Raw genomic sequence first — 72,089 nt, forward strand, 5'->3', positions numbered from 1 at the left:
ATGATGTAATCCAATTGAAATCTTCCCGTATCTCCAGGCCTTTTGCCAAGTATACCTCCTCCTCTTGTGATTCTTGAACAGGGTATTCGCTATTACTAGCTGAAACTTGTTACAGAACTCAATTAGTCTTTCTCATTCCTTGTCCCAATCCCATATTCTCCTGTAACCTTTTCTTCTACTCCTTCCCCTACAACTGCATTCCAGTCACCCATGACTATTTGATATTTGTCCCCCTTTACATACTGCTTTACCCTTTCAATATCCTCATATACTTTCTCTATCTGTTCATCTTCAGCTTGCGACGTCGGCATGTATACCTGAACTATCGTTGTCGGTGTTGGTCTGCTGTCGATTCTGATTAGAACAACCTGGTCACTGAACTGTTCACAGTAACACACCCTCTGCCCTACCTTCCTATTCATAACGAATCCTACACCTGTTATACCATTTTCTGCTGCTGTTGATATTACCCGATACTCATCTGACCAGAAATCCTTGTCTTCCTTACACTTCACCTCACTGACCCCTACTATATCTAGATTGAGTCTTTGCATTTCCCTTTTCAGGTTTTCTAGTTTCCCTACCACATTCAAGCTTCTGACTTTCCACGCCCCGACTCGTAGAACATTATCCTTTCGTTGATTATTCAATCTTTTTCTCATGGTAACCTCCCTCTTCGCACTCTCCTCCCGAAGATCCGAATGGGGGACTGTTCCGGAATCTTTTGCCAATGGAGAGATCATCATGACACTTCTTCAACTACAGGCCACATGTTCTGTGGATACACGTTACGTGTCTTTAATGCAGTCCGTTTGCAGAATGAGGCTGACTTCTTATGCCGGAAGTCTTCGGCCGCCAATGCTGGTTATTTATCAAAATTTAGCCAGCTGCGGGGATTGAGTCCGGGACCGATGACGTTTTGATTAAGAATCGAAGACGCTACTCTTTTTTTTTAATAGCCAGCTATCCTAGCCACTTTTTTAACAAAAATTTAAAAAAAGGATTTTGGAAGGTTTGTTTTGTAGCTTTTTTTTTACTTTTATTTCATTTTATTTTTATACAAATGTATAAAAGGAAGGCCGTTCCTCTTCGGCTACATAAACAGAATAATTGGAAGTCGTCCCGTTACGACAAAGGATGCTCCATTCTATAGCCGGCTGCGAATTTTTCGATGACTGTCTTCTCATTGTTGTGTTGTTTCCGCTGTTTGTTCAAATCTCATAAAAAAAGGAACTGGGAAGAGGTTCTATGTTTATCATCTCATGTCATCGATAATCCAGCTGCGAGGAGGATTATGGAATGCGCTCCAAAGGAAATTAGAAAAATATTGGCTATATTTAGGGTTCTTCACGATCGCACAATGTCGTTCGTTGAGGTAATACCAAAAATCGGGTACTGTCTTTTCGCCATTACCGAAGAGGTAGTGAACAGCGTGGCAGCTCATCCACGTCACAGAGTTCGTTTTTGCTCTTCAGAAATAAATCTTATCGGGGAAAAGAAGTGATCGGGTAGTTATCCTGTCGGGAGTCGTGCGTGTGAGAAAAGCTAATATCAGACGCACCAAATACCATACGTCCTTTGCCGACCCGCATTCGAAACGATGTTCATCTGTGTCAATCACTTAGCATGTGGCACACAATGGGGAATCAGCGAGGTGGATGTGATGTAGGCGGGACTGGCACAACTGTTTCCCATTAACAGTTACGTACCATGCAGACTGCACCTCAGTATCAAGGGTGGTGGCATTCACTGCCTGCCACACAGCGCTCCACTTTGTATTGGGGTGTTTGCTTTCAATCACATTCGGCGTCATGTTCATTAGCAAGGCAGCATATATCGCCCTCGTCATCATCAAGCGTGTGGGTAGTAGTGCAGTGCGGATGTAGCTTAATTCAAGGAAGAATTGGCTGATGTAGAAGAAAGGTGCAGGGGTGTCCTATATCATCGCAGGGGGTGCGAGTGAGATTGGTCGTAAGGCTTCCAGTAAGAGACTTGTGAGGCACGTCGGACTTCGTAGCCAGTGACAGGTGACAGCTGACGAACAGGGCCTTCGCTCTGTTCTGAACATGACAAACGCCTAAACCCCCTCTGCTCCTCGGGATGGTTAGGGACTCGTAACGAATCTTAAATAACATGCCCATATTAACAAAGGATCCCAAAACCGCCAACATGCGGTGAGCCAGGGTAGGTGGTATGGGGAGTATCAGTGCAAAATGGGGGATACTTGACGCCAAATAGACGTTAGCATATCGTGTCCGTTGCAGGAGGTCTAGACGTCTCAGACGGTGGTAACTTATTCCTGCTCTCATCTGATTCAATAAACGCCTGTAGTTAAGGGCTGTTGAACGCTTCATGTCAGATGTGAAATCAATGCCAAGACAGCGGATTGTGTCACTGATTCGTAGCGGTGCGACGCTCTCGCCGGGTAGGCCTCTGCCTATAGACAGAGCGTGTGATTTGTGGAGATTGAGATGGCTCCCCGATGCCGGCCCGTAGGTCGCCACCCACGCTAGTGCTGCACGAACATCGTCGTTATTGCGAAGAAGGAGTACCAGATCATCTGCATAGGCAGTGCAGCGGAAAGTGTGTCCACCAAGGGACATCCCGGTCAGGCGTTGTCGGAGGCCGCAGAGGAGTGGTTCCAAGACGAGGGCGTACAATATCGCCGAAAGAGGGCAGCCTTGTCGCACCGATCGCTGGATCTGTATCGGCGGCGTAAGACGGTCATTATATAGCACCTTGGACGTCGAACCGCGTAGGAGACGCATCAGTACATTAACTATGACGTCCGGATACCCCATGTGTCGCAGTACCTCCAACAAAAATGTGTTGTCGACTCTGTCAAAGGCCTGGCTAAAGTCGAGTGAGGCCAAAACTCCTGGCAGTTGGCGAGCTTTGGCTAGCGCGATCATATCTCTATATCGGCACAATGCAGTGCGGATATTATGGTCACCACCTAACGATGCCTGGTCCTGCGACAAAACACATCGTACTGATCGCTTTAGGCGTGCCGCCAGAAGCCGGGAGAAAATCTTCAAGTCACTGTTGAGTAAGGTCAAGGACCGATAGTCATTGATCCTGGATCCGCCTCGTGGTTTGTGTATGGGCACAATCAGTCCTTCTAGGAAGGCCCCAGGTATCTGCGTCGTGGGAGACATAAGATCGCGGCAAATATCAGTCCACGTTGGTGCCAGCAATTGTTGATAAGTCCGGTAAAATTCCAGAGGAAGGCCACAAGGTCCCGGGGACTTATGAGCAGCCCCAGCCTGTATTGCTTCAATGATTTCCTCTTCCGTTACATCGGCAGACAAATCCGCCGCCGCTGTCGGAGAGATCGAGCCATAAGTGAGTTGAGAGACTTCGGCGATCACCTCTGGGGGATATCGATGTTCCTAGTACAGCATAGTGTAGTGAGCATGAAGGGCGTTTCCTATGTCGCGCTGGGTATCAAGGCGTCGTCCGTCTTCCGTCGTGATAGCTTGGATCAGTGTCCTGCGTCGGCGCCGTCGTTCTGCAATGACGTGGTACATAGACGGTTCCTCCTGTGCCACTCTGTCTTGAGTGCGCGCTCTGACGATCGCACCCTCAAGGTGGCAACGTGTTAATCTGATGATCTGTGCCTTGGCACGGTTCACCGTCACCTGCCGTGCAGGTGAGTACGGCAGTGTTGCACATTCCCTTAAGATGCTGTAGTAAAAGTCCATGGTATGTCTCTTCCATGCTGCAACATCTCGGCCGTAGCCTATCAAGGTCTTCCGGAGGGCTGGTTTGGCGCAGAGTAACCACCACGACAGTGTAGACCGGTAGGTGCCACGCCGGCGGCTACAAGAGTCCCACGTGTTCTCTATAAGGCGGCGGCATTCCTGAGAAGCTAGGTGAGCGACGTTCAACTTCCAAGGACCACGGCTGTGCCATGTCTTCTGGCGGCCGAGGGTAATAGCGCAGATGTAGGCGTCGTGGTCAGATAAAGCTGTGGGCCAAACTTCGGCAGCTCTTGTCCCCACAGCTATGGAGCGCGAGATGTAAATCCGGTCGATGCGGCTGAAGGAATGGCTGGTGTAGTGAGTAAATCCGGGCCGATCGCCACAAACATGTTCCCACGAGTCCACCAATTGAAGATTATTTATAATTGTCGTAAGTTCTGCGCAGGGAGAGTGATGTGGTAACTGATCCTTAGGTGCTTGGCTACAGTTGAAGTCTCTTCCCATTATCAAGGCGTCCAGACGGCCCATAAAGAGGGGCGTGATTGTATGAGCGAAAAAGGTGGATCGTTCGCGACGCCGACCAGATCCTGACGGTGCATAGATGTTAATAAGTTTGACTCCTTGGATAGTAAGAGCCATGCCTCTGGCGTCAGGGAGATACTCGACGTCTTCTGCGGATCTACCGTCGCGGAGGAGGATCGCCACACCACTGCCATTGGCAGACGCATGTGAGACCAAAGTCTGGTAGCCATAGGGTCCCTTGAAGTGGGCGACATACACCTCTTGAAGGAGCGCAATGTCGATGTCTGCTGCGTTGAGAAGATCCTTTAGCGTCGCTAGTTTATGTCGGGCACGTATGTTGTTGATGTTAATCGTCGCTAGACGGTATGTTTGGTGAGCCAGGTCGGCAACTGGGTTGTGTAGGAGGCCAGGTGTGGGCGGCAGGGGCGGCCCCACAGAGGCTGACGATACAGCCGTAGTCACTGTTGTTGGCTGGTGCTGGGTGCAGCCGAGGGAGCATCTCTGCCTTCGGCATCCTCCTGGTGCTGTGGCTCATCCTCGACATCGTTCGCCCAAGAATCAGATGAAGCAATTGGTGATTAGTGCTGTCAGTAGAGCGCTTGCGCGTATGTTCAGTAGCAGAAGTGATGTTGTCAGACCGAGGCTCAGAAATTGTATCCGCCGTAGCATCGTGATGGGAAGGTTGAGTTGCGGTGATAGAGTCCTGAGCGTCGTCCGACGCCGGATATTCGTCTGGGTCACACATCCGAAGCAGGCAATCATCGGACGGCGTATGGCGCCGTTTCTTGCGTTTTGGAGGGGACCGTTGTTTCCGGACATGTTGTTCTGTGTCAGAGTGCGGGCGACAATCATCTGATGCGGTCTCCATTGGTAGGAAGGCAGAGGTCGGGACAATTTTAGTTTCTACTTCCATCTTCTCTTTAGGCTCGTCTTGGTGGCACAATTGATCACCGTCTTGAGGCAAGTCTGCCGAAGACGTCGTAGAGGGGGATATGCTGTCCGCCACACTGTCATCGACCACTGACTGCAATACGATGTTACGATCCTGGACAGGAACAGCTGTTGCGGTTGCAGCCGCTGCATACGTGATGGGGAGTGAAGTAGGCGTCGCCGGGGATGGAACTGCACCAACCGTTGTCTGAGTCAGTCGGCGTTGAATGCAGGCCGATCGGACATGTCCTTCCTGGCCACAGCCGGCGTAAGAACGCGGTTGTCCGTCGTACATGACAATGGCTCTGCAGCCGCCAATTACTAGATAGGATGGCACATGCTTCGTCAGTTCAATCTTAATTTGTCTCACTCCATTTAAGACGGGGTACGTCTCAAACGTTTGCCATTTTTCAGGCAAGTGGCTTAGCACGTTGCCGTACGGTTTGAAAGCTGTCATCACAACATCTGGCGGGACTTCGAATGGCAGCTCGAAGACCCTCAGAGTTCGAAGGCCTAATCCAGCGTGGTCGATCGTGACAGTTCCTACGTGACCATCAGAATGCTTAAATTTTTTAAGTCCATGAGCGTGTCGGCACACAACATCAGTGCACGCCTTTCCATTGATCATTTTTATGTAGACTACACTTTGTGTTATAGAAAAGTGGATCCCAATGATGTCTTGAGGTGCAATATGAAGTTCTTTTCGGATGAAACGTTCAATGTCAAGTGCTCGAGGTCTTGCGTAGTCCGCTTGAAATGTGATCTTAATTGTGGACTTGCGATACGAGTGCGCCATGGCACTACCGAGACACGGACGCGTGACACTCGCCGCAGCGGAAGGTAAACAGTAAACACTGGCGCGCGCGGTGCGCTAACAGGGGGACACCGGCACGGCGACCTTGCCCCACCGCTGCTAACAGCGGACTGGACCACGGGTACGCATACGTACTGGGTTTCCTTTTCCCACTCAAACTTTACACTTTTGTTTAATACCTATGTATGTGGTCTTACCACATTCATGAACCTTTTACGACATTTATGTAATAATTCCCTAAACTCAAAATGATTGTAACTCTGTGCTATTCCTTGGAACTAGAAAATCTAGCACTGGCTCTCTCAACATTGTGTATGTGTCAACCCCTTCACTAGTGATAGCGTATCACAAGTATGCAGATTCCCACAAAGCGGAATGACACTTCTGAGTACTTAGCACCAAATGTGCGACGCGGAATTTTTTAAAATCCTCCATTGGAAATCCTCGAACATACGTTTTGAAAAACTTAACTACATCGTTGATATACATCGTGCATTGGTGAAGCTTCATTCCTCTTAATACCCCGTGCCACAACCACAAAAACTTTGCTAGCGCGTTTTTAACAAAAATAGCATCCTTTCATAGTGACAATGGCGCAAGTGGACTCTGATCGCAATCCTCAGGATGGTACAGATTCCTTGATCCATAACAGAGCAGTAATTGCTTTGTCCCTAGTTATCGATGGTATCAGTGATATTGGCTACAGGGGATGTGTCTGTCGTTGTCTTACTGCTAGACTGTGAATAGTCACACCAGAAGGTGTGTTTATCAGGCCCATCTGGTAAATTCTTTGCCAGAAAAAGCTTAGTAGCTTCTCAACTACTGCTGCTTCACTATTATTCCACCTGCTATATACTAGTCAATTAAATCTTCCGTAACGTGCTGCTAATACCGAGGTATACGATTGGCTTACGAAGAAGTGGTGGTTGATTCAGTCTAAGAATTGGAAGTTATGTCACAGGTGGAGTTGGTAATGAGGCTAAAGGAAAAAACAGGTACTCAAATTCTAACAAAAAAATTCGTCTATTGTCACTACTTCAGATTTTTATGCTCCACTTAAGTTACGCACTTTTTGAAGCAGACTGTGTCTGATCACGGCACGCACTTTCTGTCTTCCGATCATCGTCATCTGAGATACCCAGATTAGTAACCAATAACCCCTCCGTCAGCTTTATCTCATAGGCGGCAGAATTATATCAGTTTACGGGTACTGTTTCCCCTCAGCGCATACAGTGCTTCTTCTCATAAAGCAACTTGATATCTCCAATATATTTCCTACAAGGGGTTTCAGCCTACACAACATATTAATCGGCCACTCCAATTCCATACTCATACAGAGCAACTTTCCGGTGCATTCTGGCACAATGTCGTTCAGTTTAAGCCTTGGTGCTGTGGTCCACCTTTCAAGCTTTTCACTATTCACTACAGGCGGACATTGCGACAGTACTTCACTGGCGACAGTTTCCCCTACCTGGAACTCTGTCCCTTTGAGCTCATCAACACGTCACCTAAGGACAATGCTGAGAAGCTGCTGTATCCGATACTCTAACTCTAGGAACGTACAGTACTTTTCCTTACACAAGGCAAAACTTCTACACATTACTTAAAATATGCTACACCAACCTGAAAACGTGATATTGCTGAGCCTAGAGACTCCGCTTCACTATCTCCAATCCTACACAAATTACAGCGTGGTTGGTTCAATCGCCTCTGACCTGCATGGTGCAGTCTTCCACTCATACATGTGCCCGTATGACCAACAAAAGCGTATGCGTCACACAATTTCCACTACACAACATTCTGCCTCAGCATACACACTTGTGTTTAAGACTTGTCTGTTGCCAACATGCTTACTTTTACTGCTGCTAAAACTGCGTTGATGGTGTCTAAGTACACCATACCTACTGCACTGAGGCTTGCGACATAGCCTCTGGGCATTGCCCACTCCGTGCAAATATCTAGCGCTGGCGGAAAGAAAACATCTGTTATAGGGCATTCCAGTCACTATATCAACTTCTTCAAACTGTGTAGCCTAGCTGACAGCAGAGTACAAAATTGTTAGGTTCGTGTTCTTACCCTAATGGTTTATGTTGGGCTTCCTGGTATATGACACCATTTGCTTCATTATTCTTGTACACCTTTTACAATGAGAGGCAAAAAGATTGCTTTGCCCAAATAACTTATCGTCCAAGAACAGAGCATGGCTCATGTTCAAGTTCGGAAGTTACAGTGGTCACAAATTTATGAGATGTGGAACTTCAGCTTGGTGTTCACATAGTCAAATAGAAGCAATATAATAGTTAGGATACAGTATACGTTGAGATTAATTGCAGTGTACCTTGCCGTAGCATTTCGTTTCAAATAATTATTCGTGCACGTAGAAAAGGTTGAAATATAAGAACTCCACGTCGATAGAACTGCTACAACGACAGAAGATTCACAACTCTTGCAATGGCTGAGTGGGTATTGCTCACCGTGTTCGGTCAGAGGGGAAACTGCCCTCTGTAATGTGGTTGTTGTTGTTGTGGTCTTCAGTCCTGAGAGTGGTTTGATGCATCTCTCCATGCTACTCTATCCTGTCCAAGCGTCTTCATCTCCCAATACCTATAGCAACCTACATTCTTCTGAATTATCTCTTGGTCCCCCTCTACGATTTTTACCCTCCACGCTGCCCTTCAGTACTAAATTGGTGATCCATTGATGCCTCAGAACAAGTCCTACCAACCGATCCCTTCTTCTAATCAAGTTGTGCCACAAACTCCTCTTCTCCCCCATTCTGTTCAATACCTCCTCATTAGTTATGTGATCTACCCATTTAATCTTCAGCATTCTTCTGTAGCACCACATTTCGAAAGCTTCTATTCTCTTCTTGTCCAAACTGTTTATCGTCCATGTTTCACTTCCATACATGGCCACACTCCATACAAATACTTTCAGAAATGACTTCCTGACACTTAAATCTACGCTCGATGTTAACAAATTTCTCTTCTTCAGAAACGCTTTCCTTGCCATTGCCAGTGTACATTTTATATCCTCTCTACTTCGACCATCATCAGTTATTTTGCTCCCCAAGTAGCAAAACTCCTTTACTACTTTAAGTATCTCATTTCCTAATCTAATTCCTTCAACATCACCCGACTTAATTCGACTACATTCCATTAGCCTCGTTTTGCTTTTGTTTATGTTCATTTTATATCCTCCTTTCAAGACACTATCCATTCTGTTCAACTGATCTCACAAGTCCTTTGCTGTCTCTGACAGAATTACGATGTCATCGGCGAATCTCAAACTTTTTATTTGTTCTCCATGGATTTTAATACCCACTCCAAATTTTTCTTTTGTTTCCTTTACTGCTTGCTCAATATACAGATTGAATAACATCGGGGAGAGACTACAACCCTATCTCACTCCCTTCCCAACCACTGCTTCCCTTTCATGTCCCTCGACTCTTATAACTGCCATCTGGTTTCTGTACCAATTGTAAATAGCCTTTCGCTCACTGTATTTTACCCCTGCCACCTTTAGAATTTGAAAGAGAGTATTCCAGTCAACATTGTCAAAAGCTTTCTCTAAGTCTACAAATGCTAGAAACGTAGGTTTGCCCTTCCTTAATCTAGCTTCTAATATAAGTAAGAGGGTCAGTATTGCCTCACGGATCCAACATTTCTACGGAATCCAAGATGATAGTCCCCGAGGTCGGCTTCTACTAGTTTTTTCCATTCGTCTTTAAAGAATTCGCGTTAGTATTTTGGAGCTGTGACTTATTAAACTGGTAGTTCGGTAATTTTCACATCTGTCAACACCTTCTTAACGTCTGAGGGTATTTCGCCTGTCTCATTCATCTTGCTCACCAGATGGTAGAGTTTTGTCAGGACTGGCTCTCCCAAGGCTGTCAGTAGTTCCAATGGAATGTTGTCTACTCCGGAGGCCTTGTTTCGACTCAGGTCTTTCAGTGCTCTGTCAAACTCTACACGCAGTATCGTATCTCCCATTTCATCTCCATCTACATCCTCTTCCAATACCATAATATTGTCCTCAAGTACATCGCCCTTGTATAGACCCTCAATATACTCCTTCCACCTTTCTGCTTTCTCTTCTTTGCTTAGAACTGGGTTTCCATCTGAGCTCTTGATGTTCATACAAGTGGTTCTCTTATCTCCAAAGGTCTCTTTAATTTTCCTGTAGGCAGTATCTATCTTACCCCTAGTGACACTCGCTTCTACATCCTTACATTTGTCCTCTAGCCATCCCTGCTTAGCCATTTTGCACTTCCTGCCTATCTCATTTTTGAAACGTCTGTATTCCTTTTTGCCTGCTTCATTTACTGCATTTTTATATTTTCTTCTTTCATCAATTAAATTCAATATTTCTTCTGCTACCCAAGAATTTCTACATGCCTTTGTCTTTTTATCTAGTTGATCCTGTGCTGCCTTCACTACTTCATCCTTCAAAGCTATCCATTCTTCTTCTACTGTATTTCTTTCCCCCATTCCTGTCAATTGTTCCCTTATGCTCTTCCTGAAACTCTGTGCAACCTCTCGTTCTTTTAGTTTATCCAGGTCCGATCTCCTTAAATTTCCACCTTTTTGCAGTTTCTTCAGTTTTAATCTACAGGCCATAACCAATAGATTCTGGTCAGAGTCCACATCTGCCCCTGGAAATGTCTTACAATTTAAAACCTGGTTCCTAAATCTCTGTGTTACCATTATATAATCTATCTGATACTTTTTAGTATCTCCAGGCTTCTTCCATGTATACAGCCTTCTTTTATGATTCTTGAACCAAGTGTTATATATGATTATGTTGTGCTCTGTGCAGAATTCTACCAGGCGGCTTCCTCTTTCATTTCTTTGCCCCAGTCCGTATTCACATACTAAGTTTCCTTTCCCCTTTTCCTATTACCGAATTACAGTCACCCATGACTATTAAATTTTCGTCTCCCTTCACTATCTGAATACTTTCTTTTATTTCATCATACATTTCTTCAATTTCTTCGTCATCTGGAGAGTTAGTTGGCATATGAACGTGTACTACTGTAGTAAGTGTGGGCTTCGTACTTATCTTGGCCACAATAATGCGTTCACTATGCTGTTTGTAGTAGCTTATCCGCATTCCTATATTCCTATTCATTATTAAACCTACTCCTGCATTACCCCTATTTGAATTTGTGTTTATAACCCTGTAGTCACCTGACTAGAAGTCTTGTTCCTCCTGCTACCGAACTTCACTAATTCCCACTATATGTAACTTTAACCTATCCATTTCCCTTTTTAAATTTTCTAACCTAGCTGCCCGATTAAGGGATCTGACATTCCACGCTCCGATCCGTAGAACGCCAGTTTCCTTTCTCCCGATAACGACATCCTCTTGAGTAGTCCCTGCGCGGAGATCCGAATGGGGGACTATTTTACCTCCGGAACATTTTACCCAAGAGGACGCCATTATCATTTAATCATACGGTAAAGCTGCATGTCCTCGGCAAAAGTTAGGGTCGTAGTTTCCCCTTGCTTTCAGCCGTTCCCAGTACCAGCACAGCAAGGCCGTTTTGGTTATTGTTACAAGGCCAAATCAGTCAATCATCCAGACTGTTGCCCCTGCAACTACTGAAAAGGCTGCTGCCCCTCTTCAGGAACCACACGTTTGTCTGGCCTCTCAACAGATACCCCTCCGTTGTGGTTGCACCTACGGTACGGCTATCTGTATCGCTGAGGCACGCAAGCCTCCCCACCAACGGCTAGGTCCATGGTTCATGGTGGGAGGCCCTCTGTAATAACAGTAATAGTTATAATAATAATAATAAAAGTCAGTGAATGGACAACGATGAACATGAACGGGTGTCACAGGTCTTCCGCCCGAACAAATGCAACGAAAAACACAAACAAAATAAGATTAAAAAGAAGTGGATAGCCTGATGGTTTGCGAAGGTAAAGTACGAGCGTTCGAATCTAGTTTGGTTTCAAATACCATTTTCTTTTTTAGACCTGTAATATTTTAAACTTTAATTAGCTGCCAATTGTGCAGTGGTAGACTACTCCAGGCACCACACTCATTGAAAAGATTCCATTTTATAATAATCTAATATTTAAGGAAACAGGCAAATTGTCATAGCAGAAATATTGAAAATGGATATATTCATTTGCAATTAATTCGACTGCCACCGGCTGACGAAATAGTTTTCAGCTAAGAGGAACGTATCACCACACTGGCATACGTCTTAGGTCTGTTTCAAAATGGGTGATGTGAATCTTCCAGAGCACAAACTCTGTTACTGGAATCAGCTGTGCAAATTTTTGAGAAACTCCTCCAATAGACATCTTCCCAGAAACTCATATTTGCTAGTCTATCCATGGCTTGTTAGTCAGACAATGGTTCTTTGATAAGAGCACGACGGGACCTGATTCCGTGGTTCTTTGATCCTGTGAGCGCTGTCCTCGACGAGCCCGAGAAATGTGAAGCTCTGCTTAGTTCCCAGACGATTGACAAAGGAGTATTCTGCGCTGCCCTGGTGTTCTTCTAGGCATTGGACGTCACGCTATCACACCATTATCTCTAAATCGTCTAGTCAATTTCCTTGCTGTGGAAACATCAACACCGTAACGACGTCATCCCTCAGATGCACTGACACCGTTTTCAAAGTCAGTAGTTATTCCCTCGCGAACATTCACTTCCGTCACTTTAAAGCAGACCTATGACGTAAGCCAACGATACGTTTCTCTTATCTGAGAACCATAGACAAGCCAGGTGACAAAAGAAGTAATAACAGATAAATACATCCATTGACAATACTTTTACTGTGACCATTTGTCCTTCTGTTTAAAGTTTAGACTATGATAAGATGCAATCTTTTGACGGAGTGTGGAACCTAGAAACGCCTACAACTGCACAATTTGTACCGAATTAAGATTTCAAACATTACTTTCACAAATCAGAAAAGAAAATGACATTTAACTATAATTACATTCCAACGCATGTCCTTTCCGTAAGTAAACCGCCAGCCTAACCACCTTTTTGTTGATATCGTTTAGTTCGTTACATTTGTTCGGGGCGTACGTCCTATGACACCCGGTCAAGTTCATCGTTGTTTCATTGTGTCAGTTATTTGTATTACTGTTAACAGCTAACGCTCTGACCGGACACGCTGAGCTACCGTGCGACTCTGGCCAGCCATTGAAACAGACATGAAACGTTCGTCTTTGTAGCAATTCTATAAATGTGGAATCCATACGTTTCAGCCGTTTCTATGTCCTCGAATAATGATTTTCGAAAGAAATGATACGGTGAGTTACACCACAATGAATCTCGATATATACCGTATCCTAACTATTATATTACTTCTATCTGCTGATGTAAACACCAAGTTGGGGCTCCACAGACCGCTAGAGGTGTCAACATCGGCACTTCCGAACTTTGCCATGCGCAATGCTCTGTTATTGGAGTCTTAGATTACTCGGGCCGTGCAATTGCACATAAATTTTACAAACTATGTACGGAAAATTTTACACTGTCTCACTGTTCCTGTATTAAGGTACAAAACTGCTCAAAGGAAAATCTCACGCAATCCTGTTTTTTATATTTTTACAGGACACGTTGTTTCAACTTATTGTACATTTGTGTGTTGCTTAATCCCTGTAACTTAGCTATTTGCAGTAACTGGTCCTGTGACATCTCCAGTCTTAGCCGTTAACTGCTGATCTTCCAAGAAAGACAGTCTACCGTCAGTTGACTGTTCAGAGCCGAGAATGTTCGATTTGGCAGATACTGGATCTACTGGACGACTGGGTCGTTTGCCTAGTTCTAAGTATGCATCCACAGCTGCAAACTACCCACATGTCTTATTTATCTGCCCTTAATACTGCTACCTTATTAAGCAGTAACTGCGTAACCTTTTGCCTGTTAACGTTCTATCTTTTATACTCTGGCACTGCAGAGCCTTGACCTTCAGTAAACACAAAGTACTACAACAAACAAATAACAATATATTATACACTACTATTTGTCATGACCCATCTCGACTTCACACAATCTCTGGCCACATGTTCACACTATGAGGGGTCCACTTGTACGTCGACCCAGATTTTGTAATATATTGCATGAAAAATGACATGAAATGGTTATCACATGTAGAAGACATTGTATCATTGACACCACTGAAACAAAGATGTTGCCTGAGTGGCAGAATAGCTTGTAAGTAGGGGCGAGCGGACCGCAGTAGCAGTTGCCGTTGCACTCTATCACAGGTAGGATGTAATACCTAAAGCTAGTGGCTAGCTGTGAGAGTCTAGTTGTTGGCCTTTGGACGCCGCATAATACAGCTTTGTAAGGTAATGGAATTTTGTATATTTAGTTTTAAGTATGCAGAAACGAATTGTGGATTTTGCTAATTGTAGCAGTACCGACTCTGTATATAGGAACCGAGGATTTGCCATCAGCTTTAATGTGTAGGTTGATTAGGTACACCCGATTTGTAATAGTGTGTGTGTTTTGTAATCCTAATACAGAGAAGCTAAATTTTGGCATATGTTTTGTCAAACGATGCCATGCAACAATCGAAGTATTTTTAATTACGTCAGTAAGTGAGATTTGTAGAACAGCTGAGACGTTTATTGATTTTGAAGTTAATGTAAAGTGTTTCATATCAGATTTTGGTGAAGGACAAACTCTATATTGAATACAATTTTCAAACTGAAGCATTCGGTCTTGGCATATCCCGTTATCAGTACCTCATTTTCTTCCAAGTCGTGTTTATTTAAATTCAATGAATATTTTTAAAAGAAATGATTTTTCAAGCAGTCAGAAAAATATTAATGTGCCAGAAACGGAAAAGTATTAATGTTTTTATCAGCTTTGTTATGGGCAGCAATGCACAGCGCTGAGACAATATCCAAAATTATCACTTGACGTGTGCCAGATTATTTATTTGTCAACTAATCTACTGACATTATTTGTATGAAGCTATTTTACGGCCGGCATCGCACTTCAGTGAGCCAAGATTGAATATTTTGTATCCCTACTGTAGAGAGAACAGAATCACGAGATAACATCCGTTGCGACTCAAGAGCTAAGGAAAATTTATTTCATTGTTTATTTGCATAGAGAATTTCATCAGTTATTGCACCGGGCCATAGAACCAGGGGTTCACGAGACTGAGTAAATTTCAGAGGGACTGACTTCATTATAGGCATCACATACTGGTTTTCTAGATTAAGTTGTTAAATTATTCTTTGGAATACAGTAAAATTAATTAAGCACGCCATTTGCTCAACAACACATTACACAGTAAAATGCCATAAGACAAACATCACGCATTGAGTATCCAGTAACAAACACAGATATTTTATATAAAAGAACGTTACTACACCTAGAACAATTGAGAAGAAATGTACTGCCACAGCATTAATACTTGGTGCAAAATAACCTAAAAATTGCACGGTTTGTAAATAGTGTTCTCGCATGCTAACACAGAACTGAGGAACAGCCAGTCAGGGTGGCTGCAATAATGTAAATCAGTAGTCTGTTTACTCACCGTACTGTGTGATGATACGGAGCGCTGCAATTGTTCCATCGTGCTGCATCCATGTCGACTATGCTGGCACCAGCCGGCCGGTGTGGCCGAGCGGTTCTAGGCGCTTCAGTCTGGAACCTCGCGACCGCTACGGTCGCAGGTTCGAAGCCTGCCTCGGGCATGGATGTGTGTGATGTCCTTAGGTTAGTTAGGTTTAAGTAGTTCTAAGTTCTAGGGGACTGATAGTCTCAGATGTTAAGTCCCATAGTGCTCAGAGCCATTTGAACAATCTTTGTTCTGGCACCAACTGTCGTACAAGGACTTCCGACACCAGTATATAGTGGCCCTTGGGTGAAGGGCCCCTATGTTGTAGAGTTGAGTTTCAGCAGAGGACGAAGACGATAGTGGTGCCCGGAGGCGCCTAGGGAAACACAGTTGTAAAGCAAAACAATTGTATTCAACCTACTCTATAACATCACTAGTGTGTAATATTGATACTTTATTTTGTTATGTGAAAGCGGTGCTGATAGACAATAAAAGCGGGTTTAAAGCTGTGAGCTATCTGAGGAAGTTAACGTTCCCATTACTGAGCCACTGTATCCAGTCTAGCTTACCAAATTTCCAACCAGACTAACATTAATTATAATCTTTTAATAGTCATACGAAAACCGGTGATACATATATAAAAAAGAGAATTTAAATAAAAAGAAATAAATCAGTTTATATTTGGAAATTTATCTTAACATTGATCATTGAAATTTCAGCATATTAAACTTGAGTCACAACTAAGCTGGTGCCTTATTTAGGATTGTGAATATGTGGGTTTGTAATCTTACGGAACACATCAAATAGGGAGCCAAGATTGGGAGACTGCATACAACGCTACATTCATAAAATAACACACGAAGAACATTGAAACATATGCAAGAGGAAATTAACCACAACCAACCGATTCAATTTTCACCCAAGGAAGTAACATTTGTAGCGCAATCCTCTCCGTCATGTAATTACCACACACTGGTATACTAAATTCATACTAACTCTCTGTAAAATCTTCCCGAAAAGAATAGCTGAGAGCTACTTTGATCATTACGCCACATGCTTCACGTGGTCAACTTGGTTTACACAAAGAGTGTAACTCCACAATAATTTTGATAATTAAAATAAATTAGATCGAAAAGCAGTTTACAAAAGAAGAACCGGGAACTGGTTACTATCGTCTTACTATTAACCTGATGGGTCAAACAATTGTATAAGCACGTGGTACTGGTCTCACAAGGTACACCCCACGTGGGTTGAACATAAGAAAAGTTGCTATATTGAAAAATATTTTAAGACGAGACGTTATAATCTCACGCACATTCGTATTTAAGATTGATGATCTTAGTTAGAGTTTCTGATCAACACGTGGTTCCACTTTACTCACAAAGTAGTGACAAAGCAATTACTGGAAGTTATTCTGAAGTTGACACTCGAAACACACTGCGTTGCAATTTAAGGTAACATTAGATATTTTAGGGCTAAAACCTGAAATAAAGGTGATTAAATTTTCAGTTAGGCTGAACTTAAGAAATCCATTTTCCTGCGGACTTAGCAGACACGCGCTTAGCCGGAGATCTTACCACTTCAGACGCTCGCCGCGGACAGACTGACCTGCGCTCCTACCGAGCGTGCTTCCCGATACAAAACGGAAGTGACCAGAGGGGCAGCTTCCTATACCAACATGACAAGGGACGGACAGAACCATACTAAGGATAGAAACCTCTTTGCTTTTAGAAAGCATAGCTACCTGTTCCGACGTTGGTCCTACTGTTCTCTAGCAGACAGGCTTGTCTGCTACCCTCAAGCATGCAACTAGAAATACATTTGCTCATTCATCCTCTCACACAGAAGGGAAGGGGGATGACAGTATCTTATCATATACAGTACATAATAGAAAGCGGATGTAGGTTCCGTATGAGACTGTGTGACATGAATTGCATATAAACTGTGTTCTAAAGTGTAGTAGTGTGACAGATCGTTCTTGTTTATGTGGAAAAGTAACACTGCTCAGTCTCCTCCCAGATAGTCATAAACACCGCAGTAAATTTAGAAGAGGAATTTATGCCGTAAATGACAACAGATTTAAGAGATTAACATGAAAGGAATCTAACAGAGACCTTTCAAGTGCTGTGATGCCACAGACCCGTGCCTTCTGGCATACATCGTGGAATCCTGGCTGACATCTGAGGAAGCTGGCTGCTGACAGTGTGGCTGGCAGTGACATCCCTCCCCCTTCCCCCTTCCCCCTCGTCACAGAGTTTCTGACAATTATTTATGCTCCTCCACAACTCTTGATCCAGTTTACACAACGCGTCGTCATGCGACAAGTGCCTGCCGTGTACATGATTCTAAGAGTCGTCGTGGAGAAGAGTTTGCTCCAGCAAACAACGATGGCGGGTCCTGCAGTTTTGGTGTGAATGATACTGCATTGCTCCGGATGTGAACCACTGCCTTCCCGGGTAGAAGTTTGGCTACCACTGACGAGAGCCTGGAAGCGGCACACCAATGTCATCAGGTGGTGAACTTAATACTGAGAGCTCTTTTTTACGTTTATTGCGGCCCCCACTGGCGTCTTATTGATCTGTAATCTGGTGATGTCTGGAATGAGCGGTGTAGCAGCACCCACAATGACTCATGCTGCCACACCGCTCATTGTCTGCTAATATCAACTATTTATACTTGTTAGTGCACGTCTGCTATGCTGATCCAATGCCTCCAACCCAGTGGCACCCTCCGAGCCCTACTACTGTTGCACTGCACATCTGTTACTTCACTAGGATTTGTAGATGCGACCTGGGTAGAGAGATGTGGTTCAAATGGTTCTGACCACTATGGGACTCAATATCTGAGGTCATCAGTCCCCTAGAACTTAGAACTACTTAAACCTATCTTAACGACATCACACACATCCATGCCCGAGGCAGGGTACGAACCTGCGACCGTAGCGTTCGCGTAGATAGGTCTGTTGATACAATTAATTCCTCAGCGGACGTCAACTGCCCCGAGTTTTCTCACACATCTCTAATAGAGTCACTAGCTCCACAGTGAGGCCCCAAAAGTAGCGACGGCGCTACAAAAGTGGTCTCCTAAAATTCGATACGTCTTGTTTCTACACAGATTTTAATGTAATTGACACCCACACACTACATATAAAAGAGCACCACCTCCATAGTATTCATACGTTCAGTGAAATCACTGCTCTGATATTTCCAAAAACTGCGTCCAACGTTGCTACTGTTCCGTTAGAGCATGTCCTGTAGCCACAAGATAGAGCCCGACCTACACAAGGAAATACTCTCGCTTGAGTAAGCTCACCATATAATGTATTCTTTACTGTAATTCTGTCACAGTAGCAATTTATTAATTTGGTGACTAGTTTCCGACTAGCCTCGTACAAAGGATACACTGTCAGTTAAAGACACTATGGATAGAAAGTACGTTTTATAAAGTAAGCTAAGCGGACAGAATATTAATCACCCCTAAAAAAGAAGCACAAAGAGGGTGGAAAAACAAGTGACACTGTTCCTTCTAAGCGCGTGTGTACCAGTGGCAAGAGTCGACGAATTTACAGATTGATCCGCGGACTATTAGCTTATTATTTTGTCGATAGGTGACAAACCAATAGCTGGAAGCACAGCTAGAGGTGAGAATACGTATTTGTTGTAAGTTCAGCACGCTCAATTGCAACGGCGTTTATTTTATACACTGCTAGAAAAAAAGTACTACTCCTGGAAAGGAGACATCGATTTTGATTCGATGGTGGCATATGTTACCTGAGGGCTAGCAGATTTACTCTTAATGATTCCGACGTCTTTAGCAAACAGATAGCGTAGTGCCTTCTCCGTCCAACCTTTTATGAGGAATCCTCAGTAAGAGCGGTGCCAACGTGTGACGCAAGCAGGCAGCCATGCACTCATGTTTCCTGCAGCTAAGTGAGTTAGTTTGAAGGGGTCAAATTGTGAACTTCCGAATGGCAGTATGGTCTTCTCGGAGAATTGTCACGCAAGTTGGGCGTGCTGCGTCAGTTTCAAAACGTTGCTGTTATCATATGGCGCGTGGACAGTATCACACCCGTATGCGAGGTTCTGGACGACCACGCAGCACAGATACCCGCCATGATCGTCGTTTTGTAAGGGCAGCAGCGGCAGATGTATAGCTATCACAGCAAAGATATGACGGGTTATGAGCCCAGAAGTGTCGATACGATCCAGTTAGTAGCAGAGGGATATGGGCACGCAATCCTCTAACCAATCTTTCACTCATGCCACAGCTTCGACGTGCACACCAAGACTGATGTCGTCAGAGTACCACTTGGAATGGCGCAACGTGATCTTCAGCTATGAAAGCATATTGTGCCAGCACTCAAGTCATTCGTTGTTTGCACATATGACACAGACCTATTGAGTGCTGCCACATATAGTGAATTCGTCCACGCCTTAAGAGGTGGGGGTGCGGTAAGCTACAACTCTCGTTCACCTTTGATGCTTCTATAAGCGACACGAACCAGCGCTCGGTACGGGCAAAATTTTGTTACACTCTTTCTTTTGCCGTTCTTGCAACTAGAGGCATATGTGTTGTTCCAAGAGAATGATACTCGCCGACACCCTGCCTGTGAAACTCAGCAACTTCCCTGGCCAGCACAATCTATAGACGTGTCTCGAGTTGAGCACATCTGAGATGTGACAGACCAAGAAGTGACTGGTGCAGCTCGTTAACCAACAACTCTTCAAGATCTACGTGATCAAGTCGAGCAGGCGTGGCGTAACGTATCCGAGGGGAGTATTCGACAGATGTACGATGTACTTGATGCCAGACTCAGCATCTGCATTGCCACCTGAGGAGGCTCCATCGCATAATAATATTGGTGTTTCAGCATGCATCGATAACCGTTACCTCAGGACCGCTTGTGCCATTTGTTGTGTACATAGTTCCGCGTAGTCAGCACGTACACAACTTTCCCACTACAGCGCGTCCCGCTAAACACAACAGCACAGGCCTAGCGCTCGTCCGTCTCCATACTACGAGATGGCGCTGCCATAGAGACGGACCAATTTCTGCTCCCACCGATCCGCATATTAATATGTAACGCAGCCAATGAGATTGCTGCTAACGTAGAACCTTTTCTCCTCGCGAGTCACACTCCGACAGTGATACCTGAACGCTCGAGGTACTATAACGAGTGTACAGACCTCCGATAAGTCAGTCTGCATTAGTCTACATTAGTATGTACCAGTCTACATTTGTCTGTACCAGTCTATAGTCAAGTTTCAGTTTGCGCCTAATAAGATTCTCATATTCCTGTACATATGCATGAAGAGAAATGTATAGACACTTTGTCAAGTATCGGAGATGTGTGAGAATAAGATTAACGTACCAAGACCACAGATTGTCCATTGTAAACATCCAGAATCAAGTTACATTATCTCTATGATTTTTATTATGATAATAAATGTATGTGAAATTTAATCAAGTTCTGTTTAAAGTTGGTCACCGTCAATCTGCTACTCTAAGCGTGCAAGTGGCATTTCTATCGTCAGATCTAACGGTAGACGGTAAACACGCCATGAGAAGACCACCAGACATATTGCTCACACTTGCCTACTTCGTTAGAGCGACAAGTCAAATAATCTGATGGCGTGTGTACTGAAGGTCTTACAGTGCGCACACCACACCATTGATGTGTAAATGTGATAATTTTATGTGCTCCATATTAACTGTGGCAACAATAAGTCTTGAGTGAGCTGGAAACCTCTCAAAGACTTACGATTTTTTTTTCCTGCGGGGTATTTTGTCCAGTGGCCAGGTGGAAAAATATAAAAAAAAGCAGATCATATTCCGAGTAATTTATCTGAGTATGGGGTTAAGTGAAGCAATATTTTTAAAATTTAGTGCAGTTCTAAATGTTGTAGCGTAATGTAGAGTAATTGACCCACTGTGTTTCATCCCAGTGATCAGCCTAAATGTTTTACTGTTTCATTAATTTTTTTCCTTCTGATAATTGACTTTGGCACTTTATCATAACTGAAATGACTATTAATATGATTTAGTAGAGAGAACTTTGGTATATTTTTCTGACAAACAATGACGCATGTGACGTAGGATCGTGGAGCAGGGAGAGAAATGATTTTAATTATGTCAATGGAAATTGAGCGAAGGAAACGAAATACTACGTCTTTTAAAATAAAACTGTGATCTACTGGAAAAATTTCTGATGCTACCACTCCATAATGGATATCTACCACGAACAATAACCATGAGAGACACTTATACATATTGTTTTGCTTTCCGGCAGGCAACACTCGTACACAAGCGAATATTGTCTAAATTCTTATTTTAGGAAATTGTTGACACTGGCTGGTAACACGAGGTAAAAGATTTCGACTTGAAAGCACGAAGCTACTGAAAGCACCTAGATCCCAGTGTCATTTAGTATTTTCAAGTGCAGACAGAACTGTGGCAAACGGCGTAGTAGATCCGATATTTCACGACAAATTGTCCTTGGTAAAGTTGTCCATATTCACCGTCCATTACATTTTCTGGCCGACTTTAAACTGATAATGAATTAACTAAACAACTATTGTTTTTGTCTTCTTTAACAAATTTTGTTATGGTTACTGCGCAACCACGTCTCGGGATATAAACCCATTTTCAGTACATTACTGATTGTTACGTACCCATTATCTAACCATAATAAAATTTGTGAGTTAATGTATAAAATAGTGTTTGTTATTTACAATGTTCCACCAAGAACCCACAGTTGATTTAGTTACATTAATACGGAATTGATACGAGTGTCAGTTCGTCGGGAAGGAATGCGAGTTAGGTTACAGAAAATTATAATTTTTTCTTTTAAGGGGAGGGGATAGGAGGGCAACTGCTCGCCGTATGGGGAATAATCGTGCAGTATCGGCCAGTACTTAGCTTTGCCTTTCCGGCTCCAAATGGTTGAAGTGTACACTAAGGAGGAGCAGTTTTATGAATCTGTGGGCACTAGAGTCTGATATCTTCTGCTTCTCTTCAGTGTTTTGGCTGCTCTGAGTGTTTGAGGTGTTACTACAGTTCTTAGCACACCGACGATACACTACTGGGCATGAAAACTGGTACACCAATAAGAAATGCGTATGATAAACTGGTATTCATTGGACAACTATATTATACTAGAACTGACATATGATTAAAGTTTCATGCAATTTGGGTGGATAGATTCTGAGAAATCTGTACCCAGAATAACCACCTGTGGCCCTAATAACGGCCTTAATACTCCTGCGCATAGAGTGAAACAGAACTTGGATGGCGTGTACAGGTACAGCTGCCCATGCAACTCCAACACGATACCACAGTTCATCAAGAGTAGTGACTGGTGTATTGTGACGAGCCAGTTGCTCGGCCAGCAAATGGCCAGACATTTTCAATTAGTGAGAGATCTGGAGAATGTGCTGGCCAGGGCAGCAGTTGAACATTTTCTATATTCAGAAAAGTCCGTACAGAACCTGCAACATGCGGTTGTGCATTATCCTGCTGTAACGTAAGGTTTCGCAGGGATCGAATGAAGGGTGGAGCCACGGACCGTAACACATCTGAAATGTAACCTCCGTTATTCAGAGTTCCGTCAATGGGAACAAAGGTGAACGAGACGTGTAACCAATGGCACCCCATACCACCACGCCGGGTGATACGCCAGTATGGCGATGACGAATACAGCTGCTGTTTGTGTATGAGAAATCGGTTGGAAACTTTCCTCATGTCAGAACGTTGTAGGTGTCGCCACCGGCGCCAAACTTGTGTGATTGGTCTGAAAAGCTAATCATTTGCATATCACAGCATCTTCTTACTTTCGGTTCAATTTGGCGTCTGTAGCACGTCATCTTCGTGGTGTAGCAATGTTAATGGACAGTAGTGTATTTTGAGGCCTGTGGTGCCCTCTTTTATGTTATGTTATTAATTTCGTTGCTATGTTGTGTAAGGAATGACATCTTACCATTGTTTCATGATAATTTCTATGAAGAAGGTAGATATGGCTAGATCCTACTGAATGTTTGTTGTTCAGTATTGGCCACCTTACTGTTTTTCGAAATTGGGTGGAAGTAATTTCAGTTTTAAAGTTATATTTTTTTCTTCTTACTTCACTTCGGAATGGTGAAAAATGAGAATAAAGTAAGAGGAAAATGAAGTGAAGAGAGCGTGAAATTGAGTATGAGCAAGATTATCCCTATCAAAGCGACAGTTGTGCAGCTGAAGAAGTATACTGTCACAGAAGTTAAGAGATTATTTTAATCTCTGAAAGAGAGTTGAAAAAAGCTGAACTTAGCTCGGGTGTTCCAAAATAAGGTAAACACGTGAACTGCGGCTATGGAAAGCCAGCTGCAAGATCGGCTAAGTAAACTGTAATTTACTGGAAATAATGGGTGAACAGAAGAGACTGAAAAGTGCATTATGCGTCTGGATTCATTTGATGATGTATGGGTTCTGTGTAAGAAATGTAGAAGCGGGGCGCATGTTAGATGAGTGTAATAGGACAATATTCTGTATATAATCTGCGACATCTATAAAGTAGTGAGGTAAACATAGAAGAACAGAGCTGAATTAGTCACAATAAGTTTTAATGCTTATGTCTTCTATTATTATTCAGTAAATATCAATGCAGTATGAGCAGTATAATTACAGATAAGCCGATGGTCCACAAAGCAATACACTTTCTAAAAGCCTTAATACTGCAACGATATCACTTTCGATGTAATTAAGTACTTGAAATAAAAACCAAAAATCGTTACACTGTGCTATTCGTAGAGCATTATAATCCGATTAACCACCACAGTTACCCAGTAAAGTCAAAAGAAGCAAGCCGGCCGATATCGCATGAATCTTCCCTACCCGCACGGTTCTACGGTGTATTGTTTTGTTCAGTTTTCATGGACGAAACTGCAAATGTGTGCTTTTCATGTTGGATTATATGTTGTGGGGTAAATAAAAACCAAACAGCTAAAAACGGCGAGCTCAGCACAGACGTCCTTCAATTAGAGAGAAATGAATGAGAATCAGGACAACTTTGGCCACACGGCAGCTGCGGGGTGCATGTCCCACAATGTGTGGGCCGACTCAAGCCACACACATCCCCTGGAACGCTGGAGCCAATGAGCAGTGATCAGGATGGGAGGCGCCTTTTTATTCGGACTCTGCGCGCGCCATTGGAGCGGGCCTTTGATGTCGGGCGGAACAAAGCAGCGGTATTTCTTTCCGCCTGGACAGCCTTCCTCGAATTCCAGCAACGAACGCAAAGGGAGAGCCGTCTTTTTCCGCTTTCATAAGCCGCTTAGCGACGAATTACACCACCTAGAGCTTCTAACAAGGAAACTAGGCAGCTCTGGCGAAATCCCGCGACGCTTTGTGTATTTTTTTCCCCTTTCCCTTTCTCCCCTCTTTTTACGTTGTTTTCCATTTGTTTTGCTTGCTCTACCTCGAATACAGTACCTGCGTCAGTAGGCGCAAGCTTGTTCGCTTTGATCAGCGATTTCTTTTTCAGAATTAGAGAGGTGTAAATTAATATTTGGCGAGCTCTGTTAGTAATTTCAGCTGTGCCTGCTCTTAGTGCAGCGTTTTGTTATCGCTAATGATGGTTTATACCCTAATATGAATGCACATTGAATAAATATACTGATGTTTGCTCGAATCATAATACCACCCCCGTCAACATAGGAGGTTTGCATGTATTTCCGTGTTAAACTTATATTAAAACACACTTTAAAGGTAGAGATGTTTCACTACGCATTTACAGTGCCCTAAATACAATTTACAAAATGAAAATTATTATCTACAGTACATATTTCTTTTTGAATTTCAAGCTTTTACTGAATATAATGAAAGCTGATTATGTTTCTTGAACTCGTCTTGATTCCATACCAGTAGACATGAAATCTAGAAACTTTAAGGGAATTTGAAGTAAGCGGTGGAGTGGTAGGTATTCGTTCTCTAGCGACCTGCCCAATAACTATTAATAGTAATCTTAGTTGGCAACGGTGCAGTTATCTGTAATGAAGTATTGTCAAAAAACAGCTGCACAAATATTCACTCAGATATCAATACGAATTCAGAGGTATGCAAATACTGGCTACCTGCTTTTCATGTTCATAAATGAAAAAAACTGCATCTCAGAAAGACATCAAAAGAATTTGTATCCTGTCAGTACAACAACAGTGATTCGAAACTGCATTCATTCAGATTAGATGTAACTTCTTGTGGCGATATGAAGTGCAGTCATCCCACAGGGTCAGTCGTAGGTATAACAGGTGCCAAATCTGCGTTCTTCGTTGGAACGATAGTAACAAAATGCAACCGTTATACAAAGAAGACGATTCGCATAACATTTGTGTGTCTTACCTTAGAATGTTTGTCAACATTGTCGCCATCGCCATGGAGGGTGAGAGAGATGCTGATAAACCTGAACTGTTTGACACTTGGAGAGAGACGCCAACAATTTCACGAACACCTACTTATAAAGCTTCAAGAACAATTATTATGTTTCTCTCTCTCTCTCTCTCTCTCTCTCTCTCTCTCTCTCTCTCTCTCTCTCTCTCTCTCTCTCTCCCTATTCGCTTAGTCGGTTCCGACTCTTCGTGACCCCATGAACCAATCACGTCACTTTTTCCTGTCTTGCACTTTCTCCCGTAGACCTTCCAGTTTGGAACGCATTGCTTCTGTGATGCCATCGATCCCTCTCATCCTCCGACGTCCTCTTCTTCTAGTTCCTTCAATCTTCCGCAGCATTAAGATTTTTTTCCAGAAAGGCATGCCTTCGCATTGTGTGTCCAAAGTAGGTCAGCTTTTGTTTTAACATTAGACCTTCCAGGGAGAAATTTGGTTTTATTTGATCCAATATTGATCTGTTGGTTCTCTTTACAGTCCATGGATCTCTAAGAAGTTTCCTCCAACACCACAATTCGTAGGAGTCAATTCTTCGCCGTCCAGCCTTTCTAATGGTCCAGGTGTCACATTCATACATCACAACTGGAAAGACCATAGCCCTCACAATACGGATCTTTGTTGCTAGTGTTATATCTCTGGACCTTAAAACCTTGTCAAGGTTTGACATCGCCTGTCTACCGAGCAACAGGCGTCTCCGGATTTCATGGCTGCAGTCGCCATCATCAGAGATTTGGGAACCGAGATAACTGTATGTGGTCACTACCTCCATGGTTTCTCCTGCTATATCCCACGAATTGTTTCTAGGAGTAAACTAAAATCCCCTACGTATCACGCTCACAAGAGGTTCAAAGACAAGGTTAATCACAATGAGTACATAAGCATTTAAGCTGTCTTCCTTGCGTCATCTCCATACGCGAATGTAGCATAAAGAAACCCTAATAAACAATACACTGGGAAACAAGTTTCTGTCGAACACTTGTGAATCGTTTGGAGGGTACAAAAGTCCTTAGACTACCGGTAGCGTATTTGACTGACAATGAAAACTGACTGGGTGCAGGGTTCTGTGTTATCCACTGCATAAATACAACGATTAAAAATAACCAGTAACGCTACCGAAGTCTGTTGGCCTTCCAAGTCGACCTCTGTCTGCAAACGCCGTTGTCAAAGAGTGCAGAGGAGCGGGCAAAGTTTTAGGGCACCGTCTTCACCTTGAATGGAAACAGCCCCTAAAAGACCGAGGAATCTGCAATTAGCAACGGCCTGAAAATGCAGAGGGCAATGGAAACCACTACGTCAAAGATAAAGAACTTGTGGCTTGCAGTTGAAGATTTGTCACAGTGGTCTTTCTACTGGCATTCGGATCTCTGGGAAGGTCGACGAAGGTGGAGGTAAACGTGGGAATAAATGGTATAACTAAAGTACTGATAACACTCTGCTAGTCGGAGCATCGAATTTCAGAAGTTTGAAAGCAGTAGGAAACATAGAAAATTTGTAAAAGAAAATACTAAGGCTAAATCTAGATACAGTGGGGTTCAGTGACGTAAAATGCACAAAAGAAGATAATGATTTCTCGTCAGACGAATGTAGAATAATATCAACAACAACAGAAATTTACATAACAGGAGTAGGAGTCGTTATGAGATGGAAAATAGGGTATAAAGTGAGGTATTTCGAACAGTGATGAGGATTTCTCATGAGATTCGACTGCAAACGAACGCTAACAAAGATAGTTAAAGTATACTTGTTGATGTAGCAACCGGATGATGAATACAAAGAGAAACTATACGAGTATAATGAACAGCTAATTCGGTATGTAAAAGGAAATGCAAGTCTGATATTAGTGGGGGAGTGAGGCGCGGGTCTAAGCGAATGAATAGAAGAAAGAATAACGGGAGAACATGCACTTGGCACTAGGAATGAGAGAAAATAAGTTGATTTCTGCTATAAATATCAAATGGTAACAGCGGATACTCTGTTCAAGGATCTAAGAATCAAAAGAGGAGAAGGTATGCTCTGGACAGATCCGGCAGCACGGCGAGAGCCTAGATGGACTGTATCATAGCAGACAGAGATACCGAAATCAGATATTGGATTGGAAGGTGTAGCCATAAGCAGATAAAGATTCAGAACATAATTTAATAGTGATGAAGAACAGAGTGATCTGTACGAGAATACTGATGATATAGTGTTGAAGGAAGTGGGATACTGAAGCATTGAGGAATGATGAGAAGCGTTTGAAGTTCGCTAATGATGTGGATCCTGGGGCAAATAATACCACAGTAGGCAGTTCAGTCGAAGAGGAGTGTACGAAGCTAAAAAGAGCAATGACAGATGTTGGACAGTCAAACATAGATGCAGAGAAGATCACTGTTAAGAAAGCTTGAGTATCAGAAAAAATACTTCATTTGATCGACGGAAGAAGGAAGTACATGGATGTTCACGGGAAGACACAAATGCAGTAAGATAAATCACTTAGGAATGAAATAAATATAAAGTGCAGGGTAGCCGAGGGCAATGGCAGCGGCTAACATGCCAAAAAATTGACAAAAAAGGATAGTCGGAAGGACTGATTAAGAACACAAAGAAATCTAAGCAATCTTTTCTGAAATTAAAAGCATGTGTTGTAAAGCCACGCGTTCATTGGTAATTGCACTGTTCCACGCACAGGAAAGAGCGGGATGGTGAAAAGGGTACATTGAAGGTCATTATACTGTGAAGGCCTGATGACTTGACAGAAGATGAGATTGGAGGCGATAAGGAAAGTAGGGGACGCCGAATTAGTCAGAATTTAAAAGAACTATGGAACACTTGAGTTTAAATTAGGCCATTGGAATTTGAAACTGAATGGAGGAAATGGCAGCAAAAAGATTATTCAAGTTAATATGTAGAATCGCCACGTTCCGCCACACTTTCGGGAATTTGTGATCCATAGAAATATGAAGACGGCAAGCGCGCAAAATACCGGGTGATCAAAAAGTCAGTACTTGAAAATGTAATAAACTAATGAATAATGTAGATAGAGAGTTAAAAATTGACAGACAAGCTTGGAATGACATAGGGTTTTATTAGAGCCAAAAAAATAAAGAATACAAAATGTCCGACAGATGGCGCTGGACAGCAAAACTGCTACCGTGTTGGGTGAGAGGTACGCCGATATGTTACAGAATCGCATCATCCCCAGCCTGGCTGATAAACACGTGCTGGAACGTACGACGTTTATGCAGGATGGTGCTCCACCCCATATCGCTAGACGCGTCAGAGATCTCTTGCGCACGTCGTTTGGTGATGATCTTGTGCTCAGACGCCACTTTCGTCAGGCTTGGCCTCCCAGGTCCCCAGACCTCAGTCCGTGCGATTATTGGCTTTCGCGTTACCTGAAGTCGCAAGTGTATCGTGATCGACCGACATCTCTAGGGATGCTCAAAGAAAACATCCGACGCCAGTGCCCCACCATAACTCCGCACATGCTTTGCAGTGCTGTTCACATTATTCCTCGAGTACAGCTATTGTTGAGGAATGATGGTGGACATATTGAGCATTTCCTGTAAAGAACATCATCTTTGCTTTGTCTTACATTGTTATGCTGATTATTGCTATTCTGATCAGATGAAGCTCCATTTGTCGGACATGTTTTGAACGTTTGTATTTTTTTTTTTTTTTTTTTTGTTCCAATAAAACCCATGTCATTCCAAGCATGCGTGTCAATTTGTACCTCTCTATCTACATTATTCCGTGATTTGTTCAGTTTTCATATTGATACTGACTTCTTGATCACCCGGTATACGACGATTACCGTAACAGCACATATATCGAAGATGCTGACAAGAGTATTGCGAAGGGGAGTGAAATAAGAAAAATTGAGGATGTGATAGATGACTATCATTTTGGCCTTATGCAAGATAAAAGCACGAGAGAGGGAGTTCTGACGTTGTGCTTGGTAATGGAAACAAGGCTCATTGTATTTATCGAACTAGAAAAGCGTTTGAGAATGTAAATTGGTACTAGATTTTCGAAATTATGAGAAATATAGGAGTAAGCTAAGGAAAAGAAGGTGATATGCGCCTATAATGTGTAGAAGAACCAAGAGCGAACAATAAGGCGAGCGGTCTAAGGCGCTGCAGTCATGGACTGTGCGGCTGATCCCAGCGGAGGTTCGAGTCCTCTCTCTGGCATGGGGTGTGTGTTTGTCCTTAGTGTGATTTAGGTTAAGTAGTGTGTAAGTTTCGGGACTGATTACCTCAGCAGTTAAGTCCCATAAGATGTCACACACATTTGAACATTTTTTGAACAATAAGATTGGAAGAATAAGGTGCTGTGATGAAAAGGGGGGTACAACAGGGATGCAGTTTTTGTCCTGTACTGTTCAATCCATCCAGTGAACAAGCAACGACGGAAATAAAAGAAAGGTTGAAGAATGGGATTTAAATTTGGTCGAAAGGATATCAATGATGAGATTCGCTCATTAACACTGCATTAGTGAAAGTGAAGAAGAATTACATTTGGTGATTAGAATGAACATTCTAATCAGTACACAATAAAGACTGAGAGTACAATGAGAAAAGACAAAAGTAATTAGAAGTAAGAGAAATGTGAACAGTGAGAAATTTAACACCAAACTGGTAGTCACGAAATAGGCGAATTAAGAAGTTCTGCTTCCTTTGAAGCAAATTAACCTGTGACGAACGAGGCGAGGAGGACATAAATGCCAAACTAGCATAAGCAAAGGGGGCATTCCTGCTCAAGCACCAGCTTTTTTCTTTCGGAGGACAAGTAATTGTACCGGTGCTTGGGAGGAAACACACGAAATTCGAATGAAGGTTTGGACGCAAGTGTTTGGAATTTAGCTCCCAAGTATTTACACTCTGGTGCAAAGACTGTGGAGATAACGACTTTCCCGGCAGTGAGCAGCTTCAACGAAGGGTATTCAGCAACTCTGGAGGCCATGACAACGATGGACGTCACCCTCGGACTCTATTCGATTCAGTTCCCCAAGCATTCGGACGCCCACGGATTCAAGCGGCCGAAAACCGCTTGTCACCGGCCGTACGAGCGGCTCTGAAGCAACGCAGATCTAGCAGAACGCCCTCTATGAGTAAGGTCTAGTTTATGCCCCCACAATAGTAGACTGAACGTAAGTTGTATAATATTGCATTTATATGCAGTCAAAACCTCAAACGCGTTTTTCTCCAAATGACCTTTTTTTTATCACGCGGTATGGTAACTTCAAATGTACTGAACCCATCGGCATGATTCTTTGTTTCCGATTAAGCTAACTAAATTGTCTAGAAGTTGTAACACTTTTATTCCGATCCATCAACTATAAATATTTTTACTTGGCCGACGAAGTCGAAAAATCGCTGAAAAAACCTATGTTTCCTATGGTCCAAGTAACTTAAGCGAGGTACAACTCCTAAAGAATATTTTGATTTCAGACGATCCGGCTGACCTGTGACAGACCGCTCATGGAGGTCTACATCTATTTTTTTTTTTTTTTCGTTCCGACGGCACTTCCGCCTTTGCTCTTCGACATTTCCGGTCGAAAAAATTCCTGTTTGTAGAGAAAATATCAACAAATATTTTGACCAAACTTGACATTGATATCTATAACTCATCCAGAGGAAAAGATTCCCAAAGACCATGCTTTTTTCGGGCCAAAGATAGTAAACCTCCTTTTAAGTTGGAGTAGCGTTCATGTCAGTTCATTCGCCGAATATCCTCTCATTGCAGAAGCCGCTCCTCCATCTGTGCTGTGCGATGCGGTCGTGCATTGTAATCCGTAAAAATGAAGCCAAGGCCGAATGCCCCCGTCAAACGAACCATATGGGGAAGGAATACGGTGTCACATTAATGTACAGTGTAGCAGGTAGCTCCCGTTAAGTATGATCCGAGTCTCATCGAACTTTGTTACATACTCTCCTCCTTACGTTTTGCACTCGAGTGTACTACGAAGAGGTATCAAATGGGGCAATATGTAAAATCAGTATTAGGGAAGGTGAACTAAAGTCCTAGATTTGTTGGAAGAGATCCTGGATATATGGTATATCTGTAAAGTAAATCGCATGCATTACTTAAGAGCGACCAATTATAGTTGCCTGTCAAGTAGGAGTTACTAAACGTCGAACGAATTCAGACACTCTGTGCTGTGATCGATAACGTCCACTCAGGGTATACGACAGTGTAAATGAAACGCTCGAGGACTTTATAGAGCAATCTGCAATAAAATCGACTTGGTTCTGGAGAAAACATATAGAACAAATTTGGAGGCTTCCCATTCGAAGAAAAACATGAGACCGTTATTTTGTCACCAGAGTGTATCTCGGGTAGAAATAATCAGGATAAGATAAGAGAGACTGGGGCGAGTAGCGAGGAGCTGAGGTAGTAATTTCCTCCTGACTCACTACGGTAATGGATTACACCAGACTGTCGTTAACATCGGTACGAAGAATCGCCTTGCAAGTATAATGTCCGATGGTTGGCGGAGCAAATAAGTAGATGTAGATTCATCAGCACGTGGCTAAAACTAACTTACGGCTTCACAAAATGAGGTATTTATTTTCCATCGCCCTTACACTCTATAAAATTTTACACGCCACCTGCTAACAGCGGCCTCTGCCGTTAATGTTTCATATTTGGAAACCCTGTTCATCTATTCTATACACTATAACAAGTAACGAACACGTAGCTATTCTGAAGCCTTAAAATAGCGCGGGTAATGCACTGAACCTAATTAATGCCATCCCCTGCATGGTGCGCTAATGAGGAGAGATCTACATTTGGCCTAATGTGTACTCAGAGCCCAATGATGTTATTTAGTAGTGACCAGATTAAAACGGAGGATATCCAGGAACTTTCGACATATGTGATAACAAACGAGTTTCCGTTTACATTACGTATTACTGGCGAACCCCGCTGTTTATTACGTTAGATTCGAGACCATCAGAAACCGAATTACTGCGCGAGTCCGCTGTCCTCCGCACTATATTTCATGACAAATATAGCGAATTCGTGTTCAACAGCTACGCCAAATACTGTATGTAAATTACATGCCCGCCAACCTATCGCCGACAGACCTACCGCATTCTTTCCTTATGTTAGCAAATCGAAATGCTAGCACTCCGGGTTTGTGTGCAGAACGTATCGCATAACCTATAGGTCAGAGATTTGTCTGTAAACAATGCCTATTGCCCAAGAAGGTCTTTGCAAAGTTCAAACCAAAGAGTATATCGTACGGCGCGCAGGATTAGCCGAGCGGTCCAGGCGCGAAAGTCATGGACCGAGCGGCTGGTCCCGGAGGAGGTTGTACAACTACATCTACATCTACATCCATACTCCCCAAGCCACCTGACGGTGTGTGGCGGAGGATACCTTGAGTACCTCTACCGGTTCTCCCTTCTATTCCAGTCTCGTATTGTTCGTGGAAAGAAGGATTGTGGGTATGCCTCTGTGTGGGCTCTAATCTCTCGGATTTTATCCTCATGGTCTCTTCGCGAGATATACGCAGGAGGGAGCAATATAATGCTTGACTCCTCGGTGAAGGTATGTTCTCGAAATTTCAACAAAAGACCGTACCGAGCTACTGAGCGTCTCTCCTGCAGAGTCTTCCACTGGAGTTTATCTATCATCTCCGTGACGCTTTCGCGATTAGTAAATGATCCTGCAACGAAGCGCGCTGCTATCCGTTGATTTCTGAATCTAGATTAACTTATATGCCCACAGTTTCGCCTCTTAGCACCAAATGGAAAAGACCACAACATATTCAGCAGTGCTTCACATTCCAGGCGCACATGTGACAGAAACGTCTAGTTCGGTGGAGTGGGTACTATCCTCCTCGTATAGGGATACACAATGTGAAAGAAACCCAGCCCACTTATTACTTCAATGAAGACAGAAAATCTGGGTGAATTTTAACCAACATATCAGTTCACAAAGCTTACTTTGGCACGAATTGTAGGTTGACAGTTGATATGTTTACCAGTCTCCCTCTCTCAAAAAATGGTTCAAATGGCCCTGACCACTATGGGACTTAACATCTGTGGTCATCGGTCCCCTAGAACTAAGAACTACTTAAATCTAACTAACCTAAGGACATCACACACATCCATGCCCGAGGCAGGATTCGAACCTGCGACCGTAGCAGTCGCGCGGTTCCGGACTGAGCGCCTAGAACCGCTAGACCACCGCGGCCGGCTCCCTCGCTCACTTCTCGGTTAGATGGACCATGTGCCTGGACTGCCCCACAACTACACGAACATGCCGCAAGCGTGGTAGAACCACTACGTCTGCACGTATATGTAACTATTAAAATAACGGTGTTATTGCGTCATATAAACGAAACAGTACCTTCCAAGCTGGCCCATGTTAAATTTTTACTAGGGTAGAATTCAGTAACATGTAACCAAGTTCGTCATCCACGTCATTTTTAGATAGAAAGTAGAAAAGTATCGAGTTGTTATTGCATTCACTTCCTTGTTGATGTTGTTGTTGTGGTCTTCAGTCCTGAGACTGGTTTGATGCACCTGTCCGTGGTACTCTATCCTGTGCAAGTTTCTTCATCTCCGAGTACCTACTGCAACCTACATCCTTCTGAATCTGCTTAGTGTATTCATCTCTTGGTCTCCCTCTACGATTTTTACCCTCCACGCTGCCCTCCAACACTAAATTGGTGATCCCTTGATGCCTCAGAACATGTTCTACCAACCGATCCCTTCTTCTGGTCAAGTTGTGCCTCAAACTTCTCCCCAATCCCATTCAATACTTCCTCATTAGTTATGTGATCTACCCATCTAATCCTCAGCATTCTTCTGTAGCACCACATTTCGAAAGCTTCTATTCTCTTCTTGACCAAACTATTTATCGTCAATGTTTCACTTCCATACATGGCTACGCTCCATACGAATACTTTCAGAAATTACTTCCTGACACTTGAATCTACACTCCTGGAAATGGAAAAAAGAACACATTGACACCGGTGTGTCAGACCCACCATACTTGCTCCGGACACTGCGAGAGGGCTGTACAAGCAATGATCACACGCACGGCACAGCGGACACACCAGCAACCGCGGTGTTGGCCGTCGAATGGCGCTAGCTGCGCAGCATTTGTGCACCGCCGCCGTCAGTGTCAGCCAGTTTGCCGTGGCATACGGAGCTCCATCGCAGTCTTTAACACTGGTAGCATGCCGCGACAGCGTGGACGTGAACCGTATGTGCAGTTGACGGACTTTGAGCGAGGGCGTATAGTGGGCATGCGGGAGGCCGGGTGGACGTACCGCCGAATTGCTCAACACGTGGGGCGTGAGGTCTCCACAGTACATCGATGTTGTCGCCAGTGGTCGGCGGAAGGTGCACGTGCCCGTCGACCTGGGACCGGACCGCAGCGACGCACGGATGCACGCCAAGACCGTAGGATCCTACGCAGTGCCGTAGGGGACCGCACCGCCACTTCCCAGCAAATTAGGGACACTGTTGCTCCTGGGGTATCGACGAGGACCATTCGCAACCGTCTCCATGAAGCTGGGCTACGGTCCCGCACACCGTTAGGCCGTCTTCCGCTCACGCCCCAACATCGTGCAGCCCGCCTCCAGTGGTGTCGCGACAGGCGTGAATGGAGGGACGAATGGAGACGTGTCGTCTTCAGCGATGAGAGTCGCTTCTGCCTTGGTGCCAATGATGGTCGTATGCGTGTTTGGCGCAGTGCAGGTGAGCGCCAAAATCAGGACTGCTTACGACCGAGGCACACAGGGCCAACACCTGGCATCATGGTGTGGGGAGCGATCTCCTACACTGGCCGTACACCTCTGGTGATCGTCGAGGGGACACTGAATAGTGCACGGTACATCCAAACCGTCATCGAACCCATGGTTCTACCATTCCTAGACCGGCAAGGGAACTTGCTGTTCCAACAGGACAATGCACGTCCGCATGTATCCCGTGCCACCCAACCTGCTCTAGAAGATGTAAGTCATCTACCCTGGCCAGCAAGGTCTTCGGATCTGTCCCCCATTGAGCATGTTTGGGACTGGATGAAGCGTCGTCTCACGCGGTCTGCACGTCCAGCACGAACGCTGGTCCAACTGAGGCGCCAGGTGGAAATGGCATGGCAAGCCGTCCCACAGGACTACATCCAGCATCTCTACGATCGTCTCCATGGGAGAATAGCAGCCTGCATTGCTGCGAAAGGTGGATATACACTGTACTAGTGCCGACATTGTGCATGCTCTGTTGCCTGTGTCTATGTGCCTGTGGTTCTGTCAGTGTGATCATGTGATGTATCTGACCCCAGGAATGTGTCAATAAAGTTTCCCCTTCCTGGGACAATGAATTCACGGTGTTCTTATTTCAATTTCCAGGAGTGTATAATCGATGTTAACAAATTTCTCTTCCTCAGAAACGCTTTCCTTGCCATTGCCAGTCTACATTTTCTATCCTCTCTACTTCGGCCATCATCAGTTATTTTGCTCCCCAAATAGCAAAACTCCTTTACTACTTTAAGTGTCTCATTTCCTAATCTAATTCCCTCAGCATCACCCGACTTCATTCGACTACATTCCATTATCGTCGTTTTGCTTTTGTTGATGTTCATCTTATATACTCCTCTCAAGACACTGTCCATTCCATTCAACTGCTCTTCCAAGTCCTTTGCTGTCTCCGACTGAATTACAATGTCATCGGCGAACCTCAAACTTTTTATTTCTTCTCCATGGGTATTAATACCTACTCCGAATTTTTCTTTTGTTTCTTCTACTGCGTGCTCAATATACAGATTAAATAACATCGGGGAGAGGCTACAACCCTGTCTTACTCCCTTCCCAACCACTGCTTCCCTTTCATGTCCCTCGACTCTTATAACTCCCATCTGATTTCTGTACAAATTGTAAATAGCCTTTCGCTCCCTGTATTTTACCCCAGCCACCTTTAGAATTTGAAAGAGAGTATCCTAGTCAACATTCTCAAAAGCTTTCTCTAGCTGTTAAAATTTAAAGTATTTTAAACAAAGCCATTCGCGTTCTGTCGCTGCGATAGCTGGGCTGAGAATATTATCCTGCAACCTATTACATAGATATTTCTATGTGCTGTCTGCATGTTATTCACATATTCGTTCTTTCATAAAGTTCCATGACAGCTGCTCCGCGCTTCACCGTCAACTCACTAACAGGTCGATCAGGATAGATGAACGATGGCCAGAACGTATCCGTTTCTTCAGTAAAAGGAATGAAGTTGTATGCAGTTGTCAGCAGTGTGAGACAGTGGTACATTCAATTTTAGACGAACATTCGGCCGAAATAAGTACAAACTGCGTCATATACGTTATAGTTAGCAGGTATTTAATGCCTTTATATAAAATGTTCAAATGTGTGTGAAATCTTATGAGACTTAACTGGTAAGGTCAACAGTCCCTAAGGGGACACACTACTTACCTACATTTTGCTAAGGACAAGCACTCACATCCAAGCCCGAGGGAGGACTCGAACCTCCGCCGGGACCAGCCACACAGACCATGACTGCAGCGCTCGAGACCTCTCGGCTAGGCCGGCGCGGCTTAATCCCTTTATACATTGATCTAATAATCAGCGTGTGAAATTAAGCATTAGGGTCTGAATACGGGAAAACTGCACGAACATACGATGACTAGAGTGAATCCAAGACGCATAACAACACGACGGCACTGAGCAGACTAGCTGTAGTGTAGTTTCGTACATTGAGAACCACCACAAGAATCTGCTAGACTCAAAGTCCTCCGAGTCAAAATGAAACCTGAAACGTGGAGATGTGACTTAACTGCTTTTAACGGTTAGCTGTCTAGCGTCAATTGGCATCTGTTAATCTCCGTGTCCTTGTTAAGACCTTCATCTACTACAGACGCATGAACTATGCTCTTGAAAAACCTAATAAACTTATGCTTTAACGCTATTAATGATTACTTTTAATGGAACTGTGATTGATTTTAGAATAAATGTAATTATTAATTTTTAAGGCAATGTCTCAAACTCCTAAAAAACTTATCGTGATTATCCGAAGTGTTTACTGGACATACTGAGTTTGTTAGCTACAGGTTTTTCACAAACACTTCACCTCTTACCTATTTAGTCTTTTAGATTGTGGTGTCACCGCCAGACACCACACTTGCTAGGTGGTAGCCTTTAAATCGGCCGCGATCCGTTAGTACACGTGGGACCCGCGTGTCGCCACTATCAGTGATTGCAGACAGAGCGCCGCCACACGGCAAGTCTAGAGAGACTTTCTAGCACTCGCCCTAGTTGGACAGCCGACTTTGCTAGAGATGGTTCACTGTCTACATACGCTCTCATTTGCTGAGACGACAGTTTAGCATAGCCTTCAGCTACGTCATTTGCTACGACCTAGCATGGCGCGATATTCAGTTACTATTCTGAACAGATAATATTGTGAATCCTGTACCGTCAAGAGCGACGTTCATCATTAATGGATTAAAGTTAACTATGAAACTAATTACGTCCGCTTTCTGAATTCTAATTCCTTGTCATGTTCCAGACCTCACGTCAGTATAGTTCTTCCCTCCTCACGCCAGCCTGCGTGACCTGAAACGCGTGCATTTCGGCCTCCTCTAGTAACACGGTGTTTGCTCTTCAGCCAACACTATATAAATAACTTCGTATTTTGCAGGAAACCACAGTGCAACTACACAACTATGACAGGAACCAGTATAATTTTATCTTGTGCCTTTTCCTTGTGATAAAATGTACTATTAGGTAAAGGAAACGGTCGCTAGTCCTTAAGGGGAAATGTTTAGAAATTGCTATTATATTTCCACTCAAAATCATTAACAGTATATTTCCTAATATTTTACAACTTAACTTTAGATAATAATTGAAGGAAACATGCTCAATTTTATTTTGTTACTTTTCCTCTAACGTAGTCGAAGAGAAATAATATAATTCGTTAACCTTATTGTTTCACGTAAGTTCTGAAAGATCGTAAAAGTCAAATTATTCATCAACATTGACCAAGTGGCCTTTGGAACAATAGACAACATTTTTGTTTAAGAAATTAAATAACCATATTTCAAGTGACCTAACTGTATCACATTAGCTCCACTGCACAAATAATTATACTACCTATAATAACTCATTGGTTAACAACATGACTTATGAAATGAGTGGACGGAATCGATAAACATTCGGATAATATTTACACTCGTTATTATAAATTATACTACTGTACCGTTCGGAAATAAATCATGATAAGTTCTCCTAACGTGACTGCCTCTAGGGTTGCAGTTCTAATGATGAAAGAAATAATATCATTCTTGCCTTTTAACTGAAGAACAGACATGTGAGAAGTGTGCAGTTAATATTTCACAATAGCCCAACGTCTCATATTAAACATGTAGACGATTCTTACCAAATTGCGTTCTATGGCCACAATGTTTACTCGATGCAATTACGGCATACACTGCCTGACGAAACATTAAATGCCCAGAAGAGTAGAGAACGGAATAAAACTTCACGGTCTGGGAGGGTATGTGATTACAAAATAGAGTCAAATTTACAAAGAATTTGGCAGTGTAAGCCCATTAATCAGAATGCTATTGTATCCCACCTTCCCGATCTGATGTCTGCGTTCTTTCGGTTGGGAAAAGTTTCATAAGGTCACTGTATCCTTTCATGAGGTAAGCTGGCCAATAACTGTTGTAACTGGCCTTTGATATCCTTGATATAGGCACTGGGACGGATGTGACATCTGAGATGACTCAACAGATGTTCTAACAGGTACAGACAGATCTGAGGTCCTGCTAGCCATTGGAGCACCTCAGAAACACGCAGACAAGTAATAGAGATACGTGCCATGCGTAGACAAGCATTGTGTTGCTGCAGTATGGTCGCATGAGAGTTAATACTAGAGGACAAAGGATGTCCATGACCAGCCATTGTGCCGACAGAGTCCTACCAATCACAATCGGCATTGACCTCAATTCATAACCCATGGCTCGCCACAGAATGACGGCAGGAATAACACCGCTGTGTCTTTCCAAAACATTAGCGGAACAGGATCTCACTCCAGGCAGCCACAAGACGCGCCGGTGACAGTCATGCGGTAATGAAGAACCGCGATTCATCGCTGAAGACAATGCGAGGCCAATAATCAGCGGAACATGCATCACCAGGCCGGACGCTGCTGTGCGTTTTGTGGTGCTAACAGCAGCCTAGTCATGGGACAGTAATATCGTGGTGCCGGTAATGGTAGTCTCCAGCCAGTTGTGGTAGGGTGTAAAGCAGGGATGCAGGTTTTGTCCTCTACTGTTCAATCCATGCGGCTGTACAGGACGGGCGTATAGGCAGGCAGTGGGCGTTATGGAATGATTAAGGTTATCTTTAGAGAAAGGCCATTTATTGGCCAAAGAATGTTGAAATGGGCTACATAGGTCTTGGGAGGTGAGGGTGAGCCAGAGCTTAGAGTTTGGCGAACGTTGTTCGCGAAGCTACCGAAAGCTGTTGTCTGCCAAAACTAAGTCCACAGTGCCGCAGCACCGGAAGAAGCGGGAGATGTTCAGTTCTACAGGGCGCGCATCCGACTCGCGGGTGAGCAAGAATACAAGAGAGCGATCCCGGCGACTGGTGGCCGGGTATTTTCGAAGCACCAAGCGGCTTCCTCCGCCCTGACTGGTCAGGACCGAGCAAACCGTGCGGGCGGCATGAAACTCTCCAGAGCGTTGCATGCTAAGCGACGCCTGGGGCGGCGTTACCTCGTAATCTACTCAGTAGGAATCAGCATGGGTTTCGAAAAAGACAGTCGTGTGAAAAGCAGCTCGCGCTTTTCGTCCACGAGACTCAGAGGGCCTTAGACACGGGTTGACAGGTAGATGCCGTGTTTCTTGACTCCAGCAAGGCGTTTGACACAGTTCCCCAGAGTCGTTTAATGAACAAAGTAAGAGCATACGGACTATCAGATCGTGTGACTGGATTTAGGAGTTCCTAGATAACAGAACGCAGCATGTCATTCTCAATGGAGAGAAGTCTTCCGAAGTAAGAGTGATTTCAGGTGTGCCGCAGGGGAGTGTCATAGGACCGTTGCTATTCACAATATACATAAATGACCTGGTGGATGACATCGGAAGTTCACTGAGGCTCTTTGCAGATGATGCTGTGGTGCATCGAGAGGTTGCAACAATGGAAAATTGTACTGAAATGCAGGAGGATCTGCAGCGAATTGATGCATGGTGCACGGAATGGCAATTGAATCTCAATGTAGACAAGTGTAATGTGATGCGAATACATAGAAAGATAGGTCCCTTATCATTTAGCTACAAAATAGCAGGTCAGCAAATGGAAGCAGTTAATTCCATAAATTATCTGGGAGTACGCATTAGGAGTGATTTAAAATGGAATGATCATATAAAGTTGATCGTCGGTAAAGCAGATGCCAGACTGAGATTCATTGAAAGAATCCTAAGGAAATGCAATCCGACAACAAAGAAAGTAGGTTACAGTACGCTTGTTCGCCCTCTGCTTGAATACTGCTCAGCAGTGTGGGATCCGCACCAGATAGGGTTGATAGAAGAGATGGAGAAGATCCAACGGAGAGCAGCGCGCTTCGTTACAGAATCATTTAGTAATCGCGAAAGCGTTACGGAGATGATCGATAAACTCCAGTGGAAGACTCTGCAGGAGAGACGCTCAGTAGCTCGGTACGGGCTTTTTGTTAAAGTTTCGAGAACATACCTTCACCGAAGAGTCAAGCAGTATATTGCTCCCTCCTACGGATATCTCGCGAAGAGACCATGAGGATAAAATCAGAGAGATTAGAGCCCACACAGAAGCATACCGAGAATACTTCTTTCCACGTACAATATGAGATTGGAATAGAAGGGAGAACCGGTAGAGGTACTCAGGGTACCCTCCGCCACACACCGTCAGGTGGCTTGCGGAGTATGGATGTAGATGTAGATGTAAGCACGTGAGAGAGGCGCGTGAACAAGGTGCCCTTCATCAGTGCTGACTTCTTGTTGGTAAACCGTGGGACGAAAGAATTTGCAGGCAGCTAACACTGCCTGCCGTGGATTGGCCGCAATCGAAAAATAAAGTTACCGTTTGGAGGCTCATATAATAAAGAAAAATATCTTACTGTCTGGCTCATCCTTTACACAGCGAACAAGCAATGAAGGATAAAAAAGAAATGTCATGAGTGCGATTAAAATCTGGTTGAAAGGATGTCAATAATAAGTTTCGCTGATTGACATTGCACTAGTGAAAGTGAAGAAAAATTTCAAGATCTGGCGAAGAGAATGAACATTCTAACTAGTTCACAATACTGACGTAAAGGATAATGAGAAAACACAAAAGTAATTAGAAGTAAGAGAAATGTGGACAGTGAGAAATTTAACATCAAAACTGGTAGTCACGAAGTAGGCGAATTAAGATGTTTTGCTACCTTTGAAGCTAAGTAACCTGTGATGAACGAGGCGAGGAGGACATAAATAACAAACTAGCACAGCAAAGGGGGCATTCCTGCCCAATAAAATTCTACTGCTATCAAATACAGGCCATAATTTGAGGAAGACATTTCTGAGAATGTAATTTTGGAGCCCTACATTTTAAGGTAGTGGGAAAACCGGGACAGAAGAAAATCGAAGCGTCTGAGATGTTGCGTTACAGAAGATTACTGAAAGCTGAGTGGACTGATACAAGGAATGAGGAGGCTCTCCGCAAAAGCGATCAAGAAAAGAATATATGGTAAATAGTCCCAAGGGGTACCCCGTGGTCTAAGGGTAGCGTCTTTGATTCGTAATCAAAACGTCGTCGGTCCCGGATTCGACCCTCGCCACTGCCTAAATCTTGATAAATAATCAGCATTGGCGGACGAAGACTTCCGGCATAAGAAGTCACCCTCATTCTGCCAACGGCCTTGTGAAGGAGGGCGGAGGAGCGGATAGACGTTCAGGGCACTTCCTTGTCCTCGGGGTGGGAAATTGCCCCTAAAGGCGGAAGAATCAGCAATGATCAACGACATGAGGATGCAGAAGGCAATAGAAACCACTGCATTAAAGACACGTAACGTGTATCCACAGGACATGTGGCCTGTAGTTGAAGAAGTGTCATGATGATCTCTCCATTGGAAAAAGATTCCGGAATAGTCCCCCATTCGGATCTCCTGGAGGGGACTACCAAAGGGGAGGTTACCATGAGAAAAAGATTGAATAATCAACGAAAGGATAAAATTCTATGAGTCGGGGCGTGGAATGTCAGAAGCTTGAACGTGGTAGGGAAACTAGAAAATCTGAAAACGGAAATGAAAGACTCAATCTAGATATAGTAGGTGTCAGTGAAGTGAAGTGGAAGGAAAACAAGGATTTCTGGTCAGATGAGTATCGGGTAATATCAACAGCAGCAGAAAATGGTATAACAGGTGTAGGATTCGTTATGAATAGGAAGGTAGGACAAAGGATGTGTTACTGTGAACAGTTCAGTGACCGGGTTGTTGTAATCAGAATCGACAGCAGACCAACACCGACAACGATAGCTCAGGTATACATGCCGACGTCGCATGCCGAAGATGCACAGATAGAGAAAGTGTATGAGGATATTGAAAGGGTAATGCAGTATGTTAAGGGGGACGAAAATCTAATAGTCATGGGCGACTGGAATGCAGTTGTAGGGGAAGGAGTAGAAGAAAAGGTTACAGGAGAATATGGGCTTGGGACAAGGAAAGAAAGAGGAGAAAGACTAATTGAGTTCTGTAACAAGTTTCAGCTAGTAATAGTGAATACCCTGTTCAAGAATCACAAAAGGAGGAGGTATACTTGGAAAAGGCCGGGAGATACGGGAAGTTTTCAATTAGATTACATCATGGTCAGACAGAGATTCCGAAATCAGATACTGGATTGTAAGGCGTACCCAGGAGCAGATATAGACTCATATCACAATATAGTAGTGATGAAGAGTAGGCTGAAGTTCAAGACATTAGTCAGGAAGAATCAATACGCTAAGAAGTGGGATACGGAAGTTCTAAGGAATGACGAGATACGTTTGAAGTTCTCTAACGCTATAGATACAGCAATAAGGAATAGCGCAGAAGGCAACACAATTGAAGAGGAATGGACATCTCTAAAAAGGGCCATCACAGAAGTTGGGAAGGAAAACATAGGTACAAAGAAGGTAGGTGCGAAGAAACCATGGGTAACAGAAGAAACACTTGAGTTGATTGATGAAAGGAGGAAGTACAAACATGTTCCGGGAAAATCAGGATTACAGAAATACAAGTCACTGAGGAATGAAATCAATAGGAAGTGCAGGGAAGCTAAGACGAAATGGCTGCTGGAAAAATGTGAAGACATCGAAAGGATATGATTGTCGGAAGGACAGACTCAGCATACAGGAAAGTCAAAACAACGGGAATTCCAGTGTTACATGCAGAGGAGAGAGCAGATAGGTGGAAAGAATACATTGAAAGCCTCTATGAGGGTGAAGATGTGTCTGATGTGATAGAAGAAGAAACAGGAATCGATTTAGAAGAGATAGGGGATCCAGTATTAGAATCACAATTGAAATGAGTTTTGGAGGTCTTACGGACAAATAAGACAGAAGGGATGGATAACATTCCATCAGAATTTCTAAAATCATTACGGAAAGTGGCATCAAAACGACTATTCACGTTGGTGTGTAGAAAATATGAGTCTGGTGACATACCATCTGACTTTCGGAAAAGCATCATCCACACAATTCCGAAGACGGCAATAGCTGACAAGTGCGAGAATTATCGCACAATCAGCCTAACAGCTCATGCATCGAAGCTGCTTACAAGAATAATATACAGAAGAATGGAAAAGAAAATTGAGAATGCGCTAGGTGACGATCAGTTTGGCTTTAGGAAAAGTAAAGGCACGAGAGAGGCAATTTTGACGTTACGGCAAATAATTGAAACAAGGCTAAAGAAAAATCAAGACACGTTCATAGGATTTGTCGACCTGGAAAAAGCTTTCGACAATATAAAATGGTGCAAGCTGTTCAAGATTCTGAAAAAAGTAGGGGTAAGCTATAGGGAGAGACGGTTCATATACAATATGTACAACAACCAAGAGGGAATAATAAGAGTGGACGATCAAGAACGAAGTGCCCGTATTAAGAAGGGAGTTAGACAAGGCTGTAGCCTGTCGCCCCTACTCTTCAATCTGTAATTGGAGGAAACAATGATGGAAATAAAAGAAAGGTTCAGGAGTGGAATTAAAATACAAGGTAAAATGATATCAATGATACGATTCGCTGATGACATTGCTATCCTGAGTGAAAGTGAAGAAGAATTAAATGATCTGCTGAACGGAATGAACAGTCTAATGAGTACACAGTATGGTTTGAGAGTAAATCGGAGAAAGACGAAGGTAATGAGAAGTAGTAGAAATGAGAGCAGCGAGAAACTTAACATCAGGATTTATGGTCACGAACTCAATGAAGTTAAGGAATTCTGCTACCTAGGCAGTAAAATAACCAATGACGGACGGACCAAGGAGGACATCAATAGCAGACTCGTTGTAGCAAAAAAGGCATTTCTGGCCAAGAGTAGTCTACTAATATCAAATACCGGCCTTAATTTGAGTAATAAATTTCTGAGGATGTACTACTGGAGTACAGCATTTTATAGTAGTGAAACATGGACTGTTGGAGAACCGGAACAGAAGAGAATCGAAGTATTTGAGATGTGGTGCTATAGACGAATGTTGAAAATTAGGTGGACTGATAAGGTAAGGAATGAGGAGGTTCTACGCAGAATCGGAGAGGAAAGGAATATGTGGAAAACACTGAAGGGACAGGATGATAGGTCATCTGCTAAGACATGAGGGAATGACTTCCATGGTACTAGAGGGAGCTGTAGAGGGCAAAAACTGTAGAGGAAGACAGAGATTGGAAGACATCCCGTAAATAATTGAGGACGTAGGTTGCAAGTGCTACTCTGAGATGAAGAGGTTAGCACAGGAAAGGAATTCGTGGCGGGCCGCATCAAATCAGTCAGTAGACTGATGAACAAAAAAAGAAGTCCCAAGAAGAACGGGCGGGATACAAGACTCGAGAGATTGTCACCTATAATCATATAAGGTCCCTCTAATAGTCGGTTATAAGGCAAGGGTATTTCAACAAACCATTATTAAAACATTGTAATGTCAGTAGAATGAAGGCTTTCACGACCGGGTGATATGGCTGTTGATATACTTTCCGGGATGTGAGGTCGTGGTCCAAGAACTTTTTCTGCTCCTTACGTTTCGTCCAGGACTGCGCTGGACTTCCTCAGAGGCGCTGCTCCGCTGAGTCTTGCCGACTGACTGGTCGGGTGTCTAAGCGCGACTTATATATTGTGAGAAAGGGGGGCGTGGTTAAGGTGACACGTTATGAGCAGTGATAAACCATAGCAAAGATAAGGTTGACTATCTATTACCACAATATATAAGTCGCTCTCAGACACCCGACCAGTCAGTCGGCAAGACCCAGCGGAGCAGCGCCTCTGAGGAAGTCCAGCGCAGTCCTGGACGAAACGTAAGGAGCAGAAAAAGTTCTTGGACTACGACCTCACATCCCGGAAAGTATATCAATAGCCATGTCACCCGGTCGTGAAAGCCTTCATTCTACAATCAGAAGACTCTACTGGGAGGATTTCTCAAAATCAGTTAGACGCCTGGAATTTTTACATAAGAAGAGAGCACATTTAATTTGTACTTTAACTTTTTTGTTACGTTGTAGAGATTCGTCTTCTATACCGAACTTTTTAAAGCTGAAGAGGATGTTCCGGACAGCTCGTGTACATCGGATTTATGATCATACAGAAAGAGCATTACTTCGAGAAAGGATACATCACACAAGAAGAGAAATGGATTCTGTTGACTGTGAGTTACTGAATCTTCATTTATTCTTAGCTTGTAAGATACAGATAGACCTGAGGAATAAAATTGATTACCTCACGTTTAAAAGTATGGAAGTCACGATAGAAATGACTACTATTAGACATAAGAAAAAGTTCGAAAAGTTACAAACTAATGTAACAACTACAAGTAATACGATGATGATGATACTGTTATAAACAAGTCACAGAAAGTGTTATCTCAAGACAAGATTTCCGTCCTTGCAAAAGGAGGAAATTACGCTATAACATCTGTAAAAGTACCACTTGAAGATATTATCGCGAATATAGAAGAAGGTATACGGAATATCCCTAAGGCAACCGCGAATGCAATTCGAATTGAAACCACTAGAGTTTTAAGCCACAGCAGACCTCTAGAATGTAATTTAACAGAAGGTGAGATGAAGGCTCTTATGGATTTGAATGCAGATGAAGAAATAGTGTTTCTTCCTGCAGATAAAGGGAACGCTACTGTTGTTATGAATACAGAAGATTACCGAAGAAAAATTTTGAACCTTTTAACGTCAGGACAGTACAAAAAACTTGCGAGAGATCCTACAACCAGTGTATTCAGGAAAACTAATAATTTGATTAAGTCATCTACCTCTATCCAAAAAGAAGATAAAAGAACTTTGTTGAAAAGTGAAGCTATGTGTCCCCGATTCTATGGTGTACCTAAAATTCACAAAATAGATTTTCCTTTAAGACCCATAGTCAGTGCCATTAATTCTCCCACTTATGAAATAGCAAGATATTTAACAACTTGTTTACAACCATTTATTGGAAAAACGGACTCATATATAAAAGACTCGATTCATTTTATAGAAAAACTAGAGGGACTAACTCTGGCCCCTTGTAAGTTTTGACATTGTGTCCTTATTCACAATGATTCCTGTTAACGAAGTTATGATTTTCATAGCGGATATTTTTCCAGAAGATTTGACTGTTCTTTTTAGACATTGTCTCACATCAAGTCAGTTCCAGTGGGATAATGAATTTTATGAACAACTTGATGGAGTAGCAATGGGTAATCCATTAGGCTTGGCGATTGCCAATCTTTACATGGAGAGATTTGAACAATCAGCTCTAGACAAAGCTAATAACAAACCATCTCGTTGGTATCGATATGCAGATGACACATTTGTGGTTTGGCCCAATAGACAAAGCTAATAACAAACCATCTCGTTGGTATCGATATGTAGATGACACATTTGTGGTTTGGCCCCATGGCAGAAAGGCCTTGGACGATTTCTTTGATTATTTAAATAAAATTCACCCAAAAATACAGTTTACCATGGAAATAGAAAAGGATAACAGAATATCTTTCTTGGATGTCTTAGTTATGAGACGGTCTGATAGAAGCTTGGAATATAAAGTTTTACGGACAGATATTTACATAAAAATTCTAATCATCATCCACAACAAAAAAGGGGCGTCATAAAAAGTCTTGTCGATCGAGCGCAATGGATATGTACACCTGAACATTTGGATGCTGAAGTCAAACATCTGAAGGAGGCTTTTGAAAAAAACGGCTACTCAAAAAAAGAGATAAATAGAATTTGGCGTCCAAGGAACAGAAGACCAAAAGATAAGATTGAACCACAAAGACAAAAAAATACAGTAGTTCTCCCTTTTATTAAAAAAGTAACAGATCGGATCGGTAAGATTTTACGAAAACATGACATAATACCGGTCTTTAAACCAACAAAGAAAATAAGTCAAGTACTACGATCTGTGAAGGATAAACGCCCTCCTCTGTCGACATGTGGTGTATATAAAATTCCATGTACCTGTTGGAAAGTTTATATTGGTACTACCAAAAGAAGCGTAAATACGCGACTGAAAGAGCATAAAAGTCTTTGTCGACTTGGAAAAATAGAAAAATCAGCTGTAGCGGAACATGCTCTTCAACCAGGAAACCACCAAGTGAAGTTTTCGGATACCGAAGTTTTATCTACAACGTTAAATTACTATCCGCGCCTATACAGAGAGGCTATTGAAATTTATAAACATCACGATAATTTTAATAGGAAAGAGGAGGCTATGAAACTCAGCGATATATGGACAGTGGCTCTACAAAATTGCTAACAATTTTTATCTTGACAAGGTCGTAATCGATAGTCAACCTTATCTTTGCTATGGATTATCACTGCTCATCACGTGTCACCTGAACCACGGCCCCCTTTCTCACAATATATAAGTCGCTCTCAGACACCCGACCAGTCAGTCGGCCAGACTCAGAGGAGCAGCGCCTCTGAGGAAGTCCAGCGCAGTCCTGGACGAAACGTAAGGAGCAGAAAAAGTTCTTGGACCACGACCTCACATCCCGGAAAGTATATCAACAGCCATTGTTATGTCAACCAACCACTATGATTCCTATTATTGCTTGGACCAGTTATGCCCCCTTCAGTCCAAGTATAGTAGAGGTGTGTTGCCCTATAAACTGTGTATGGCGGTAGGAATGAGCTGCCGGCAGCTGCTGCTACCATCACAGTGTTCCTTGACTTAGAACTATCGACTATCCTTTCAGCATGTGTTATGCCTCGCTTCACTGTTACTTTCTTTTGTCCAGGATCGTCACAAAAGTTTTTCTTGTCATAGTATATAATGTTGAAGGGAGGGACACCACTCAAGTTCACTTTAAGGTTTTTTAAATAATCTATCACTGTTTCTCTGGTAACTGCCTGCTTTATTTATTTTGAGAAAAAGATTTTACCCACTCGTGCCCAAGTCGACTGTCAGGAAATTTTTTTTTCAATTATTCTGCTCGATTAAGATATGCATGTACAATGTCACTAATATCATTATTCCTCAATGGAAACCCCCATTTCGCACAACTCTAAAATCCTTTAACCAGGATTTTTTTCTCACTATTCGTTAACGCTGGTTGGCCTCCTGTTTCGTATTTCCATCTTTCCTTCAGTTTGTCATTGAATGTGGTATATGGAACTGTGTATTGCTCTGAAGCTTTCTGGCTGCTTAATTTTCCTGATTTTACATCTTTCACCGCATTTAGAAGAAATTATGGTCTGTAGTTAGACTAACGTGTTGGTCTCAGAATCTTTTGGTCTACTCGCGTGGTCGGATTCACCCTACAAAAATGAAATTTTGTAATTAGGCCTGTAAAGTGACTAAGCAGTAATGAACAAAAAAAGCTATAATATTGTAACTTACCAGTTAAATTCGGAAGTAAGAGCCGCCAGCAGGAGTTTTCGCTCTGGCGTATTGACTATACGAGTGTAGTACAAGAATTACAAACCTACTGACTATGCGATTTTCTGGTTGCGCGCACTCCAACACGCCATCGTTGTTGACAGATGCGTCAACAATTAACGACAATGGTAAGCTGTAATGTAATTCTTAAAATGCTACGCTCAGTTATCCAAATGTGGAAGAACCGGTTAGCAATCAGATTGACACCACCTGATCGGATTCACCTCAGTTTACGGAAGTAGAATGGATTCCGTTAAATTTTGGTTCCATATTAAATCACAATAATCTAACAGTTGCCATTTCAACTAAATTCCTAGGAAAACTATTACAAACAATTTAAATTGGAATGATTACAGAGGTAACGTTGTGGGGAAGGCAGTATAAAGCCTACATTTCAATAAGAGAATACATAGAAGATGCAACACATCCACTAAAGAGACTGCCTACAATGCACCTGTGCGTTCTCTGGTGGATTACTGCTGTGTGACATGGAATCATCACCGTATAGATCTGACAGAACATTTAGGCCGAGTTCAAAGAAGTGCAGCCGTTTGTGTATTATCGCTAAGTAGGGAAAAGAGAGAGACACCGATTTGGGGTGGAAATCATTAAAGAACTGTGTTTTTCATTGTGGCGCGGTCTTTTCAGGAAATTTTGATCTCCGACTGTTGTCTGTGACTTCTTACGCAGCTATGAGAAGATGCGGGCTACATAGTACTGCAGCAGCAGTCGTCTTAGGGAAGCTGAACAGGAGAAGAAACGATTAGTGAACACATAAATACATAATAAACTTAAGTTTTTCTTAACTTGTAGCTTTTAAGCAGGTGCTGAGAAATACTCGTCAGTGCTCTAACGCACGCCTGGTGATTCTGTAATGGATATCAAAGTATACAACAGATTGTTGAGTGGTTTTCAGATTTTGCATCATAATTAGCTGAAGGCAAACCGAAAGCAATTTAGAATTACTCTACTTAGCAAATAACAACTTTACTCACATTACCTCGTTCCAAATGTGAAGTTATATCAGGAAACATCTTAAAACCCACTATGTCCGCAATCCGCGCTGGTCTCCCACCGACTGTCGAAAACAGACAACTACTCACGGCAGAACGTCAGTGACGTCATCTGCTCCTAATACAACTTCTGATGTGCAAAGATATCATATCATCCATATTGTCAGGCATGGAAGGATAATGAGGGGAGGTGATGCTACACACTTACGCAGTACATACATTAAACATATTCGCAATTGTGAATATGGACAAGCATAAGCTGTAGAATGGATTGCCAATAGTGAAAATTTGTGCTGGAGCGGGATTCGAGCCCAAAGTTTGCAGCTTAACTCGAGACGTCGCCTTTCCAATTGCCCATCCGTGCACGACAAACGGCCACAACCAATCTTCCATGTGTCGGCAACCCTGCTTCTACAACCTGTTGCCGTACATCCATTATGTATATTCCCGACATTTTACTTGAAAGTCGCTTACCCGGTATCGGAGGAGATATACGATGTTGCAGTACCTGTATTATTCTGAATGCATGCATGCATGCATGTATGTCCGAAGGCACTTTGCTTCGTAATTCAGAATGACGCAGGCACTATAATATCGTGAACTGTACATTGCTTGAAAACCAAAGCCGCCATGTTAGTAGGACCTAAACATTTACTAAGTACTGTTTACAGTTGCTTCTTGTTCTTAACTTCTGTCGTGTTCATGCAACCGTTGATTTAAATAGTAAATATTACATTAATGAGCCGGCCGCGGTGGTCTCGCGGTTCTAGGCGCTTAGTCCGGAACCGCGCGACTGCCACGGTCGCAGGTTCGAATCCAGCCTCGAGCATGGATGTGTGTGATGTCCTTAGGTTAGTTAGGTTTAAGTAGTTCTAAGTTCTAGGGGACTGATGACCACAGATGTTAAGTCCCATAGTGCTCAGAGCCATTTATGTTGTCAATAATTCGTGTCCATGCAACCGTTGGTTTAAATAGTAAATATTACATTGATGTTGGCAATAAAACAGTGTCAAGGAGGCTTTTGCAGACGTTTTTCTCGTCTTAAAGTGATATTTGATCCGCTGATACAATGCATTTGACCTCTTCGATGTAACTGTATTTTTTGTTACACGTTCCGAATAACAAAAAGCGAAGTACGTGACGTGAAAAGGCTCCTTTCGTCTGCGCCCTCTTGGCGAAAATTGTGAGAACAGATTTTGCTATGTCTGTACGGTTTCTAGTATTTCCTTCTAACAGCAATCAACGAGAGTTGTATTGGTAGGAAACATAAAGTCAAAGTATAAAAATAAAACCGCTAGAGTAAAATAAACCACCGTAATTAAAATTTGTGTATATAAAACATCGTTTGAACATAAAGTCAAAGTATAAAAATAAAACCGCTAGAGTAAAATAAACCACCGTAATTAAAATTTGTGTATATAAAACATCGCTTGAACGAGTCCACTTACGTATTAAATCTGATTTCTTTACATTTCCAACTATAACCAGAACGACTGTTGCAGCCGTAAAAGACACAAATTGGAATTTTTTATCAAAACACTCCTACCAGAAGTTAATGTTTGCGGCTGCTTACATGAGGGACATCGGCTCCAAGTCAGTGACGTCATGACAACTCATCGTGTCATGTGTTTATGTGTTTAGACATGCGGAGACGCTCTCTGTGGCAGATATTACAAACAAAACTGTAACTTCTGATTATGTAGAGCTTACAAGTTTCGCAGCTGAAATTTTGAAATTAAATGTTACAAAAGAATTGAGTAACGTATTACCTCCAGGCAAGTGGCGAACGGGTGCTGGTGATAAAGATGCCTTACGTCACACATCGGAAGGCAGCTTACCGATTATAAATGTAGCTGTATATTCGTCCTTTAAACTCCAAAGTTCGTTAGACGAATAAATGGTCACATTATTAGTTTAAATAAATGTAGGTCAAATTCTACTGGAAATTAATTCTTTATATACATATTTTACTGGTGTCCGCTTGCATAGGTGTTACAAGGGCATAAAAAAGGTTTGTAACTGGTTAAAACCGTCGTGTGCTAGGTCTACGTGAACGAATCGACTCACCTACCACTCAGTAATACCATCGGCCACGGACGTAGTTAGTTAACACTGACGTGGCATTTCACGAGTTTTGTGACGTCAGTTCCTGCTATTTTAGTCTAGAGTCCTTTCCGTCGAGTGAAACACAAAATAAGTCCTGCGATATTTCGGCAACGTAGAATTATAATCAGTAAGAGGCGAGACGGCTCCATTCGTAAGCAGACAACGTGATGTAATATTGTATATGCCGCGTTCAGTAGAAGACCTTGTTCAATGGCTTTTAAGTTATCCGTTACACTCGATGAATATGTGCTTTTGCTAAGCACCATAACACTGAATGTGTCGAGAGCGAATCGTTATTGCAACTATTTGCTGTAGTAAAATTACGGCAAATATAATGGTGGATAAGAATTTTCGTATTTAGTAATTTATTTTTGTGTTATAACTCGTGTGATACGAAACTAAGCATTTTTAAGGCAACGGCACACTGAAAATAGATTAAAAAGTATCATTATTGGTAGAATTTGTTATAGCTAAAAGTCAGATAATAACATTTCCGTGAATAAAACCGTTACAGGACTGTAACTAAAAATACAAGGTCGCTCATGGCAGAACTTAAGCAGAGCGTAATTAATAAATGAGCCACGTTACTGAACGGAGGATTCAACGGTACAGCGTTCGCATCTCACCGTTTACAAATTTTTTATCCGCCATCGCGTTTTCTAAACGGTTGTAGGACTTTCTTACGAAATTAATAGAAATAATTTCTGTGACATTTAATGTTATGTAACTATAATGGCATTGTGTGTCAGCTGTGAGTTTGTTCGACTTCTGATGTTCTTACTGTCTTGATACGTATCTTCCATTTTTGCATTCTTACATGTACACGAATATTAAAGTCTTGTAACGTCCCCTGAGAAAAATTAATGAACTACTTTGCTGGTAAGCCCATACGTTATTAGATTTTCAAACAACTGAGCAGAACTGAACGTACTCAGACATTTCGCATTTCACTCTTTACCTATTCTGATCAACACTAAAACGACACACAATATTTTTAGCGCAACGCAATCTGATTTTCAATAATCCCTACAAAAGAATGGCCCTGACTAACATAAACTATACCTTTCACAAATTACTTACCTCCCAAAAATCTTCGTTACTCGAACTACTGCAATAGAGCGAGCGCCAATACTGCCAGCTAATTAAAAATTGTAACTACTGAAGTCACTAACTACTGAAGGGCATAGTTAGCAAATGAAAGATTTTGATAAAGAACAAAGAATGTATTTACGTTAACAGTGTTCAAAAGTCATTATATATACACTCCTGGAAACTGAAATAAGAACACCGTGAATTCATTGTCCCAGGAAGGGGAAACTTTATTGACACACTCCTGGGGTCAGATACATCACATGATCACACTGACAGAACCACAGGCACATAGACACAGGCAACAGAGCATGCACAATGTCGGCACTAGTACAGTGTATATCCACCTTTCGCAGAAATGCAGGTTGCTATTCTCCCATGGAGACGACCGTAGAGATGCTGGATGTAGTCCTGTGGAACGGCTTGCCATGCCATTTCCACCTGGCGCCTCAGTTGTACCAGCGTTCGTGCTGGACGTGCAGACCGCGTGAGACGACGCTTCATCCAGTCCCAAACATGCTCAATGGGGGACAGATCCGGAGATCTTGCTGGCCAGGGTAGTTGACTTACATCTTCTAGAGCACGTTGGGTGGCACGGGATACATGCAGACGTGCATTGTCCTGTTGGAAAAGCAACTTCCCTTGCCGGTCTAGGAAAGGTAGAACGATGGGTTCGATGACGGTTTGGATGTACCGTGCACTATTCAGTGTCCATTCGACGATCACCAGAGGTGTACGGCCAGTGTAGGAGATCGCTCCCCACACCATGATGCCGGGTGTTGGCCCTGTGTGCCTAGGTCGTATGCAGTCCTGATTGTGGCGCTCACCTGCACGGCGCCAAACACACATACGACCATCATTGGCACCAAGGCAGAAGCGACTCTCATCGCTGAAGACGACACGTCTCCATTCGTCCCTCCATTCACGCCTGTCGCGACACCACTGGAGGCGGGCTGCACGATGTTGGGGCGTGAGCGGAAGACGGCCTAACGGTGTGCGGGACCGTAGCCCAGCTTCATGGAGACGGTTGCGAATGATCCTCACCGATATCCCAGGAGCAACAGTGTCCCTAATTTGCTGGGAAGTGGCGGTGCGGTCCCCTACGGCACTGCGTAGGATCCTACAGTCTTGGCGTGCATCCGTGCGTCGCTGCGGTCCGGTCCCAGGTCGACGGGCACGTGCACCTTCCGCCGACCACTGGTGACAACATCGATGTACTGTGGAGACCTCACGCACCACGTGTTGAGCAATTCGGCGGTACGTCCACCGGCCTCCCGCATGCCCACTATACGCCCTCGCTCAAAGTCCGTCAACTGCACATACGGTTCACGTCCACGCTGTCGCGGCATGCTACCAGTGTTAAAGACTGCGATGGAGCTCCGTATTCCACGGCAAACTGGCTGACACTGACGGCGGCGGTGCACAAATGCTGCGCAGCTAGCGCCATTCGACGGGCAACACCGCGGTTCCTGGTTTGTCCGCTGTGCCGCCGTGATCATTGCTTGTACAGCCCTCTCGCAGTGTCCGGAGCAAGTATGGCGGGTCTGACACACCGGTGTCAATGTGTTCTTTTTTCCATTTCCAGGAGTATTTATATATATAATCAGTTCATGACATCCAGTCTTACAAATTTACTGTCTCTGATGGACACACGTCCAGATCATCCTCTTTCAAAACTATGCCGTCTCACTCCCAACATCCACCACTGCTGGCGCCTCACTTCCAACTGCGCAACGCCATGCGGTGTTCACATCCAGCTGCCCAACACTACAATGGCAGACAACAGTGCAAACTAGCCTCTGACTGCACACGGCACAGCCAGTGATTTTCATACAGAGCGCTACGTGGCGTTACCAATAAGAAAACCTAAACAGACTACTTACAGTCTTTACTTATGGTATGTATGTCACTGACAGAGGAACAGGACTGGCATTTGGACAAGGGACGAAATATGCGTTTCAATACAGCCAACAGGAATTTTAAGCGCGTTCATCGTTGTGGACAAACTGTATGGATTGTGAGCCAAATAAAACCGACAACTGCCGATGGCGTAAAATGAACTAGACAATCCCATGTGCCGACGGCACTGCGCTTCCTGATGTTGTATATCGCATCTGCGTGCAGGTCAACGTTTGCTACCCCATCACCTATGACGACGGCTTAAGCAGACCGCCGGCAGAGTCGAACAGTTAGACAGGGAAAATGGGACGGCCGCCACGAATGTGAACGAGGCTACGAACGCATTCTAGCAAAGCGGCTGCAATCGATTGCGTGGGGGTTGTAGGAGGGAGGGAGGAGGCTACGCCTGAGCTGAACAGCGCGTCGTCTGGGCGTCCAATCTCGTTGCGGAGACGGCGCGGTGCGTCGCAGTGCGGGCGTCGGAGATCGCTCGCTGCAGATAGGGACGTGCAGCGGGGAAGCCGACAGCGGCTGCTGTCACGAAACGGGTAACGCGCTGGAAAGACATTGACAACGAAAACGCGTTCTTTTGGCGGATTTCACGTGCATTGGAAGAGCCTCCGTCCCCTAGGGCTTTAGTGTGGCAGTCTGAGAATTCCGATCCAGCAATCGAACGGCCAAATACGCATCCCCTTCGCGATTTTTGATTGCGATATCCCGTGCCTACAAAACGAACAAAGGATGGACACAGATGGCAAACATTTGATCGTCATGACATTGCGACGTCGTCAGTTGTAATATCCTGGCCTGTAACTATACACGATTATTCATGCACACCTAGACTGTTCACTCACATCAGTGTGGCCACCTGTCAAAAGGCTGAATAACTAACAGGACGCTGTGAGACTTGCAGGAAGAGAATCAGCGTGGTTCTGGAAGGTACCGAAAGGAGCATAGAGCCATGCCGATTCCAGTGCCGGGACAGTTCCGTAGGTATTTAGGTTGAGCATCCAGGCCACGAACAGCCCAATCGAGGCGGTCTCACAGACTGTCGATTGGCTTTAAATCCTGGTAGGCTGGCGGCCATGGGGGTATGGTAAACTCATTCTGTTGCTCTTAGAACCGCGCACGTAATCTGTGAGCTTTGTGACACATTTTATTGGCTTGTTGGTAGATGTCACGGTCCCGAGGAAAAACAAACTGCATGTAGAGGTGCACATGGTCCTCAAAGATATAGATGTTTTGATCCTTTCTGCCTTAAAAAATGACCAGATCACTCAGGGAGTGCCATCTGGCGTTGACCCATCCGACGTTTATTGCTGGGTGTTTGCTTTCAAACGCTTGACGCCATACACGACAATGACCATCTGTCGAATGCGGCAGAAAACGTTATTCATCACACAAGGCCACCTGTCACCCGTCAGCGGTCCAGTGGCGGCACTGGAATGCTGATGAACAGCAGTTCAAAATGTTCAAATGTGTGTGAAATCTTATGGGACTTAACTCCTAAGGTCATCACTGCCTAAGCTTACACACTACTTAACCTTAATTATCCTAAGGACAAACACACAGACGCATGTCCGAGGGAGGACTCGAACCTCCTCCACGACCAGCCGCACAGTCGATGACTGCAGCGCCTGAGACCGTTTGGCTAATCCAGCTCGGCTGAACAGCAGTCAACATAGGTGCTTTAACCAGGCGCCTGCTGTGGCCTTCCATATGCTGCAATGTTCGCTAAACGATCACTGAGGAGACATTGTTGGTAAGCTCTTGGTTCATTTGGATGGTTAGCTGCTGAACAGTACTGTTGGCCAGTACACCTCTCCACACTCGTCCCTCTCACCTGCCATCTGTTGTCCTTGATGTACCACCGCTACCTCGGTGATGTTTTTGGATACCGCCATTTTGCCACGCATGGTAAAGGTTTCCCATGGCGTCACACGGACCGTTTACAAACTTTGCAGTTTCGGAGATGCTTCCACGCTTGGCCAGAGAGTTAAAATTCATGTCCTTCTGGAAGCCAGATAAATCGCTCCGCTTCCGGTGCTCATTGTTTCTTCACGTCCCCCAGACACACTTTATATACCCTCCATAGGTAGTGCTGCCCCTGCATGAGTGGTTATTCAACGTTGATGTCGAACATAGGCGCTGCTCACATTAATTAGACTGGAATTTGTAAGATACTGAATCAATTCAGCTCAAATTGTCTGCATAGCTCTTGGTCAAAAGAACTTACCATTGAAAGCGCTACGCTCGCAGCCTCTCGAGACTGAATCCCGCCTCTTCTCGCTGTAGGCTCTAGCGGCGGTAGGAAAGTACGTATACACAGCAGCGACAAATGGGGTTACGGCCCCATGCCTGGGAACCAGCTCCTCGTAATCGGCATAGCTGGTCGCCTGCTCATGTGCTGTCACCGTGAGCGTATTTGGAAAGCGGTTGCAGAACAGTAAAAGTACGAGAGGTTGACAAGCAGGATAGGTGGTGACATGTAGCTGAAACAGCAGCGAGAGAGTTGGGAAGTGGTTTTCAGGTGAACCATAAAAATAACCAAAAAAATCCCTTCAAATAACATTTATTAAACAATTTTTCGTATCCTGTGTATAGTACGAACACAATTAGAAAGATATGCAATTAAAAAATACAGGAAAACCATACCATTTTAGTAAATTCAGTCCTGACTCTCAACGCACCTGTAGTTAAATCGATTAACAAATACTGAAAATTAAATATATTTACCTTAAATTCACCCCCTCCCCCTCCCCTCAATGAACGATGCATATTGTCGTTGATGGCGAGGCTTGCGTGCCTCAACGATACAGATAGCCGTACCGTAGGTGCAACCACACAGGGAGTGTCTGTCGACTAGACAAACGTGTGATTTCTGAAGAGGGGCAGCAGCCTTTTCAGTAGTTGCAAGAGCAGCAGTCTGGATGGTTGATTTGGCCTTGTAACATTAACCGAAACGTCCTTGCTGTGCTAGTACTGCGAACAGCTGAAACCAAGGGGAAACTACAGCCTTAACTTTCCCCGAGGGCATGCACCTTTACTCTATGGTTAATTGATGATTGGATCTCCGGGCGGGGACTACTCAGGTTGACGTCGTTAACATGAGAAAGAAGACTGGCGTTCTACGGAGCGTGGAATGTCAGATCCCTTAATCGGGCTAGTAGGTTAGAAAGTTTAACAAGAAAAATGGATAAGTTAAAGTTAGATATATTGGTAATTTGTGAAGTTTGGTGGCAGGAGGTACAAGATTACTGGTCAGGCGAATACCGGTTTATAAATACAAAATCAAATAAAAGTAATGCAGGAGTGATTGAAAACTGAATGAAAAATTGGAACGCGGATATGCTGCTACGAACAACATAGTGAACATATTATTGTATCCAACACAGACACAAAACCCACGCCTACCACAGTAGTACAAATTTACACGCCAACTGGCTCCGCAGATGATGAAGAGATTGAAGAAATGTATGATGCGTAAAAACAAATTATTCACATGCTTAAGAGAGACGAAAATTTAATAGAAATGGAGGAGTGGAATTCGATAGTATAAAAATCAAGAGAAGGAAACGTAGCAGGTAAATATGGACTGGGGGTTGCGAATTAAAGAGGAAACCGCTTCGTAGATTTTTGCACAGAGCATAACTTAAGCATAGCTGACACTTGCTTTAAGAATTATGAAAGATGGATGAATATGTGGAAGAGGCCTGGAGACAATTTAAGGTTTCAGACAGATTATGTAGTGGTAAGGGAGAGATTTAGCAACTAGGTTTTAAACTGTGAGACACATTCAGCGGGAGAAGTGGACTGACCACTATTTATTGGTTATGAACTGTAGATTAAAACGGAAGACACTGCAGAAAGGTAGGAATCTAAGGAGATGGGACCTGGATAAACTGAAAGAACTAGAGGCTATCGGGAGTTTCTGAGATAGCATTAAGGAAGGACTGACAAGAAGATCGGGAAGAACTACAGTGAATGAAGAATGGTTACATTTGAGAGATGAAATAGTGAAGGCAGCAGAAGATCAAGTAGGTAAAAGAATAGGGCTAGTAGAAATCATTAGTACTGAATTTAATTGATGAAAAGAGAAAATAAAAAAATTGCAATAAATGAAACATGCGAAAAGGAATACAAACATCTCAAAAATGAGATCGACAGGAAGTGCAAAATGGCTAAACAGGGATGGTCAGACAACAAATGTAAGGATGTAGAAGCATATATCACTAGGATTAACATAGATACTGCCTGCAGGAGAATTAAAGAGACCTTTGGAGAAAAAGAACCACCTGTATGAGTATCAAGAGCTCAGATAAGGAATCTATCTAAGCCAACAAGGGAAAGCAGAAAGGTGGAAGAATATAGAGAGTCTATACAAGAGCAATGTTCCTGAGGGTAATGTTATGGAAATAGACTAGGGCTTAGTTAAAGATGAAATGGGAGATATGATACTGCAAGAAGAATTTAACAGAGCACTGAAAGATCTAAGCCGAAACAAGGCCCCGGGAGTAGACAACATTCCGTTAGAACTACTGATAGCCTTGGGACAGCCAGCCATGACAAAACTCTACCCTCAGTGAGCAAGATGGATGAGACATGCGAAATACTCTCAGACTTTAGGAAGAATAAAATAATCCCAATAGCAAGGAAAGGAGTTGCTGACAGGTGTGAAAATTACCGAGCTATCCGTCTAAAAGTCACGAATTCTTTATAGACGAATAGAAATACAGGCAGAAAGATCAGATTGGATTCCATAGAAATGTTGCAACACGCAAGGCAATACTTATCCTACGTCTTATCTTAGAGCATAGATTAAGAAAAGGTAAACCTAGGTTTCTAATATTTGTAGATTTAGTGAAAGCTTTTCACAAAATTGACTGGAACATTCTTTCTTATTTTGAGGGTGACAGGGGTAAAATACAGAGAGCGAGAGGCAATTTATAATTTATACAGAAACCAAATGGCAGTTATAAGAGTTGAGAGGCATGAAAAGGAATGGAGTGAGACAGGGTATATTGAGCTAGCAATAAAGGAAACAAAAGAAAAATTTGGAATAGGAATTAAAATCCATGGAGAAGAAATAAAACCTTAAGGTCTGCGTGTATTGTAATTCTGTCAGAGACAGGAAAGGACCTGGAAGAGTAGTAGAACGAAATGAACAGTGTGTTGAAAGGAGGACAGAAGGTGAACATTAACAAAGCAAAACGAGGATAATGGAATGCATACGAATTAAATCAGGTGATGCTAAGGTAATTAGATGAAGAAATGAGATATTTAAAGTAGTAGATGAGTTATACTGTTTGGGGAGCAAAATAACTAATGTTATTAGAAACATTGAGAACATAAAATGTTGACTGGCTATAGCAAGTAAAGCGTTTCTGGATAAGAAAATATTTATTAACATGGAGTATTGGTTTAAGTGCCAGGAAGTCTTTTCTGAAAGTATTTCTATGGAGTGTAGCCAAGTATGAAAGTGAAATATGGACGACAGATGGTTTAAATGAGTACAGAATAGAAGCTTTCGAAATGTGGTGCTACAGAAGAATGCTGAAGACTAGATGTGGACATCACATAACTAAGTTAGAAGAAGAGGAATTTGTGGCTCAACGTGACTAGATAAAGGGATCGTTTGGGAGGACACATTCTGGGACGCCAAAGGATCAACAATTTAGTATCGGACGCAAGCGTGGAGAGTAAAAATCGTAGAAGGAGGTCAAGAGATGAAAACACTAGCATATTCAGGAGGATGTAGGTTGCAGTTGTTACTCGGAGACGAGAAAGCCTGCACAGTATAGAGCATCAAACCAATCTTTGGACTGAAGAACACAACAACACAACCTTAAAATTACACTTAATGACACTAATATCTGCAATTTATGTTATTTGCATTGTTCGAAATAGTCTGTGAACGAAATGTTAGAAAGGTTACCAAAAGTAGTCAGCCCCGAAATTTATTAATATGCAAGATCTATCATATTTTTGATGAAGTCCATTTGGATATAGCAGACATTAATGAAGACTTTGACCACGACAATGAAAGTGGAAAGAACCTACCAGAACAACCGTAAGGCGAGAAAACAGAACAAGAAAACTAAATAAAATACTTTAAAAACACTATCATAGTAATTATCATCACAATTTTTCACTTTTTCACTGAAAGAAAGCTACAATTTTGGTCTAACCGAAACAGCATCCCCCCATTTTATTATGTTAACAACTCTTAAAGAATTCACAGTCTTTAGGTGAGAATAATTTCCTACCGGAGAAATTAGTATGACTTGAAATACAGCATATTCAAAAATGTTAAATATTCACTGCTATATTGTAAGGCAATAAATGTGGTTCAAACGGCTCTAAGCACTATGAAACTTAACATGTGAGGCCATCAGTCTCCTAGACTTAGAACTACTTAAACCTAATTTACCTAACTACATCACACACATCCATGCCCGGCGCAGGATTCGATCCTGCGAACGTAGCAGCAGTGCGGTTCCGGACTAAAGCGCCTAGAACCACTCGGCCACAGTGGCCGGCAATAAATGTGTTCTGAGAATGTTTAATAAATGGAACTTGAAAGACATGACCCTTCCAGATATTTTAATACAAACATTTCAAGTGACTTGACTTTTTGATTAGTAAGTCATAAACATGGCAATACTGTCCCTACGGCTTATCTTAGAATCTAGGCTAAGAAAAGGCCAAACCTACGTTTCTAGCATTCGTAGACTCAGAGAAAGCTTTTGACAATGTTGACTGGAATATTCTCTTTCAAACTCTGAAGGTGACAGAGGTAAAACACAGGGCGCGAAAGACTTTTTACAATTTGTACAGATATAAGATGGGAGTTCTAAGAGTCGAGGGACACGAAAGAGAAGCAGTGGTTGGGAAGGCAGTGAGACAGGGTTGTAGCCTCTCCCCGATGTTACTCAATCTGTATATTGAGCAAGCAATAAAGGAAACAAAAGAAAAATTTGGAGTAGGTATTATAATCCATGGAGAAGAAATAAAAGTTTTAAGGTTCGCCTATGACATTGTAATTCTGTCAGAGACAGCAAAGGACTTGAAAGAGCAGTTGGACGTAATGGACAGTCTCTTGAAAGGAGGACATAAGATGAACATGAACAAAAGCAAAATGAGGATAATGGAATGCAGTCGAATTTACTCGGGTGATGCTGAGGGAATTAGATTAGGAAATCAGACACTTAAAGTAGTAAAGGAGTTTTGCCATTTGGGGAGCAAAATAACTGATGATGGTCGAAGTAGAGAGGAAGAGAAGTTTGTTAACATCGATTATATATTTAAGTGTCAGGACGTCTTTTCTGAAAGTATTTGTATGGAGTGTAGCCATGTATGGAAATGAAACATGGACGATAAATAGTTTGGACAAGACGAGAATAGAAGCTTTTGAAATGTGATGCTACAGAAGCATGCTGACGATTAGATGGGCAGATCACGTAACTAATGAGTAAGTACTGAATAGAATTTGGGAGAAAAGGAGTTTGTGGCACAACTTGACTAGAAGAAGAGAACGGTTGGTAGGACATGTCATGAGGTATCAAGGGATCACAAATTTAGCCTTGGAGGGCAGCGTGGAGGGAAAAAACGTAGAGGGAGACCAAGAGATGGATACACTAAGCAGATTCAGAAGGATGTAGGCTGCAGTAGGTACTGCGAGATGAAGAAGCTTGCACAGGATAGAGTAGCATGGAGAGCTGCATCAAACCAGTCTCAGGACTGAAGACCACAACAACAACAAATTATTTTAAAAATTAATCTTATTTAATTTGCTTATTTTTTTTACATATGATATCAGTACCAAGACGCAGGAACAATGATGCAACCATCTTACCATGTCTCTAGGGCACAGACCACTTATGTAGTAATGTGAGCCGTATTTTTTAAGCTGAATACGTTATGCTAATTTACCAGCAATGGCCCGGCTCTTTCCACTAAACGCGATACAGCACAATTACAAAGGCCGCTGACTTCTTGTAATCCGTTGTTGCCGGCGGCGGTGGACGATCGGTTCTAGGCGCTTCACTATTACGGTCGAAGGTTCGAATCCTGCCTCGGGCATGGATGTGTGTGATGTCCTTAAATAAGTTAGTTTTAAGTAGTTCTAGGGGACTTCAGAAGTCAAGTCCGACACTGCTCAGAGCCATTTGAACCATTTTGAATCCGTTGTTGTGCAATGAACTAGTTTCAGTATCGACTATCTTTTTTAGCTCTGTCCAACACCATATTACAGTACAAAAGCCACAAATCAGTTCGCGCGGCTAACAACACGCACAGACCCACTACCGTTGTCGGCAAGCAGCTGACAGCCAAGATCCCCACAACACACTCACTCCTCCTTGTCCAGGCGACTCTCCGCTGTAGTGCCCACGCTATTCCTTAAATGCAATCCCCGGAAGTTTGTTCCCACAGAAGCGGCCAAAGAACTGACGCTAAGAAGTATCGATACTAGTCAACAAGTCGCAAGCATAGCTGGCTCACTGCAGACTAGTAGATATCCCGAAGGAGTACAAGGGTTTCACAGCGCTTCCTTCAGTGCTACTTGCTGAACGTGGGCGCCCGCAGAAGGTGACTCTATACGTTCCCATGGTGACGCAACAACATCGTTAGTTACGTTTTCAGTGTGCATGGGACCATATTGATTGTCGCGCGCATCAGTGGAAACGTGTCAACTTGGGGGGCGAATCGCTTTTCTTTTTATTCCAAATAGCCCGTCATTCGGTCAGGCGACTGCCCGAAACGCGCATCGCATACGCCGCGTGGAGTATTGCGGTAAGGTGAATATTCACCTGGGCTTTCACGGGACGTGTGGTAGTAATCGAATATACCATGACAGTCGTGGATTTCGTGAACGCTGTTATGGATGATCTGATCCCTTGACGCCAGACGTCTTCTTCCGGATTATGTCATATTCCAGATAGATAACTGCCAGCACCACAAAACTAGAATCGTGCTACATTCGCCTGATGACCATAATTCTGACATCATGGTAAAGTCTATGCCACCAAATTCACCGGATCTAAGTCCGATGCAACTCATATTTCGTTCGACACGCCATCAGCCGGAATTACGGGCCCTGTAAAAAGACATCTGGGCCCATATACAGACGTACAGAAATCTACTTAGGACTGGTAGAATCGACGCCACGCAGAATCGCTGTGGTAATATGCTACGAAGCAGATGTTAATAACGTTTTGCACGTCACTGAATATGCCTACCGTCATATAGAAAATCTTTACTATTTTCTAGATGGCAAAAACTTATATGTGAAAAATAGTACTTAGGGAAATGCCGGATTCGATGTGCACGGGGCCTTACTGAGCTACCGTTGGTGGCTCAGTGTCTTTTCTTTTTTTTTAAAAAAAGAATCACGTACACTTTATTTCGAACCAACTGTGAAAATATTGACAATAAGCACCAATTATCAAGTCTGACTGTTAAGACACGATGCCTAAATCAAAAAAGTTCTTAAGGAAGACTGAGGGCCCTATTGATCTGAACTTCAAATTATTTGTCGGCTGAAAGCCCCATTAGAAACAACTCAAAAACAATTTTACAGCTAAAGGCCTGGGTAGCAATTCTTAAGAACAGTTAAACCACTCCAAGAGATATTAAAATAAACATTTTTTAAAAAATCATCACAGTCTGAGCAACCAAGAGAGAATTGGGCCTAAGACAATGCTCCAAGGTTCGGCCTGGGAAAGTCGCTCAACTTAATGAGACAGGCAGCTAAGAGTTTTAGTCACTTAACAGGATGACAACTGAAACTAGTGACAATTTAAACGCACACCAACACTCTAGCAAAATGTAGCTAACGTCTGATAACCAACACAATGATGGAATAACCCAGGCAGGGACGAACCGGCGGACAGTACTGCGCCTTCAGAATCTAGCGTTTAGAACATCCAGAAGCAGAAGGATCCACTACGACCAAATCAATCCAACAGAAACAACATATCCAAACCACAATCAAGGAGGCTTTGTGCCTTACCCGACAGCAGCGGCAAGGCAAAGAAAGGAACAGTACAGCGAAAATACGCTAACCTCCAGGACAGGTAACCGGGACGTTAGCGCCCACTAGGCAGAAAAATACCGCTGGTTGAACTTCACCTATAAACACAAGGAATTCAATGATTAATAATAAGAACCAGAGAATAGCTAACTAATTTGGCCAACTCCAAAAACTCCACTTGTTGCTCTTCAGCCCAGTGACCCTGCAAGCAGCAACGCGCGAAGAAATAGTGTGATCTCAAAGTAGTGGAGGTTTCACCAATGAGTTAATGTTCACTCAATTCAAACGACCAGGGTCCGGTGGACAACGAGGTTTTGGCCCTTGCAACTACAGCCCCTCGATCCGGCAGTGCCTGCGGGCCACCCCTGGTCCTGGCATGTCCACGCACTACCGGACCTCACTGCTGCTCCGTCGCAATCGAAAACACACTCGCATCCGGAAAACACTTGACGTCCTTCCAATGATCGTACCATGGAACTAGATATCGATAGCCGCTGCTGCTGCCACTCGCGGACAGCCAACGCTAGCAAAAGTAGTGGCGCCAGTAAACACAAGAAGAAAACGAGACGCCACTATCCCTATTACACGATGCCAGCCTACCAAGGGCACCAATGCAAGCTGCAACATGGCTCCATATGTTTAGTGTAACGGTGCATATACATCTTCAGTTACAACAGTACTTTGCAAACCATTGTGAAACATATGGCAAACACTGACGTTAAACAGCGTCAGCGCATTAGTTAATTTTCAAGAGAAGCTTTCTTATTACGATACGTTAATGAGATTTATGTCGCACTCCGAATGGAGGGGCCGTTTTTTGCTGTATTTTCGCATCAGCCTGTCTACCACGTTAGCACAGTAAAAGTTTGTTCTGCCTAAGGCTTTTCATTATTTAAGATTCTTGTACATTCTTAGGTATATGATCAAAAGTATCTGGACACGCCACAAAACATACGTTTTTCATATTGCGGGCATTGTGCTGCCACCTACTGTCACGTATTCCATATCAGCGACCTCAGTAGTCAGACGTCGCGAGAGAGCAGAATAAGGCGATGCGCGGAACTCATGGACTTCGAACTAGGTCTGAGTTGTGCCATACGTCTGTACGTGAGATTTTCACACTCCTAAACATCCCTAGGTCCACTTTTTCCGATGCGATATCGAAGTTTAAAAGTGAAGGGACACGTACAGCGCAAAAGCGTGCAGGCCGACCTTGTCGACTGAGAGAGATCGCCGGCTGTTGAAGAGGGTCGTAACGTGTAATAGGCAGACATCTATCCAGGCCATCACACAGGAATTTCAGACTGCATTAGGATACACTTCAAGTGCTATGATTTAGGCGGGAGGTGAGAAAACTTGAATGTCATTGTCGAGCGGCTGCTCATAAGCCACACATTACGCTGATGAATGCCTCGCTTGGTGTTAGGAGCGTAAACATTGGACGATTGAACAGTGGGGAAACGTTGTGTGGAGTGACGAATTACGGTACACATTAGGGCGATCCGATGACAGGGTGTGGGTATGGCGTATGCCCGATGAACGTCATTTACCAGCGTGTGTAACAGTAAAATTAGAGGCTGTGATGTTATGGTGTGGTTTTTCATGGGCGGGCTCGCACCCCGTGTTATTTTGCGTGGCACTATCAAAGCACAGGCCTACACTGATGTTTTAAGTACTTTCTTGCTTCCCACTGTTGAAGACCAATTCGGGGATGGCGATTGCATTTTTCAACACGATCCAGCACCTGTTCATAATGCACGGCCTGTAATAGACAGGCCTGCACAAAGTCTTGACCTGAATCCTATAGACCTTTTGGATGTTCTGGAATTCCGAAATCGTGTCAGGCCTAAGCGACCAACATCGGTACCTCTCGTCAGCGCAGCATTCCGTAAAGAATGGACTGTTATTCCTCAAGAAACCTTCCAGCATCTGATTTAACGTATTGCTGCGAGAGTGAAAGCTGTCATCAACACCAGGGGGTGGGCCAAAACCATACTGAATTCCAGCATTACCGATGGAGGGCGCCACGAACTTGGAAGTCATTTATAACCAGGTGTCCGGGTACTTTTGATCACATAGAGTACGTAACATTCTGAATGTTGCTATAACAGACATGTCTTTAAAACGTAGATGCTCTTGAGACGCAATGAGCATCATGACCGGAAACATGCTTCTAATGAATACGACTGTTATAAAGTAACGTCAAGAACGTGTGACACTAGTAAATAGGAGAGTAGGCCATAAATTTATGCCTTCAGATTCAACAACCCCGATGGGTCAGTGTCAGTTGAAAATCTTGAAGCGTTATACATACTTGAGAAGGGAGGACAGTAGACTTATTTGAAAGGATGAAAATTTGATGCATGATAGTAAGTGCAGAACTATTTTAAATGGCTCAGTCATTCTCTTTAAAACTTCCAAATACTCTTCTCCCCCCCCCCCTCTCAGAAGTATTGAATAAGCAGTAGCAGTGTCTAGGATCACAGAGATGTTGACCATTATTCGATCTGATAGTTGACTCGTCACGTGGTGACAGAATCGATAAACCAAAAAGGTTCAAATGGTTCAAATGGCTCTGAGCACAATGGGACTTAACATCTGTGGTCATCAGTCCCCTAGAACTTAGAACAACTTAAACCTAACTAACCTAAGGACATCACACACATCCATGCCCGAGGCAGGATTCGAACCTGTGACCGTAGCAGTCACGCGGTTCCGGACTGAGCGCGTTAACCGCGAGACCACCGCGGCCGGCAACCAAAAAGGAAATACCGTGCAAAATGAGCATCAAAATCAGTGACAGGTTTCTATTTACCTCCCAAAAAATTGCAAATAACTCAGTCCTCTAATGACTCACTTAACAGCTGCACCAGAACGCGGATACACATTTCCTGGTAAACACCCGGTAGAGTTGTGCCAGTTAGAGGCGGTCGAACATGTGAAAAAACAAGCATATGAACTAAATAGTGTAATCAGAATATGAAGAGAAATGTGTGAACTAAATAGTGTAATCAGAATTTGAAGAGAAATGTATGTAAAGTAAGACAGCCTGTTCAGTCCGAGGGTTTTACAGTCTTTTTAATTTGAGATTTAACCTCTTTTTATTAAGGGTATTGTGTATTCTACTTTAAGATATGAGCCTGATGTCGAAATGCGTCGAAAGAGTAGTTATCATATGATGAATTTTAGAAGTTTTGGCCATATTTTAATATATTGCTACTATTAGTCATCTAATACTTCCTTGAAGTCAGACTTTTGCAGGTTTGCTGTGCTACGTGACAAGGTTTTTCAGCAGTTCTGTGACGATCTCCCGTAAGTCACCGGAACCTGTGGATACTCGTGCTGCCATTCTTCTTATTTTAAATCTCGTGTTGAGCTTATTGGACACGGATCCCACGTGCTGTAGGATGGTAGGTCCATTTTGACGCTGCACTGAACTGCGAGGGTCGTTCAATAAACGATATCGCACAATTTTTTCTCAGAATGTATTTATTATTAAGAGTTATAATTACATGACCATGTCAGTCATTTTTTATTTTATATGAACTCCTTTTCCACATAAACTCCATCGCGTTCTGTTCACCTACGCCAGGGATGTGTTGGACTACGTACTGCGTATAAAACTATACATATGCCTCTGAATTAATGGTTAATCGACTTGGCAAAACATCTACAGGAATAACACCACCTCAAAAGACTACCATCATGATTTTGTCAGCAGCGATAGTGGCTTGAATTTCTTTGTCTTGTGATTTCGGACGGAACTACTCTAGTAATTGCCTTTTATTTTGAGGCTCAGTGTGACGCACACAGATTTCGTCACTGGAAGCGATCTCTCACACGGATACCTGTCCATTGGCCTCAAACGAATCCAACAATTCAGATGAATTGTCTGTTCTTTCAAATTTGTGCTCTGTCGCGAGCATTTGCGGATCCAATATTTAGCCAGTGTTTAGTCCTAATCATTGTACACGCACATCAGATGATCACCGATAACTGTACAGCAAATTGTCGAACTGTAATACGCCGGTCTGTTCGAACATTCGCGCAATTCACCGAGTCTGGAGTCTTACCGTACATAGAACACACACACGTGTGTGGATGTTCACCACGTTCTCTTTTCCCGCAACGAAGAATGTAATTAGAGTATATTTTAATTATAGAGCGTTGCTTGTGGCGAAAGTCTTCCGTAGACGCCGACTCTGCTATCGGTGGTAATTGCTTGAAATTTCTCACACGTGCGGAAGAATAATTTCATTTGAGCATCTTAAATGAAGTTTTCCAAAGTGTAATTGCGACTGTAAAAATTAGGGAATTTTTTGTTGATACGCCCTCGTACAAAGAGGATTTAACTTATTACCTGAATAATTGCTAACTAGCGCATTGTTGTTAACTTATTGTTGATTCTTAAAATACGCTGTTAGAGAAAGGTCATATATACATTTCTGTATATTCGACGATTTACCATCTAAGTGAAAAAGGCAGTCGTTTCTGAATTTTTGGAGAAAATTGCTTTAACAGTCATACAATTTAAATTTCGGAGCTTTTTTCATATTGTTGGCAGTTTATTACAATGAGGAGAATTTGGTCTGTGAAGTCCCTTTAACAGTTTACGAACGGTTAGAAAGGATAGCCAGCTTGGAGATGTTACCTGATTTCTGTGGAAATGAGGACTGCCACTTCTCGATGCAGCAAACAGTATAAAAAAGAATGTTTGCGACGACTAGGGTGAGACGTTAAAGACCGCATACTTCACATTTTCCCTTTTACAGCGTAAAAAGGATGGTTAGCCAACTAGTCGACTATATAAAAATATGCTATGAGAAAGATTATACTTTTGTGGTTTAATAAAGCTCGTACTCTATTATATCTTGTTCTTTAATCATAATTTTCAAATTAACTTGTTGAATTTCGTTATTAACTGTTCATAATAAGAACTGAATAACTCTTAACATCAAAATATAATAATGGATTTATCCTACGTAGCGTTATCTTATGAAATGTTATCTTACATAAATGTTCTCCAAATCAATTTTGGAAACATGTTGTGGAAATTTTGCTGTGTCCCAGTAAGTAACCGCCTTGTATATGGAATGATGAATATATTTTGGAAATAATGAGTAGCAGACAACCTTTCAGGTAGGGCAAACACAGCTATGATTGATCATCTTGAGTATCAATCCCTCCAACGGTATTTAGTCCTCTATTTTTATGTCACTACCGGTCTCATGGCACTAAAAACTACATCTTCATATGAACATCTGCATAATAATAAATCAGGAACGCAGAACTATCCTGAGACACACACTAAAATAACAATTTTCTAAAATTATTTTATGATTTTTAAAATTTAATATTGAACATAAAAATTTTACATGAGTACATTCAAATGTTTGTACTCATTTACCCTAGAACTTTATAGCTAAAAATTCCTGTACATCGTCTCCCATATTCGTTGCGCGTCAGAACAAAACACTGCTTGAAGGCGGTATGTCATTGAATAAAACAACTGGTTTCCAATCCAACAGGCAGATAAGTCCTAAACAAATTATACCATAATACTCCATTCGTAAGGGTGAAAATGAATCCAAAATTATTATGACCTAAAGTGCGGCTAGCATGAAAAAGCAAGAAGTGGTTGTCATAGAATGGAAGGATGTTCTGTCTGAGCCAAAAGTAAATAGCTATTGACTGAAAATTAGAACCTGAATTCCGCACTTGCCGTTTTTCCGATCCATACGCTATCGCGAACAGGAGTCGCGGCGGCGTTCTGTATCTTACTAACGACAAGAAAGTAAGCAGCTTGCCTATGGACGCCTCGCGCATCCAATGATAGTAATGCGCTGGCTCTACCAAGTGATCGGTAGTCTTCTGAGGGACACACGGATAGTGAATGAATCATGGAATGTTGGGATAACAAGTACAGAAACTTTTTTTTTGAAAAC

This window comes from Schistocerca gregaria, chromosome 4, assembly GCF_023897955.1.
Source record: "Schistocerca gregaria isolate iqSchGreg1 chromosome 4, iqSchGreg1.2, whole genome shotgun sequence".
Lineage (NCBI taxonomy): Eukaryota > Metazoa > Arthropoda > Insecta > Orthoptera > Acrididae > Schistocerca > Schistocerca gregaria.